Raw genomic sequence first — 72,089 nt, forward strand, 5'->3', positions numbered from 1 at the left:
AGGTTTTCTTCTAGGGTTTTTGTGGTTTTAGGTCTAACATTTAAGTCTCTAATCCATCTTGAATTAATTTTTGTATAAGGTGTAAGGAAGGGATCCAGTTTCAGCTTTCTACTTATAGCTAGCCAGTTTTCCCAGCACCATTTATTAAATAGGGAATCCTTTCCCCATTTCTTGTTTTTGCCAGGTTTGTCAAAGATCAGATGGTTGTAGATGTGTGGTATTATTTCTGAGAGCTCTGTTCTGTTCCATTGGTCTATATCTCTGTTTTGGTAACAGTACCATGTTGTTTTGGTTACTGTAGCCTTGTAGTATAGTTGGAAGCCAGGTAGCATGATGCCTCCAGCTTTGTTCTTTTGGCTTAGGATTATCTTGGCAATGTGGGCTCTTTTTTAGTTCCATATGAACTTTAAAGTAGTTTTTTCCAATTCTGTGAAGAAATTCATTGGTAGCTTAATGGGGATGGCATTGAATCTATAAATTACCTTGGGTAGTATGGCCATTTTCACAATATTGATTCTTCCTATCCATGAGCATGGAATGTTCTTTCATTTGTTTGTGTCCTCTTTTATTTCACTGAACAGTGGTTTGTAGTTCTCCTTGAAGAGGTCCTTCACATCCCTTGTTAGTTGGATTCCTAGGTATTTTATTCTCTTTGAAGCAATTGTGAATGAGTGTTCACCCATGATTTGGCTCTCTGTTTGTCTGTTATTGGTGTATAAGAATGCTCATGATTTTTGCACATTGATTTTGTATCCTGAGACTTTGCTGAAGTTGCTTATCAGCTTAAGGAGATTTTGGGCTGAGATGATGGGGTTTTCTAAATATACAATCATGTTTTAAACCCATTCTAGCCAAAGCGGAATTGTCCATTGGAGAGATTTGAACATGAGTACCTGCAAACCTTACCACCAAGGGCTACAACAGTCTATGTCTCCAAGTAAACTTGAAAGGCAGTCTAGGCCATAAAGACTGCAAATCTTAGGCAAGTCCTACGGCTGAATTAGGCCCAGAAAAGGTGGTCTGGGGGAACACACAACATACTGAGACACCAGCTGGGGCAGCCAAGGGAGTGCTGACATTGCCCCTCACCTAAACCCAGGCTACACAGTTCATGGCTCCAAAAGAAACCCCATCCTTCCACTTGGTCAGTAAAGTTGCAGCATACAAAATCAACATACAAAAATCAATAGCCTTTCTTTATGACAACAGTGAACAATGTGAAAAGAAATTTAAAAAGTAATTTTATTTACAATAGCCACAAGTAAAATTAAATACTTAGGAATTAACCAAAGAAGTGAAATATCTTTATAATGAAAACTATAAGACACTGATGGAACAAATTGAAGGGGACATCAAAAGATGGAGAAACATTCCATGTTCATGAGTTGGAAGAATCAATATTGTTAAAATGTCCATACTGCCCAAAGCAATCTGCAGATTCAATGCAATCCCTATCAGAATACCAATGGTATTTTCTACAGAAACGCTAAAAACAATCTTAAAATTTATCTGGAACCCCCAAAGATCAAGAATAGCCAAAGATACCCTGAGTACAAAGCATAAAACTGGAGGCATTACATTACCTGACTTCAAATTATACTATGAAGCTACAGTAAATGAAACAGCATGTTACTGGCATAAAAACAGAAACATAGACCAATGGAACAGAATAGAGAACCCAGAAACAAATCCACACACCTAAAATCAACTTATTTTTGACAAAGATGCCAGTAACATACACTAGGAAAAAGTCTTTTCAGTAAATGGTATGTCGATAAAACTAGATATCCCTATGCAGAAGAATGAAGCTAGACCCATATTTCTCACCATATACAAAAATCAAATCAAAATGGATTAAATATTTCAACATAAGATCTCAAACTATGAGACTACTACAATAAAATCTTGGGGAAAATCTCCAGGGCATTGGTCTGGGCAAAGATTTTTTAGCAATACCCCAGGAGCGCAGGCAAAAAAAGCAAAAATGAGCAAACAGGATCATCAACTCTGTGAGAAAATATTTAATAATCCAATAAAAAATAGGCAAAAGTTTTTTTTTTTTTTTTTTTTTTTTTTTTTATTATACTTTAAGTTCTAGGGTACATGTGCATAACGTGCAGGTTTGTTACATATGTATACTTATGCCATGTTGGTGTGCTGCACCCATCAACTCGTCAGCACCCATCAATTCATCATTTATATCATGTATAACTCCCCAATGCAATCCCTCCCTCCTCCCCCCTCCCCCCTCCCCATGATAGACCCCAGTGTGTGATGTTCCCCTTCCCGAGTCCAAGTGATCTCATTGTTCAGTTCCCACCTATGAGTGAGAACATGCGGTGTTTGGTTTTCTGTTCTTGTGATAGTTTGCTAAGAATGATGGTTTCCAGCTGCATCCATGTCCCTACAAAGGACGCAAACTCATCCTTTTTTATGGCTGCATAGTATTCCATGGTGTATATGTGCCACATTTTCTTTTTTTTTTTTTTTTTTTTTTTTTTTTTTTTTTTTTTTTATTTTTATTTTTTTTTATTATACTTTAAGTTCTAGGGTACATGTGCATAACGTGCAGGTTTGTTACATATGTATACTTATGCCATGTTGGTGTGCTGCACCCATCAACTCGTCAGCACCCATCAATTCATCATTTATATCATGTATAACTCCCCAATGCAATCCCTCCCTCCTCCCCCCTCCCCCCTCCCCCCTCCCCATGATAGACCCCAGTGTGTGATGTTCCCCTTCCCGAGTCCAAGTGATCTCATTGTTCAGTTCCCACCTATGAGTGAGAACATGCGGTGTTTGGTTTTCTCTTCTTGTGATAGTTTGCTAAGAATGATGGTTTCCAGCTGCATCCATGTCCCTACAAAGGACGCAAACTCATCCTTTTTTATGGCTGCATAGTATTCCATGGTGTATATGTGCCACATTTTCTTAATCCAGTCTGTCACAGATGGACATTTGGGTTGATTCCAAGTCTTTGCTATTGTGAATAGTGCCGCAATAAACATACGTGTACATGTGTCTTTGTAGTAGACTAATTTATAATCCTTTGGGTATATACCCAGTAGTGGGATGGCTGGGTCATATGGTACATCTAGTTCTAGATCCTTGAGGAATTGCCATACTCTTTTCCATAATGGTTGAACTAGTTTACAATCCCACCAACAGTGTAAAAGTGTTCCTATTTCTCCACATCCTCTCCAACACCTGTTGTTTCCTGACTTCTTAATGATTGCCATTCTAACTGGTGTGAGATGGTATCTCATTGTGGTTTTGATTTGCATTTCTCTGATGGCCAGTGATGATGAGCATTTTTTCATGTGTCTGTTGGCTGTATGAATATCTTCTTTTGAGAAATGTCTGTTCATATCCTTTCCCCACTTTTTGATGGGGTTGTTTGTTTTTTTCTCGTATATTTGTTTGAGTTCTTTGTAGATTCTGGATATTAGCCCTTTGTCAGATGAGTAGGTTGCAAAAATTTTCTCCCATTCTGTAGGTTGCCTGTTCACTCTGATGGTAGTTTCTTTTGCTGTGCAAAAGCTCTTTAGTTTAATGAGATCCCATTTGTCAATTTTGGCTTTTGCTGCCGTTGCTTTTGGTGTTTTAGACATGAAGTCCTTGCCCATGCCTATGTCCTGAATGGTACTACCTAGATTTTCTTCTAGGGTTTTTATGGTATTAGGTCTAACATTTAAGTCTCTAATCCATCTTGAATTAATCTTCGTATAAGGGGTAAGGAAAGGATCCAGTTTCAGCTTTCTACTTATGGCTAGCCAATTTTCCCAGCACCATTTATTAAATAGGGAATCCTTTCCCCATTTCTTGTTTCTCTCAGGTTTGTCAAAGATCAGATGGCTGTAGATGTGCGGTATTATTTCTGAGGACTCTGTTCTGTTCCATTGGTCTATATCTCTGTTTTGGTACCAGTACCATGCTGTTTTGGTTACTGTAGCCTTGTAGTATAGTTTGAAGTCAGGTAGCGTGACGCCTCCAGCTTTGTCCTTTTGACTTAGGATTGTCTTGGCAATGCGGGCTCTTTTTTGGTTCCATATGAACTTTAAAGCAGTGTTTTCCAATTCTGTGAAGAAAGTCATTGGTAGCTTGATGGGGATGGCATTGAATCTATAAATAACCTTGGGGAGTATGGCCATTTTCACGATATTGATTCTTCCTATCCATGAGCATGGTATGTTCTTCCATTTGTTTGTGTCCTCTTTGATTTCACTGAGCAGTGGTTTGTAGTTCTCCTTGAAGAGGTCCTTTACATCCCTTGTAAGCTGGATTCCTAGGTATTTTATTCTCTTTGAAGCAATTGTGAATGGAAGTTCATTCCTGATTTGGCTCTCTGCTTGTCTGTTGCTGGTGTATAAGAATGCTTGTGATTTTTGCACATTAATTTTGTATCCTGAGACTTTGCTGAAGTTGCTTATCAGCTTAAGGAGATTTTGGGCTGAGACGATGGGGTTTTCTAAATATACAATCATGTCATCTGCAAACAGGGACAATTTGACTTCTTCTTTTCCTAACTGGATACCCTTGATTTCTTTCTCTTGCCTGATTGCCCTAGCCAGAACTTCCAACACTATGTTGAATAGGAGTGGTGAGAGAGGGCATCCCTGTCTTGTGCCAGTTTTCAAAGGGAATTTTTCCAGTTTTTGCCCATTCAGTATGATATTAGCTGTGGGTTTGTCATAAATAGCTCTTATTATTTTGAGGTACGTTCCATCAATACCGAATTTATTGAGCGTTTTTAGCATGAAGGGCTGTTGAATTTTGTCAAAAGCCTTTTCTGCATCTATTGAGACAATCATGTGGTTCTTGTCTTTGGTTCTGTTTATATGCTGGATTACGTTTATTGATTTGCGAATGTTGAACCAGCCTTGCATCCCAGGGATGAAGCCCACTTGATCATGGTGGATAAGCTTTTTGATGTGCTGCTGAATCCGGTTTGCCAGTATTTTATTGAGGATTTTTGCATCAATGTTCATCAGGGATATTGGTCTAAAATTCTCTTTTTTTGTTGTGTCTCTGCCAGGCTTTGGTATCAGGATGATGTTGTTCTCATAAAATGAGTTAGGGAGGATTCCCTCTTTTTCTATTGATTGGAATAGTTTCAGAAGGAATGGTACCAGCTCCTCCTTGTACCTCTGGTAGAATTCAGCTGTGAATCCATCTGGTCCTGGACTTTTTTTGGTGGGTAGGCTATTAATTGTTGCCTCAATTTCAGAGCCTGCTATTGGTCTATTCAGGGATTCAACTTCTTCCTGGTTTAGCCTTGGGAGAGTGTAAGTGTCCAGGAAATTATCCATTTCTTCTAGATTTTCTAGTTGATTTGCGTAGAGGCGTTTATAGTATTCTCTGATGGTAGTTTGTATTTCTGTGGGGTCAGTGGTGATATCCCCTTTATCATTTTTTATTGCATCTATTTGATTCCTCTCTCTTTTTTTCTTTATTAGCCTTGCTAGCGGTCTGTCAATTTTGTTGATCTTTTCAAAAAACCAACTCCTGGATTCATTGATTTTTTGGAGGGTTTTTTGTGTCTCTATCTCCTTCAGTTCTGCTCTGATCTTAGTTATTTCTTGCCTTCTGCTAGCTTTTGAATGTGATTGCTCTTGCCTCTCTAGTTCTTTTAATTGTGATGTTAGAGTGTCAATTTTAGATCTTTCCTGCTTTCTCTTGTGGGCATTTAGTGCTATAAATTTCCCTCTACACACTGCTTTAAATGTGTCCCAGAGATTCTGGTATGTTGTATCTTTGTTCTCATTGGTTTCAAAGAACATCTTTATTTCTGCTTTCATTTCGTTATGTACCCAGTAGTCATTCAGGAGCAGGTTGTTCAGTTTCCATGTAGTTGAGCGGTTTTGATTGAGTTTCTTAGTCCTGAGTTCTAGTTTGATTGCACTGTGGTCTGAGAGACAGTTTGTTATAATTTCTGTTCTTTTACATTTGCTGAGGAGTACTTTACTTCCAATTATGTGGTCAATTTTGGAATAAGTGCGATGTGGTGCTGAGAAGAATGTATATTCTGTTGATTTGGGGTGGAGAGTTCTATAGATGTCTATTAGGTCCGCTTGGTGCAGAGATGAGTTCAATTCCTGGATATCCTTGTTAACTTTCTGTCTCGTTGATCTGTCTAATGTTGACAGCGGAGTGTTGAAGTCCCCCATTATTATTGTATGGGAGTCTAAGTCTCTTTGTAAGTCTCTAAGGACTTGCTTTATGAATCTGGGTGCTCCTGTATTGGGTGCATATATATTTAGGAGAGTTAGCTCTTCCTGTTGAATTGATCCCTTTACCATTATGTAATGGCCTTCTTTGTCTCTTTTGATCTTTGATGGTTTAAAGTCTGTTTTATCAGAGACTAGGATTGCAACCCCTGCTTTTTTTTGTTCTCCATTTGCTTGGTAGATCTTCCTCCATCCCTTTATTTTGAGCCTATGTATGTCTCTGCATGTGAGATGGGTCTCCTGAATACAGCAGACTGATGGGTCTTGACTCTTTATCCAGTTTGCCAGTCTGTGTCTTTTAATTGGAGCATTTAGTCCATTAACATTTAAGGTTAATATTGTTATGTGTGAACTTGATCTTGCCATTATGATATTAACTGGTTATTTTGCTCGTTAGTTGATGCAGTTTCTTCCTAGCCTCGATGGTCTTTACATTTTGCCAAGTTTTTGCGATGGCTGGTACCGGTTGTTCCTTTCCATGTTTAGGGCTTCCTTCAGGGTCTCTTGTAAGGCAGGCCTGGTGGTGACAAAATCTCTAAGCATTTGCTTATCTGTAAAGGATTTTATTTCTCCTTCACTTATGAAACTTAGTTTGGCTGGATATGAAATTCTGGGTTTAAAATTCTTTTCTTTAAGAACGTTGAATATTGGCCCCCACTCTCTTCTGGCTTGTAGAGTTTCTGCCGAGAGATCTGCTGTTAGTCTGATGGGCTTCCCTTTGTGGGTGACCCGACCTTTCTCTCTGGCTGCCCTTAAGATTTTTTCCTTCATTTCAACTTTGGTGAATCTGGCAATTATGTGTCTTGGAGTTGCTCTTCTGGAGGAGTATCTTTGTGGCGTTCTCTGTATTTCCTGAATTTGAATGTTGGCCTGCCCTACTAGGTTGGGGAAGTTCTCCTGGATGATATCCTGAAGAGTGTTTTCCAACTTGGTTCCATTTTCCCCCTCACTTTCAGGCACCCCAATCAGACGTAGATTTGGTCTTTTTACGTAATCCCATACTTCTTGCAGGCTTTGCTCATTTCTTTTTCTTCTTTTTTCTTTTGGTTTCTCTTCTCGCTTCATTTCATTCATTTGATCTTCAATCGCTGATACTCTTTCTTCCAGTTGATCGAGTCGGTTACTGAAGCTTGTGCATTTGTCACGTATTTCTCGTGTCATGGTTTTCATCTCTGTCATTTCGTTTATGATCTTCTCTGCATTAATGAGTCTAGCTGTCAATTCTTCCACTCTTTTTTCAAGATTTTTAGTTTCTTTGCGCTGGGTACGTAATTCCTCCTTTAGCTCTGATAAGTTTGATGGACTGAAGCCTTCTTCTCTCCTCTCGTCCAAGTCATTCTCTGACCAGCTTTGATCCGTTGCTGGTGATGGGCTGCGCTCCTTTGCAGGGGGAGATGCGCTCTTATTTTTTGAATTTCCAGCTTTTCTGCCCTGCTTCTTCCCCATCTTTGTGGTTTTATCTGTCTCTGGTCTTTGATGGTGGTGACGAACTGATGGGGTTTTGGTATAGGTGTCCTTCCTGTTTGATAGTTTTCCTTCTGACAGTCAGAAGGACTCTCTGTTGGTCTGTTGGAGATTGCTTGAGGTCCACTCCAGACCCTGTTTGCCTGGGTATCAGCAGCAGAGGTTGCCGAAGATAGAATATTGCTGAACAGCGAGTGTACCTGTCTGATTCTTCCTTTGGAAGTGTCCTCTCAGGGGTGTACTCCACCCTGTGAGGTGTGGGGTGTCAGACTGCCCCTAGTGGGGGATTTCTCCCAGCTAGGCTACTCAGGGGTCAGAGACACACCTGAGCAGGCAGTCTGTCCGTTCTCAGATCTCAACCTCAGCGTTGGGAGATCCGCGGCTCTCCCCAAAGCTGTCAGACAGAGTCGTTCGCGTCTGCACCGGCTCCCGCTACTTCCCCTGTTGGTCTTCAGCTGTGCGCTGTCCCCAGAGGTGGAGACTACAGAGACAGGCAGGCTTCCTTGAGCTGCTGTGAGCTCCACCCAGTTCGAGCTTCCCAGCGGCTTTGTTTACCTACTTAAGCCTCAGCAATGGCGGGCGCCCCTCCCCCAGCCTCGCTGCTGCCTTGCGGATAGATCGCGGCAGACTGCTGTGTTAGCAGTGACGGAGGCTTCGTGGGCGTGGGACCCTCCCGGCCAGGTGTGGGATATATTCTCCTGGAATGCCTGTATGCTTACAGCGCAGTATTGGGGTGGGAGTTACCCGATTTTCCAGGTGTTGTGTGTCTCAGTTCCCCTGGCTAGGAAAACGGATCCCCTTCCCCCTTGCGCTTCCAGGTGAGGCGATGCCTCGCCCTGCTTCAGCTCTCGCTGGTCAGGCTGCAGCAGCTGACCAGCACCGATTGTCCGGCACTCCCTAGTGAGATGACCCCAGTACCTCAGTTGAAAATGCAGAAATCACCGGTCTTCTGTGTCGCTCGCGCTGGGAGTTGGAGACTGGAGTTGTTCCTATTCGGCCATCTTGCTCCGCCCCCGGCAAAAGTTTTTAAAATATGTTTCTCCATAGAAGACCTACAGATGGCAAACAGGCATATGAAAAGGTGCTCAACATCACTGATTATCAGATACAAATCAAAACTACAATTAGATATCATTACACCCTAATTGAAATTAATTATATTCAAAAGACAGGCAATAACAAATGCTGGACAGAATGTGGAGAAAAGCGAACCCTCATATACTGTTGATGGGAATGTAAATTAGTACAGCCACCATAGAAAACATTTTGGAAGTTCCTTGAAAAACCAAAATTTAAGCTAAGAATTGACCGAGCAATCCCACTGCCGGGTATATATCCAAAAGAAAGGAAATCAATATATTGAAGAGAGCTGCACTCCTACATTTGTTGCAGCACTGTTGACAATGGCTAAGATTTGGAAGCAACCTAAGTGTCCATCAACAGATGAATGGAAAAACAAAATGTGGTATATATGTGCAGTGGATTACTATTCAGCCATAAAAAGAATGAGATCCAGTCATTTGCACCAACATGGATGGAACTGGAGATCATTATGTTAAGTGAAATAACACGGGCACAGAAAGACAAACTTTGCATGTTCTCACTTATTTGCAGGATCTAAAAATCAAATCAATTAAACTCATGGGCATAAAGAGTAGGAGGATGGTTACCAGAGGCTGGGAAGGGTAGTAGGGGGATAGGAGGGTTGGGAATGGTTAATGAGTTCAAAAACATAGGTAGAATGAATAAGAGCTGATATGTGATAGCAAAAAAGGGTGAATACAGTCAACAATTATTTATCGTGTATTTTAAATTAACTTAGAGTATAATGGGATACTTTGTAACTCAAAGGGTAAGTGGTTGAGGGGATGGATACCCCATTCTCCATGATGTGCTTATTTCACATTGCATGATATATGAAAACATATCATGTACCCCATAATTATATACATCTACTATGTACCCACAATAATTAAAAATTTAAAAATTAAAAAATAAATAAAATTACTTGACATAGTAGTTTGTATAACTGAAAACATCATATTTAAAAAGAGCCAGAGAGAAATCATAAATCCACACTCTATTTTGGATAAATATTGGCACTTTGCTTGAGAAAATTATTTCCCAGTGCTCTCCTGTGACTTGCAAGGAACCATAAAATATTTTCATTTGAACTCGACAAGTTGAAAATGTGTACAATGGAATTCTTTCACGTGCAGAGTATATGGATCTTATAGGGAAATATAGCACAGGCAGATGGGAAAATTCGAGTCCCATTTAAATACAGGAGGGAGCTATGAGATTTGAAAAGATAAATAGATATAAAAGCAGTATGGATATCCGGGCATATTGCTTTAGAAAATAATGAACACTCTCCTGATTCTCCATGCTGAATATAAGATTATTTCACTCAATGAAACCTCTAGGTTTTTGTAGCATTGTTCTTATTTTTAAAAAGCCCACTTGTGCCTTCTTGGCATCAGAATTTGTTTCTGTCTTTGTAATGTCAATGCACTTGTTTTGATCTGACAAGTTTAATGTCATTTGACAGGATGGAAGCCATCCATTTTCTGAGAACTGAGTGCTTGAAGGGCACTCATCCATTTGGTAAGAACATTCTGTTCCTTTCTAGTGCTTCGATAGTCCTTTCTTTAGACAACAGAATGAAAATGAATGCATTATAAAGTCTGAAATCCCATCAGAAGAAAAAAAAATTAACTCTCCAGATTTTCTAGCATCCTAAGATGTAAACATAAAGCTATGATAAATATAAGTTATTTTACCTACAAATAAAAGCAATTGCCTTAAAAAAAATCTTACCATGCACTAGTCACTATAATTACATAAATGCATGTTTTCAATGTTTCATTAATACAGTATTTAATAGTGTTTTATTTAATGGCCACAAAAATGCCATCAGAGAGGTATTTTTATTTTAGTTTTACAGATTAAGAAACTGACTCATAGAAACTTGAATTCATCAAAGTAAAATGACAATAGATGAAAAGACTTGATTCAAATTCTGATCTGCCAGATTCCAAATTCTAGGTAATAACCTTTTGCTACACAAAGCATGTTTCTAAGTGCATCTTATTAACCTCACATGGAAGCATGTTAGAAATACAGAATATCGGGCCATACCTAAAACCTACTGAATCAGAATCTTCATTTTAACAGGTTACCTAGTTGATTTTAAATCACCTTAAAGTTTGAGAAACCCTGTTACTAGAGTTTAGAGTGCCTGTTCTCTTGTAGAACCCAGTGATATACGTATTATTAAATTTAATAATTGGCAAAGACTATCCTTTGAACAAAAGTCAGGCTCCTCTGCATCCTCTTTCTTACTAATCCCTGCCTTTGGGCTCTGTGCTTGGCCCATTTCCTCCAACAGCAAGAATCCTGCTGGATCAGATTAGCAAAACTCTCTTGCCCTTGACATCTGATCCCTGACCCCTGGTATCTGACCACCTTTGATAGCTTATCAAATCTCTTGTCTCACACCTTCTACATCTTCTCACTCTTGCCAGTCTTCAATAATACGCCTGTGGGGTGCAGTGGTTCATGCCTGTAATCCCAGCACTTTGAAAGCCTGAGATGGGAGGATCTCACGAGGCCAGGAGTTCAACATCAGCCTGGGCAATATAGCAAGACCTCATCTCTACAAAAAATTAAAAAAATTAGCTGGAGATGCAGTGTGCACCTGTAGTCCCAGCTATTCAGGAAGCTGAGGTGGGATGATCACCTGAGCCCAAGTGTTTGAGGGTGTAATGAGCTATGATAGCCACCACTGCACTCAAGTCTGGGTGACACAGCAAGACTCTGTCTCAAAGTAAAATAAAATAAAATAAAACTCATGTAAAGTTGGTTTACCCAGAATTCCCCTTATCATAGATATTTTCTCTTATTAGTTTCCCATTCACCCACCTCCACTATGCTCTTTGGTTATAAATTGCCATTCCTCTTTGTGTCTCTGTATTGAAAGTTGAGCCCAATATCTCTCCCCTACAAATAAGCAAAACAAAACAAAACAAAAACATTGCTGTGGTTTCCCTGAATAAAGTCTGCCTTAGTGTCTTTAACAAGTGTCATGAATAAATTTTTCTTCAACATAATCCAAGAGATATAAACTAACTGGTAGCTCAAACATTTTATTAGCCCTAAAGTATGAGTTTTAAAATGAGAGCAGTATATTTATATCACACATATTTGCTTTAAAATTTAGTTAGAATATGAAACTTTTGGGAACATGAAACTAGCATGCCTCCATGTTCATATTAATAAAACATTCAGGAAGCTCTTGTTAACATAACACTTTGTGAGTTACTATCTACAGAAACGGATAAAGAGAAGTCATTGCCTTCTAACGGAATCACTGTCAGATTCTTCAATTAAATAAATAAAAATGGGTAAATTAAGGTTGCATCATTTTTTTTCCTCTATCCCCATTCTTCACCAAACTCTCTTCCTTTCATGTCTTACTTCTCTTGAATCTTTTTGTTTCTTTCTTAGGAGAGTAGACTCCAGGGTCCTTCAGCATTGTTCAGTCTCACATTCATCTTTCAATGGAGTGACTGAGAAAAATAAGCCCATGGAGTTTGAGAATGATCAAACTCATGAAATAAGAAAAGGCTTAGCCCTTTCATTATAACTAATGTGTTATTCTCTATCCCCAAGGGAGAGGTTGGTTCTAATAATAAGTTCTCCAAGGACATAAAGAAATGCATACAAATTTTGGAAAGAATAAAAAGATTCTAGGGAGGCATGCCCCTTAGACCTTAGAAAGTTTCTTAATGGAAATGAGCAGGTGAAGAAAGCAAAAATGATGTTAAAATTAGCCTCTAGACTAAATTATCCGTCAGTTTATTATGGTCAGTTTCAAATGTCTGTGCTGGCTATGACTTATCATTGCTTTTGAAATGCATAAAATATTCAGTGACTAAGTAAGATCGTTTAAATGAGAGATGCTTACTGAAAAGATTAAGAACATTTGTTTAAAGTCTTTTAAACACAAGTTCCAAGTGATCAGGAAAATATAATTTAACCGCTATAATATATATAACAAACTTTATATGTATATAAGTGTATACATATATATGTATATAAACCATATATATATTCAAAGCATATATATTCACACATATATAAGCTTTTATATATATATGTACACACACACGCTTGTATATATAAACTTATATAAACAAGCTTAATAGTTCCAGGTGATCAGGAAAATATAATGTAACTGTTTTTTATAATATAGATAATAAAATTTATATATATATAAAACTTTATATATATAACAAAATTATAACTGTTTGTTAAAATATATAACAGTTGAACATAATGGACTAGGAATTGTCTTTCTTTTACTACAAAGTCGTTTTTTAAAAATGAGTCAACTGGTTTCTTGAAAGCAAGAATCCAACTGTTTTCATTAAGGTCTGTCATCACTCATTTCTTTGCATTATCTTCCCTTTCTTGACCATTTTTCCAGACAACACCACTTTATCTATTTTTAAGATCCTTTGATGCCAACAGCACAAAGGGGCTTCTGGCTCCACCTTCATTATTCCTGAACTGTTGGTGGATATTTACACCATCATTTACAATGAAAGTGTGAGCCAAACGTAAGACACTGTGATCATCACAGTCACTGTGATGAAATGTTGGTGCTTAACTGAAAGAGGAAATAATATTGATTTGGTTCAGTTGACTTGAAATCATGACCAAAACTTAAGTAATTACTTTCCATGTCAAGAAAAGGGAAAACCACAAGTTTAGCAACTTCTATTTTCATCATTTTTAATTTATTTTTTTGTTCATTTTCTTAGATAGGGAGTGTTGCTCTCTCATCTAGGCTGGAGTGTACTGGTGTGATCATAGGTCACTGTAACTCTGAACTCCTTGGCTCAAGGGATCCTTCCGCCTCAACCTTCCAGGTACCTGGGACTCAAAGTACATGCCACCACACCCAGCTAATTTATATAAAAAAAAAATTGTAGAGACAGGGTTTCTGTCCTTATGTTGCTCAAGCTATATTTATTTATTTTTAAAGTGAGTAACACAACAAGGTTTTAACAGAAAATAAGTCAACAACCTTTTCTCCAGAAATAAAAATTATTTTATAATGCAATGTCACTTTCTCTTTTATTTCTATTGTTGATATTATAAGATATTGACTGGAAGAAAAAGCCTTCAGTAACTTTCAATTCACTTCCTGACTAAGAATGTTGGAAGCCGAAAGTAATATTAAATATAAAGCGTTCGATTTTCATATTTTATTGATGCAGCATCCGATATATAGAGAAGTAAAGTACTTCTCCCATAATCACGTCACTGATTGCTGAATCAGGCCTAAGAATGCAAATGTCAGTTGCATGTGATTCTAATCACACTATGAATTATTAATAAATTCTGACTCAAGTTTCTGCTTTGCATCTGTTATGTCATGAAAAGAGGACTGGGGCAGCATGAGGAATATCAAATCCAAACCCATTTTCTGCCTCAGTGGATAAGATCTATATTTCTTTCCAGAAGATTCTAGAAGGATGATGATAAATGGAAGTCATAAACTGTAGTCCAAAATTAAGATACGTGAGACTAAAATCAACCCTGGGCCATAGACTAGACCCTGATAATTAAGCAATTATCTTATTGACCAAAATGAGTCACTGACATAAGGTCCAGGTCTTCATTGTAACATAAGGATTACCTTGGAAAGTAAAAGCCTGAACAGAATCAAGAGAATTCACAAAGGACTGGAGAGGAAACTCAAGATTCCATTATTACAATACCACTAATCAGATTTGATCTAAAATTTTTCTTCACTCAATAATTTTAAAATAAAACCACAAACACAGTTGACTTAGATGGTAGACTCCGAGGCAAAAACAATAGCAAAAACATTCTGAAAAGTCCTTCTTGCAATATGAAACACTTATTCTAAATTATTAAGCAGGCAAGCACAAAAAGTTACTTGTGGCTTCTTACAGTGAATATGTTAGTGTAAGATATTGTGCCTTACTCAGGGTTCTCATAATCTTATGGAGGGAGGACTAACATGCATGATGTGCTAGTCATTCTCTGTTTGCTCATACATTCAGCTTCATTTTCTGTGGGTATACACACTGTTGCTTTGGAAGGTTGTCCTATTCAAAATTCCAGGATCCCTTGTTGGCTTCTACTTGAGTTCAGCCAAAGAAGAACATTAATGGATATCAGTGAGGAGAAGAAAGGTTAGGGGATATCCCTCTACTACTTCTGTACTCTGGAGCCACATCTTAGGCAATTGTTTAATCTGCAAGACTATCTCTCCCATGGGGCAGGACCACTTCCAAGCTGCTAGCTCTCACCTTTTTGGGAACACTTTTCCCACTTCTTGCCATTCAACTCTAGAGGTTGTAAAAGTGTCTGCCTTTTGCTCCTCTATGAATAACAATCATTTTTTGTTTTTTGCCTTTACCTGTACACATCTCTTTAATAGTACCTTCATTAAAGTGTACTCAATTTAAATATTTGGAATGAATTCTGTTTCCTGTCAGGACCCTGACTGATATGCAAGAAACAAATACCACACAAAAAAAAGAGTATATTATGTGATTCAAAAAAAAATATATAGTTGGATTTTTCTCCAAGTGCATATAGAGGAAAGAGTGTTTCAACATATTGGGTTATTATTCTTTGTATGACTGTGTGTGTGTGTGTGTGTGTGTGTGTGTGTGTGTGTGTGTGTGTGTTTTGTGGTGGGAGAAGTGAAAGGGTGTTCTTTGGTGAAATACTTTTATGAAATACTGTTGCCACAAATGTTAAATATTTCTGCTTTCTATCTTTCAGTTTTTAATATGCTAACACTGTTAGTTGCTAAAAATAAATATGTATATGCAGCACATAGCAAACATATCCGAACACAAATCCTATTGTTCTTGGGACATCTCCTGAGATCAGTGATTCACTAACCATAATAGGGAAAGCACTGGGTGGGTCAGCAGAGGATAGAAATCCAACTTCCTTGTAGCCATAGAATGACTGGACTTGTGTCTTGAACATTTCCCATGGGGTCTCTCTTAGACATTTTTCTCCAAGATTTCACCAGAAGCCTACTCAGTGGGAGGCATACATTTTTTTCCTTTTTTTGGAACTGAAGATCCTGAGCTCAAGCACATCACAGTCTTGTCCCTAGATAATGTTTTCCACCAGTGTATGCTGAGTGTTGCGGTTTGAGGATATCAAGATAATAAGGAAGTTTTGATTGGGGAAGGCTGACAGGTCTCCCACAAAGAACTAGGAAGTGAAAAAACTTTGAGGAAGTCACCATGCTCCAGGATTATACTTTGGGGTTTTAAGCTATATTATTTATTAGTTTCTAAACTCGGAAGTTATTACTTTTGGAGTTCTGGCTCACAATCCTTAGGTAACAAGAAATTTTGACTTGAAACTCAAAAAATTGAACTTATTGAGTTATATTTGTAAATATTACTTTCAAATAGAATTGCTACTTGTATATGTTATTCAGTATATTTTCTTCCAGGAGACATACATACTTTGGAAGCCACAGTACAAATGTAACATGACTTGATGACATGGAATTGGAACAAAGCAGTTATTTAAAACATCTTAGTGGCTAGTATATCTATATCTCCGAGGCACAGATATTTCCACCCTTAGGCTCACATTCCTTGTTCACGTGATAAAGATGAAGGCATGTATATAATATTTGTCTCTAACTTCTCCTTTTTTATGCTTCCATGACAAATCATTATGTTTTATATTTATATACTCTTTGGAGAATAAATATTCTTCTTTTGTTTCTATTACCAAGCAATTATTGTAATTGCTGTCAGTTCAAGGAGGAAAAGAACAATATCTGTTTTGTTTATGATGGTATTCAATTGCTTAACACAGGTGTGGCTTGTAGCAGATGCTCAATGACTGAAAAATCATGACTTTTTCATATGTCATTTACTCATTCATATGTTAATGAGTGAATGGACAAGATTTTGGGGTCATATCTATATTTTAGAATATATTTGCAAAATCATGTATTTCTACTTCTGACTCAATATGTTAGTTTTATAGTTTAAATCTTACAATACTGTTTTACTTCCCTATCTTCCCATTGCTTTAATTAGTCTCTAGTTTTCCCACCTAAAATGTACAGTACAGCATTCTTCTGGTGGCTGAGGTTTCCAGTGCTTCATTTCATGTAAAGAGATTCTAAACTAGCGACAAAGTATATTTAACCAATTGATTTCAATTGTTTCATGCAGTAGATAAAATGAGAAATAAATGGTCTCTAGAAGCGTTCTGTACACTTAGCAATAAGACTACAAATATTTTCTGAAGATAAAGAGCAATATTGAACAAGCAGAAGAAAAATCTTAGGGAGCAGTTTCCATAAGACTTCACATTATTTGAGTTGCAAGCTTCAAGTAAGTTCTATACTTAGCGAGTTCTCAAATTACCTCATAAAATACAGGACACTCTTTATTACTAACAGGCTTAACATTTAAGGATTTGTTAATATCCCAAATCATAAAAAGTGGAAGTATAAAGTAAAACACGGACATTTTTGGAAGTGAGGAAACAGGAACATTTCCTCACTTCCAAATCAGGGATATGTCCCCTAGATAATAAACCTCGAAAGTTTATAAAATGATTCTTTACTTGATCCAAATCATACAGTGATGGTCAATTTAAGTGAGTAAATTGTTGTCAGAGAATTGAATCTAACACAGAGATGCTGGCAAATTATCATTTTGAAAAGAACTTTATTTAATTATAATATTAGTTTCAATAAATTTGGTTTCTTTGTCAACGTTTTAAGAATAAACATTTCAATAATTGTATGTAGGTAGTAGTGTTTAGAGTTGGAATAAAACACGAACATCAACTAGTGCAACATCCTAATTTAAGAGACATTAAAATTGGAGCCCAGTATTTGATTTGTATATCTGTGCTGGAGCCAGGATAGGGATTTCAGTCCCCAAAAACTGATCCAGTAGTCTCTCCTCTCTGACCTAAATTAAACCTGATTTTCGTGAATAGTATGTGACATGTTATCCTAAAGCTAACTTATACAAAGGCATAGAATCCTTTAAATGAATAGAAGTCCATATAATTTTTATAACATTGCTGACAAGTATGTTGTTACTTTTTTAATTGGGGAAAAATCCATAAATTCACATAATTTGGAATACTTTATCTTAAGGGAATGCATGTAAATGAGAGCTAAAATCCTTTTCATTGAGAAAGTGATAAAGAAACTTGGACAACTAAAAAAAATTTATGTCCCTTAGTGGGCCATGAAATAATTCTGTTGAAATTTGAAGGAAGTGAAAGAAAGTAAATGATTACATGAAGAAATGGACAACTAAGATCTCTAGAAAAAGTAAAACAAAATTCAACTGGCTTCCTCTACCCGCCAATGATAATATACATATTGAGAAGATAAAGATAAACTAAAGAAGGACTCCTCTGTTTTAAAACAGAATGTAATTAAAATATAGAGTGCCCAGGACAGTCTTTTCAGCCAAGATAAAGTTCAAAGTTAAACAATGTCCTTCAGAGCAATGAACAAAATCTGGACAGTAAAATGTGGTCTCAGGATAAAAATGAAGTAAAGGGTGTAGCTATAAAGGTTTTTCTTAGGACCTCAGAAGCACCTTCAGAGCATCCCTCACAAATCCTCTTTGCTAGGCAGCAGAACTTCTAAGAATCTTAAAAATGTAGTCTGGCATCATCCTCATAAGTGGTCCAAGATAAATAAAGACCTGTCTTGGAAAGAAAGGAAGATGTGGCTTTTGTCTAATGGAGTGACCACCCAATAAGAATCATAAGCAAGGGGTTGGGGGAGAGGAAGGGAGGGAGGAAGAGGGAGAAAGAAAGAAGCAGAGAAAGAAATAGAATTTAATTAATAACAAATTTGTACTATTAGAAGCACCATGAACTTGGACCAAAAGGAACAGAAACAGTTCAGAATGAGAATAATCTTTGGTACTCTCAACCTTCTGCTCACAGGAAGCACACCAAGAAAGCCATTCAGATACAAACGTGGGCCATTTATTTTGAGAAATATAGGATGGCTCAGAAGCACCATGAACTTGGACCAAAAGGAACAGAAACAGTTCAGAATGAGAATAATCTTTGGTACTCTCAACCTTCTGCTCACAGGAAGCACACCAAGAAAGCTATTCAGATACAAACGTGGGCCATTTATTTTGAGAAATATAGGATGGCTCAGAAGCACCATGAACTTGGACCAAAAGGAACAGAAACAGTTCAGAATGAGAATAATCTTTGGTACTCTCAACCTTCTGCTCACAGGAAGCACACCAAGAAAGCTATTCAGATACAAACGTGGGCCATTTATTTTGAGAAATATAGGATGGCTCAGAAGGCTGAACTAAGATCCCAGAGGACCAACTGGTGTTTCAGCAATGACACTGGGCCCTAACCAAGGATCTGGAAACTTGCCCAGTTGAATTTTAGAATTGATGTGGACTATTCCTCCTTTTAAATAGAATTGCCTATTAAGGCTATCCTATCTTATCTCAATAGTGTTATGCCAGAAGTGATGAGAGCAGATGACTTGTATTCTGATTGCAAGGAATAAAGCTCAAGGAACAGCATCTGAGGAGTCTCTTCTGTACCTGGACCTAATTAAGATGACAAGGTCTTGAATGTTCATGTTATTATCATAAGAGGATAAGACTTTGGCAGTCTTGGAAGAGGGTGAATGCATTTTTTTTTCACTCGAATAGAATGTAAATATTTTCTGTCCAGAGGGATGGCTATGGTGGATTAAAAATGACTGCACATCGTTTGGGCTCCTGTCTTTGAGAGATTTTCTTTTCCCTCCCTTGGAGCATACTCTGGCCTATGGTTGCTTTTACCAATGGAATCCTGCAAAAGTGATGCTATATACTGGTCTAGATCTATAATCTAAGAAGACTGGTGCTTTTACTATGGTCTCATATAAACCTGAGCTGCTATATAAGAACTCTGATCGCCCAGAGGCAGCCAGGCTAGCTAGTCGAGAGACTGTGGAAAGAGATCAGGGGGAGGCACAGACAAGCCAACATCCCGTTGGTTCAGACTGAACCATTAGAGCCACCTCAGCGAATTCATCTGATATAATGGAGCAAAAGCAAGCCTTACTGCCCCCTCTCTGAATTCCTGAGCCTTAGAATTTTGAAGTGAAATAATGATAAATTTTTGGCTTCAGCCATTATGTTTTGATGTAAGCCGTTATGCAACAAAGGATAACTAGAGCACAAATATAGTATATGCATTGATAATATACAAAATATTTTGTGGCTTACAAAAAGTGGACAGTGTTCATTGAAGGTGAGAAATATTTAAAGAAACATTATTTTCTCTTTCTCCCAACCATCGTGAAACTCATTTATTGGAATGCAATGAACACAATTCATAAGAACTGACGCCAACACTTTGATGAAATATAATTATGAACTCTAAAATTGTTTTCATATTTTTCCAGCTTCACTGAAGTATAATTGACAAATAAAAATTGTATATATTTAGATGGACGTGATGTTTTGATATACATTGTGAGCTAATCTCCATAATCAAACTACTTAACTATCTATTACCTGACCTACTTGCCATTTTCTTTGCTGATTTTATGGTAAAAACATTTTTTAAAAATGAAAGCCACATGAAATTGACTTACTCCATGAGATAGTATATCAGGTCAATTAATAAGGAAGAAGTACCTTTTATAATATTTAATAATAATATATTCAGTTATAAAATTTGAAAGCATACATCATGACACCCTTGACTCATTTATTTTTTCAAGCAGCCTACAACAAAGAAAAATCATACTGAGTTTTCATTGTGGTTCATACCCTACAGGTGGCTCTCAATCTCTTTCCTTGTTAGTACAGTATTATTAAATCACCCTTTCCTGTTCATAATTTATTTGTGTTATTTTTAAATTTTGTCTCTAAATAAGACAAATGTTTCTGACTTCTGTTAATCAGCATTGCAATTATATCTACATATTTATATACTTATATCAATACGTAAAACTGGAAATTTGGATTTATACTGAAAAAGTCACAAAATAATTGCATTATAGTCCTAAACACTCATTTCCAGAAAAAAAAAAAAAAAAAAAAAAAGTGGTATGGAGTTGTTTCTCTGTTTCTAAAGCCCATCTCAGCTCTAGAGATGGATGGTACTCCTTGGAACATTCTAGAGTCTCTACACAAGAGCCCCTTGAGCAACTGAGAAAGAGGCAGAGCCAACGCTGGGAAATCTTTGCAGCCTAGTTTACCCGCATCACTCTTCTGGGGTCGTTACCTCTTGGGCGCTCATTTTGAGAGGCTTCAGAGCAAGCATAAAAGACCATGAGTTACAGTCGCCGTACTCCCAATGTTGAAGGCATGAATTCCCTCGAGGTGGACAACCTGACCAACCACACATCGGCCAACACCCTGCAGCGACCTGTGTTCAAGAAGTATGGGAGCACTGGCGACGTGTACATCCTCTGGGATCGCATCCCTAGACTGTCCCGCGGCTTCACCTTCGTCCGCTTCCACTTCAAGCACCAGGTGGAGGATGCCATGGACGGATCATGCCGGATGGCCAAGAGCTTCGTGTGCAGATGGCACGCCGTTGTCGTGCCCCACGTTTCTACCGTAACTTCCGCCGGGTAATGTCTTGTAGCAGGTATGAAGGCGACAACTATGAACGCCAGAGGCTCAGCCGAAGGTGTTGTCCTCCCAGCTGTTCCCGTAGCAGGGGCCGATCTCGATCCTGGGACAGATCTCCCTTCAGCAGCTCGAAGTCGAAGTCCTCTCACTCGGAGTCCAGGTCCCCTCACTCCAAGTCGAAGTTCTCTGGCTCATGCACTCGCTCTGGCACTCACTCTCGCAGCCACTCTCGCACTCGCTGTCCGTCAACCTCTGGATCTAGAACTAACCAAAAATCCAAATCCAGTTCCTCTTCAGTGTCCGGATCTTGTTCGCTGACTGGGTCCAGCTCCAGGTCCAGAAGCCTCCTACCAGGATACAAAAAGGAATCGTGATCCAAGAGTGCCTCCAAGCATCCTGAATAGGAAGGAGTGGTGTCATTAACCATTACGTTAATCATTCATCAGCAAGCAATCTGAGGACTGAGTAGGGGAGTATACTTAGTTGATTGAAGAGTCCTTGGAACAAGCCACTAGCAATTGAACAGTTTTGTAAAATGCATAAGCTTTTACTTGTTTTAAGCCTTGCCTCAGGTGATAAATTTCATTTTATGTGGCATTTTGTTGCTTTTATTTGAGTAATAATTGAATATCTTCTAAATTGGTGAAGTGAAATACTTCAGTTCTGATAATTGGTTTGGATATTTGAAGTAAAATTTCATTTTCGGCCAGGCGCCGTGGCTCACGCCTGTAATCCCAGAACTTTGGGAGGCCGAGTCAGGTGGATCATGAGGTCAGGAGATCGAGACCATCCTGGCGAACACGGTGAAACTCCGTCTCTACTAAAAATACAAAAAATTAGCTAGGCGTGGTAGCGGGCGCCTGTAGTCCCAGCTACTCGGGAGGCCGAGGCAGGAGAATGGCGTGGACCGAGGAGGCGGAGCTTGCAGTGAGCTGAGATCGTGCCACTGCACTCCAGCCTGGGCGACAGAGCGAAGACTCTGTCTCAAAAAAAAAAAAAAAAAAAATATATATATATATATATAATTTATAAAAGACATGAGAATAGATACCTTACTGTTATGCCAGAATAAATGCTGTCAGAATTGCACTTGAGGTACTCTTATAAAGTAGGACACTTGCTGGAACAGAAAATAAATTATCAAGTGTGGGAGGTAAAAGAAAGAAAAATAAAAATTTTAACCTCTTTTCACAGAATTGTTGGCAATACATGCTTTAGCAAAGAAACTAAAATGACAAAAAAAATAGTTTTGTTTTTTTTTAATTTTATTTCTGGTGACTAGGTTCTGCCAGGGCCCTTCTAACCAAATCATTTAATTCCCATTTCAATTCATTATATATAGTGTGTGTGCATATATATGTATATGTATATAAATCATGACCAAATCATATGCATATGTATAAACATAAACATATATAAATATACATATATATGATTTAATACATATACATATATATATATGATTTGGTCATGATTTTTAACCTAATGTGTTTTTTTCAAACATTGCAGCACTTCACAGAATATAAACATATAATATTTTGCCTAATGTTATTTGAGATTTAACAAAAACTGTCATTATCTAATGTCCTCATAATGAGATTCTATACTATGCAAGAACAAAACAGAATTGAAATAATGTATGAACATCCACATGTTATAATTAGTACAACCAAGGTGGCACATTCATAAGAGATTATCTCAAGACCCACAAATATACCTGTATTCACAGACCTCAATCTACTCTAGCATTATTTTCACCACCCCATTTAAAAATATTGTGAACCTTTCTCAATAGTCTACTCTAAGTCAAACTCTCTTTCACAGTCAACTAAGATATCATATACTTATTTCATGGACACCAAGGGATAATTGAACCGTGGTATCGGTATATGCTTTGAGTTCACTGAGAGACTCTTTTAGAGCCATAGTCTATATACATAATCAAAAACTGTGAGTTGATAATCACAACATAAAACTCATTTGATATTTAAGCATACATTGTTTCCTTGAAATTGATATTCTACGGATTTTTATTACATTAATATTACCAGAGAAGAGTTAAACATTTTAAACTATATTATGCTTCATAAAAACACATATGGTTGGCAACATCTGTAAACAATTAAGTCAAATATTTTCATTTGTATCTTATTTTTTACATTTTTAGAAAAGTTTCAAGCTCAAAGAAAAGTTGATGGACAAGTAAAATAAATGGATATCCCAATTATTGTTATGTCCCAAATGTTATAGTGCCATATCACCATAACAAGTCCATCTTTCTCTACAGACACACACACACACACACACACACACGCACATGCACATGCCTCTCTTTTATCAAACAATCTGAAATTAGGCTGAGGATGTTATATTTCGCCCTGCCTACTTCATTATGCCTCTCCCTTGTAATAAGGATTCTTTATACATGTCCATTACCACACTTTAAAAAATTAACATTAGATCAATACTGTTATTCACTATACTAAAACTTTCCTCATTTGCACTCTGGTCAAAATGCACATTTGCACATAGCTTTTTTCTTTTTCCCCCATGATCCAATTGATTTATTCAACCATATTATTTTGCTATAATAGCTCTTTAGGTTCCCGTGATCTGCAGGTGTTAATCTGTTGTCCTCTACTTAATGGCACTGAGTCCTTTGCAGAGTCAAGGCCAGTTGTTCTTCAGTATGTTCCACCTTCAGGATTCATCTGAATGTTTCCCCATGTTTAGATTAAGATCAAATATTTGTGACAAAGACATCACATAGATGATGTTATGAAACTTTCAATACATCTCATCAATAGGCACATAATGTGAGAATATAACACTGTTAGTGATTTACGACTTGACTACCAGTCTTTCCGTTGTAAAGTCACAGTTTCCATCTACAAATAATAATTAAAGGGATTGTGACTATATTGTTCTCCATACTTTCTTACCATATAGTTTTAGCCATTGATCCTCATATGAATCTATTTTGACATTAAGGGTTACAAAATACCAAGTTTCTAATTCTGAAATTTCTTTTATATTTATTTCCTGTGATCATTTGGTAAGGAAGAATATCTCCTATTTTTCCATTTGTCTCATCTCTTTTTAAATACACTATGAATATTTCTTTGATTATTCATTGAAAATTTTAATTAGTTCATTTAATATCATTCTTGTCTTTAATGGTCACATAGTACAAAATTTATCCATTAAATTCACCCTCAAACTAGCTCCCAAATCCTTTGAATGTGGTTTCATTTGTGTTTGAGCACTTCCTTACATTCTGGTTCACCTTGTACTTCCTCTGTTCTTTCCTATAATCAGTCATATCTCCAAGGAAACTTCATTCCTTTTAGCAAGAAATTATTTTTAGAAATCAAGATCTCAGTGTTATTTATACTCTTTGGTACTGGCATGTCAACATGTTAAAACTTTCCAATTATTTCTAACTCTTCGCCCTAATTATTTTCTACAGTTAGAATATGATTGTTATATTGAGATGCAGCGTCTTAAAAAAAAACAATTGACACAATTAAGGGAGGGTGATATATTTTGATTCTGTATTATTCCTTTGTTTCTCTAGGATCTCTAATCTCCTCCACTTGCTTTATTCTTTCTCTTAATTTTCAAAGTCCAAGGAATACCCATCCCTTTCCAAGTTGCTCCCTTTACTCCAGAATCACTGTCTTCCTATGACTGTTACCTCAGATCCTATATTTCTAGGTCCCTTCCATTGAATTTTCAGTAGCCAATGTTCTGATCCTTCTTATCCTATAACGCTTATACTTGTTCTTAGTATTTTCCCTCTCAGAGTAGGACCTCTTTTTTTTTTTTTTTTTTTTTTTTTTTTTTTTTTTTTTTTTTTACCATTTCAGAGAGAGAATTGTAGGTTTTATTGACTAAGAAGGTAAAGGGATGCAAATTAGTTATACACGTTTTAATTCCAGACAACAGAATAGTGGCTATTAGCAATAAAATCAGTAAGTATTCCGAACATGTTCCATTTCCAGGTAGTGGATTTTATTGGAAATATGGATCTAGAGCTAGTAGAAGAAGTTATATTTAGGAGTCATCCACAAAGAGGCTTGAGAAACAAATGAAAGAGTATATTGAGAAGTGCATAGAGAACAATGTTAAGGGGGCTGTGGAGACAAAACAACATTTAGAAGATAACTGGAGGAAATCATAGAGGAAAAATAGTACAATCTAATTTTTCTCCCTGACTGAACACAAAACCACTTTTAATACTATTGTAATAAGAATTTATTATGACCTCTTCATGATACTACCATTTTTTATCAATCCCTACAATCACCATCATATCCCAGAGCCATCTCATGACAAGAGCTTTCTAAATATTAATTGTCTGAACACTGACAGAAATTAATATCTGATACTAATATGCAACTTCTCTGTAATTAAAAAAATGAGGCCTTCTGTTCTTGAAATATTCAAACTAAATAGGACAATTTTACCTGAAGCTGTCCTCACAACCCTGTTTTTCAGCTATTATAAGTTTGTTAATGGACAATCAAGCTCATAACTGAAATATTTAAATTATGTAAAAGTATAATTCTATAACCTGCAGAACTAACATTTGATACATTTTTCCTGGTCTGTCAATGCCATGTTTTTATTACATGTATGTAAACATCATTTATTGAAGGCTTACTGAATACCCAACAATGTGTTAAAACACTGTCTTAGGACCTCCTTTTTCTAAGGGAAACGTATCTGTGTTTTGGCAATACTACTATCCTGCTGCATGTTCCAGATTTTCAGACAGTCTCATTTGAATCTCTTCAGCCTGGGCTCCAGAGCAGAATCTGCTGGTTTCATGTTTTTCTTTTCCCTAGCAGATATAAACACAAGTTGTACTGCTCTTTGACCTTTAATTATGCTGTTGGCATTAGATTTATATGGTTTTATTTGCTTTCCTTGCTGACCTCTGGAGCATGTGTAGAAATATTGGGATTTAAGAAGCTGCTGTTGTTTACAGGAATTCAGAGGTCTGAAACAATCATTTTATGTTTGAAATTATTTTATGTTTTATTTAAATGTTTAACTTGCATTGCACGCTGAGTTATTACTTACTCAAAAACAAGGGGAAGGGCTTTAAAAACACATACAATATGGCCGGGCGCGGTGGCTCAAGCCTGTAATCCCAGCACTTTGGGAGGCCGAGACGGGCGGATCACGAGGTCAGGAGATCGAGACCATTCTGGCTAACACGGTGAAACCCCGTCTCTACTAAAAACTACAAAAAACTAGCCGGGCGGGCGAGGTGGCGGCGCCTGTAGTCCCAGCTACTCGGGAGGCTGAGCCAGGAGAATGGCGTGAACCCGGGAGGCGGAGCTTGCAGTGAGCTGAGATCCGGCCACAGCACTCCAGCCTGGGTGACAGCGAGACTCCGTCTCAAAAACAAACAAACAAATAAACAAAAAAACACATACAATACAATTGTAAGATTCACAATCATATTATTTTTAATTAGAGAAGGGCTTATGTCTCTGAACCAAGTTACTTTTATTTTTGAGGTTCACTTACACTGCTCTGAAAATTCTAAAATCAAAAACAAATTTAAGAACGGAAGAGTATTTTTTCATAATTTCTTCTGTCTAGCAGTTCTGAATTAACTAAGAAAACAATCACTTATGTGCCTACTGAATAATGATGTGTTAGACATCAAAAATTAATTTTAATCTGTTTCTCATGTGTTTTTCCATTTCACATAGTGTTCAGATGGTTAGACTGTATTCAGATACTTGCCTTCTTTTTAAATAAGAAATGATAAATCAAATGAGAGTACAAAAAGGAAACAAATGACACTGGGAAAGATTATAGCATCTAATTAAACAGAAGAAAACCCAGGAACTTATCAAAGTCATTTAAAATTTCCAATCAGCCATTGCCAATGTCTTCTTAAAGTTTAATAAGTGTGTTTTCCATTTTGTCAGCCAGGCCACTGATGATCAATTCTCTCTCTCCCCACACTGGTTTACAAGCTGCAGTGATATTGCAGTGCTTGTTAGTAGTATTACAAAAAGTAGAATCAAGATAATGTTAATCCTGCTATAGACCACAGCCATATATGCTGCTTTGGGCAAGAGAGAGTGGGGTGGGGAAGGGTGAGCCCTGGGGAAGGGGGGTTACCTTAAGTAGATAAGTATACAGCAAACAATAAGTAGTTAAAATAAAAACAGGTTTTTATCAACTTGAATTTCTGGCCCCATATCCCAGTGCAGTAAATGCTGGTAATCTGAAACAGACCACATAGGATGCTTTACCTTTTCTAAAGTAGTTAGGCTTAAATAGCTTTATGTCAAAGCAGGCCATACTCTGTTTTAATCCTTCTGTAATTTATTCAACAAAAACGTGAGTTTAAAATGTGATCTGTTCTATACTACAAGCTAAATGTACATGATTAAATAAAATAGACTTTGTTTATACCTTTCCAAAGCTTACAGTCTATGAGAAAGGAAGCAATGAAACAATAATACCAAATACATGCAATTAAAAATATTGACAAGTTTTCATGTGATAAGTAGGCTATTTTGAGACACACAAATATAACAGCAGTCATGATTTAGATGAGGGATTGGAGAATATCTCCTTGAAGGTATCCTGAAAATAAGAGTTAGCCTAAGGGAGAACAGGTAAGCAAGAAAGGGGATGACATGGCAGGCATTCAAACTTCAGCTACCCTACTTTCTAATTTGGAGCTGTGTGAAAACAAGAGAGAGAAGAAAAACAAGCAATAACAAAATGGCCCATATTTAACAGAGTAGCTCATTGGTTTGATTAATGCTCTAGCCACTTTGGTGAAATGGATAGAACCACTTTGATGAACTAAAATTTTAACACATCATCCACTTCCCAAAGTAAGTAAGGCTTACTCATTCTAAAGAATGCATAGACTACCCTCCTCGTTTTGGAGATGTTATATGAGGGATTAGAAAATGGTTAGAGAGTAGCTTCGAATTACTGCTCATGGAAGCAACATGCCTGATTTGAGCAGATGGTCTATCAGAAAGAAACATCTAGAGGCATCCTTCACATTTCTGGTCCTTCCTTAATTGTCTGCAGTCACATCTCCTTCTCCTTCTTGTCCCACTGAAGACAGTATTCTTCTTTAGACTGATAACCCTTCCACCTGTCTTCTAGATTCCATATATTATCATTTCTTCAAGGACATTGCTTCATCAGTCTCATGTTTCATTATCTACTCCCCCTCTACTGGTTCTTTCACCTTTAGCAATTAATAAAATATTCATTTAAACTACTAAAATCTTCAAAAACAACTCTTCTTTAATTCTGAATCTTCCCCACCCTGCTACCACCATCAACAGCAATCTTGCCATTCCTTTCATGCCCTTTATTCCTCAGTTTCATTGGAAAGTAATATAAACTGTCTACCTCTACTTCTTAATCCCTATGCATTTCTCAACTTACTGGAATTTTTAAATTATTCTCTAGTCACTCCACTAATAAAAGCAATCACTACCATCAACAAGGTCGTCTAATTTTTCAAATCCAATCGTTACTTTTCTGGGATCATTTTACATGACCTCTGAAACCCCCAAACTTGTTGGTCACCTCCATTTCCCTGAAATTCCTTTCTCCCTTGATTTCTATGACCCCTCTCAAAACATTCCTTGCTTATCTTTCCTTGCTGCAAAATCTTCTTTTGGTGCTTTCCAGAACTTACTAAAACTTTTCAAATACATGTATATTTGGAAAATAAATGTTGTTCTGTAAGTGCTCCCAATCTTTTCTCTTCTGTCTTCCAACAAAAGAGGTTCTGACTGCTCTTTATTAGTCTTTCTGTTGCCATCAGCTCTATGAAAGGAGACAGACTTTCACAGCATATTTTTTTTTTCATTCTAGTCCACGTTTAATTAGGGAAAGAGGAAGAAGTAAACAAATAAGAGAAATATATTCTTGCTTAAGAAATAGTTCTTGGCAGAGTGTCTAGAGAGGATAGCGGAGAAGATTAGGGTTCAATTAAAAAGTTTGGAAAAGATAAGCTAAAAATAATCATTTGGTGAAAAGAAAGTGCATGGGAAAATGGCATTTTAAACAAGTTTCTCTAAATGAAATGTATCTTTGCCAGAGTTTGATAAACTCATGTAAAAACTCCAATTATTTTGAAGTTCATTTGGTTCTTGGGCCGTGTTTCTTGTACTAAACCACAACTCTCAGAAGAGAATATGTGTTTCATTTATTCAATTTTGTTATCCACAGATTAGAACATATCATGCTTCATTTTGTGAAAAATCACTGAGCTGTGTACTTTTATGATTTGTACACTTCTCTGTAAGCTATACTTCAACAAAGAATTTATTTTTAAATATTTTTTTTCTCGTGGTGATTCATGGCAGCTCTTCCTAAATTTATATATGCTACTCAGATTCAGCTTTTGAGCTCAAGACATAAATTTTCAACTACTTAGCAAATAATCCCAATCCCATGAACCATAGACAACTATATACAACATGTTCAAGTGGAAAACTTGTTTTCACTCATCTATATTCTACTTCTGTAAGCAGGACCACAATATAGCCAGTTTTTTGGAACATATATTTCTTTTCCATATAATCCAGGTTCTGAGGCAGGCCCAGATTATCCCCATTCCTTCTTCCACATACACACATCTATCATCTCAGTTAGTTCATACAATATTTACAAGCCAAAAGAGTATACACATCTGGTCTTTTTAAGGGCAGTTATATATTCCACTATCCATTCTTGTCAATCCTTCCACAAAAATCCTGTTTTTTCTTTTTAATCTAAACATATTTCTGTCCATTCAGTTTCTTCAGCAGAACATAATAACATCCAACACTCATTTGGTTTTGCCAAATGATGGAGGCTATTGTGAAAACTTTGCAGCTCTTAACTGATTTAATCCTTAGCAAAATTTATAAGGAAAATATTATTAATATTATCTCAGTTTGATAGATATAAATCTGAAGCATCAAAAGATTTCATAATAGCTAACAATGGGTAGAACTTGGATTTGAACCAAGGCAGTATGACTTCAAATCTCAGCTTTCAAGACCCAGTACATTTTGTTCTTTCCAACCTTCCTTTTATTGACTTCTTTTGCATTTCCTAAAAATCCCATGTTTTCTATCTCTGAGAGCTTTCAGATTATTTTCCACTCACCTCAAATACTCTCCTCATAGTCATGACCATGCAAATCTTGTCTGCCTGAATAACTTCTCTTTCACGAAGTAACACATATTATCTTCTTGCAAACTTTCTCCTGACATCCCCATCTTTATCTTACGAGATGACAGGGATACCTTTACCACTCCTGTTTTTTAACCTGCCATCATAATTGTTTTCCCTCTTATTTGTTGCCCTTATTAAGAAAAATTCATGAAGCTAATTACTGTTTAATGATAGTAATCTATGCATTATGTGACATACAATTAATGATATAAAATTATTGTCTAATAAATCGATAAAGTTCCAGAGCAATAATATTTCTGTGACTAATTAATGGTGAAATAAAAACTCAGATAATACAAACCAACCAGGGGCTGACGGGATCCTCCAGCACAGATTGCTCTACCAAAAAGCGGCCAGACTGCTTCTTCTTTTTTTTTTTTTTTTTTTTTTTTTGAGACGGAGTCTCGCTCTGTCGCCCAGGCTGGAGTGCAGTGGCCGGATCTCAGCTCACTGCAAGCTCCGCCTCCCGGGTTTACGCCATTCTCTCGCCTCAGCCTCCCGAGTAGCTGGGACTACAGGCGCCTGCCACCACGCCCGGCTAGTTTTTTGTATTTTTTTAGTAGAGACGGGGTTTCACCGTGTTAGCCAGGATGGTCTCGATCTCCTGACCTCGTGATCCGCCCGTCTCGGCCTCCCAAAGTGCTGGGATTACAGGCTTGAGCCACCGCGCCCGGCCCAGACTGCTTCTTTAAGCAGGTCTCCGCTCTCTTCCTCCTCACTGGGCGGGACTTCCCTACTGGGGCCTCTAGTGGCTAGATGTTTCCACTAGTGGCTAGATGAACCCACCGATGATCCCTGGCTGACAGAGATTTGAATTCTCCCTAGGACGGAGTTCTCAGAGGGAGGAGCAGACCAATATCTTTGCTGTTTGAGCAACTCAGATGTTCTGTGGGCTTTGGAGAGCCCAAGATGACCAGAGCAGAAGTAGGACCCCAGCACAGCACAGCTGCTCTACAAAAGCGTGGCCAGACTGCTTCTTTAAGCGGACTCCCAATTCTGTTCCTCCTCACTGGGCGGAACCTCCCATCTGGGGCCTCCAGCCAACACACTGGTGTTCTGTGGCTGAAAGATTAAAATTCTCTCTGGGAAGGAGTTCCCAGGGGGAGGAGCGGGCCCCCATCTTTGTTGTTTGGGCTTTAAAAAGCTCAAGCTGACCTGAGAAGGGGGCAGTATGGAAACACAGCACAGCTGCTCTTTCACAGCTGTGTAAGTGTGGCCAGACTGCTTCTTTAAGCAAGTCCCTGATTTATTCCTCCTCACTGTGCGGGACCTCCCAACCGAGGTCTCGAGCCAACTCCACCACACACAGGCTCAAAATAAAGGGATGGAGAAAAATCTACCAAGTAAATGGAAAACAGAAAATAGCGGAGATTGAAATTCTAGTTTCTGAAAGAAACCGGCTTTGAAACAACAAAGATCAAGAAACACAAAGAAGAGCTTACATAATTGTAAGGGGTTAAATTGAACAAGAAGAGCTAACTATCCTAAGTTTATCTATATCTATCTGTCTGTCGATCGATTTATAGATAGATATGCACTTAGCACAGGAGCACCCAGAATCATAAAGCAAGTTCTTAGAGACCTTCAAAGAGACTTAGACTCCCCCACAATAATAGTGGGAGACATTAAAAACTCACTGACAATATAAGACAGATCATCAAGATAGAAAATTAACAAAGATATTAAGGAACTGAGCTCTGCACTGGGTCAAATGGACATGGTAGATATCTACAGAGCTCTCCACCCAAAACCAACAGAATATACATTCTTCTAATTGCCACATTGCACCTACTCTAAAGTCGGTCACACAATCGGAGGTAAAACACTGCTCAGCAAATGGAAAAGAACTGAAATCGTAACAAACAGTCTCTCGGACCACAGTACAATCAAATTAAAAATCAGGACTAAGAAATTCACTCAAAACCAAACAATTACATGAAAATGAATAACCTGCTCCTAAACAACTTTTGGGTAAATAATGAAATTAAGGAAGGCATCAAGAAGTTCTTGAAAATAATAAGAACAAAGATACAACATACCAGAATCTCTGAGACACAGGTGAGGCAGCATTTACCCATCAATCAATGAGTGGATAAAGAAACTGTGGTGTGTGGGGGTGTGTGTATATATATATCATATCTATCTATATATATCATATATATCTATCATATCTATCACATATGCATGTCTCATATATGTCTCATATATATGATATATATCATATATGATATACATATCATGAAATATGATATATATCATTATATATACCATACATATGAGATATATGATATATATCATGTATTATATATGCGATATATATCATATATCGCAAATATATCGCAATTGGATTGGTTCCATGATTTTGCAATTGCAAATTGTGCTGCTATAGACATGAGTGTGCAAGTATCTTTTCCATATAACGATTTCTTTTTCTCTGGGTAGGTACCCAGTAGTGGGATTGCTGGATCAAATGGTAGTTCTATTTTTGGTTCTTTAAGGAATCTCCACACTGTTTTCCATAGTGGTTATACTAGTTTACATTCCCACCAGCAGTGTAGAAGTGTTCCCTGATCACCGCATCCACGCCAACATCTATTGTTTTTTGATTTTTTGATTATGGACATTTTCACAGGACTAAGGTGATATTGCCCTGTGGTTTTGATTATTTTGCATTTCCCTTATCATTAGTGATTCTGAGCAATTTTTTTCATATGTTTGTTGGTAATTTGTGTATCTTCTTTTGAGAATTGTTTATTCATTTCCTTAGCACACTTTTTTTTTTTTTTTTTTTTTTTTGAGATAGAGTCTCGCTCTGCCACCCGGGCTGGAGTGCAGTGGCCGGATCTCAGCTCACTTCAGCTCACTGCAAGCTCCGCCTCCCGGGTTCACGCCATTCTCCTGCCTCAGCCTCCCGAGTAGCTGGGACTACAGTACAGGCGCCCGCCACCACGCCCGGCTAGTTTTTTTTTTTTTTTTTTTTGTATTTTTTAGTAGAGACGGGGTTTCACCGTGTTAGCCAGGATAGTCTCAATCTCCTGACCTCGTGATCCACCTGTCTCGGCCTCCCAAAGTGCTGGGATTACAGGCTTGAGCCACCGCGCCCGGCCCTTAGCACACTTTTTGATGGTATTTTTTGCTTTTTTCTTGCTGGTTTGTTTGAGTTTATTGATTCTGGATATTAGTCATTTGTCAGAAATATAGATTTTGAAGATTTTCTTCATATATATCATATATATATCGCATATATATGATATGATACATATGTGATGAAATACTGCTCAGTCATAAAAAGGAATCAGTTAAAGGCATTTGCAGTGACCTAGGTGACATTGGAGACTATCATTCTAAAGGGAGTAATTCAGGAATGGAAAACCAAACATCATATGTTCTCACCGATATATGGGAGCTAAGCTATGAGGACACAAAGGCATAAGAATAATACAATGGACTTTGGAGATTTGGGGGGAAGAGTGGGAGGGGGGCGAGGGATAGAAGGCTACAAATAGGGTGCAGTGTATACTGCTTAGGTGATGGGTGCACCAAAATCTCACATATCACTGCTAAAGAACTTCCTCTTGTAACCAAACACCACCTGTACCCCAATAACCTATGGAAAGATAAAAAATAGATTTAAACAATTTTTTAAAAGATGGATTAAATGCTTAAATGTAAAATTCAAAACTATGAAAACCCCAGAAGGCAATACCATAGGCACAGGCAAAGATTTCATGACAAAGATGCCAAAAGAAATGACAAGAAAAGCGAAAACTGACAAATGGGATCTAATTAAACCAAAGAGCTTCTGTACAGCAAGAACAACTGTCAACAGAGTAAACAGACAGCCTACAGAATGGGAGAAAAATTTTTGCAAACCATGCATCTGACAAAGGTCTAATATCCAGCATCTATAAGGAACTTAAACAAATTTATAAGAAAAAACCAACCCTATGAAAAAGTAGGCAAATGGCATGAACAGACGCTTTTCAAAAGAAGACATACCAGCGGCCAACAATCATGAAAAAAAGCTCAACATCACTGATCATTAGTGAAATTATAATCAAAACCACAGTGAGATACCATCTAACACCAGTCAGAATGGCTACTATGAAAAAGTAAAAAAATAAGACATGTTGGTAAGGTTGTGGAGAAAGAGGAACATATATACACTCTTGATGGAAGTGTAAATTAGTTCAGCCATTGTGGAAGACAGTGTGGCAATTCCTCAAATACGTAAAGACAGAATTACCATTTGACCCAGCAATCCCATCACTGGGTATTTACCCAAAGGAATATAAAAGGTTCTATTGTAAAGACACAGTATGTTGATTGCAGCACTATTTACAATAACAAAGACAGGGAATCAACCTAAATGTCCACCAATGATAGACTGTATAATGAAAATGTGGTACATATACACCATGGAATACTATGCAACCATAAAAAAGAATGTTAATAGTGCTCCAATAAACATGGGAGTGCAGGTATCTCCTAAATAGACTGATTTCCCTTTTTTTTTTTTTTTTTTTTTTTTTGGCTGTTAGCTATATACCTAGCTGTGGGATTGATGGATTGTGTGGTAGCTTTATTTTTAGTTTTTTGAGAAACCTACAAATTGTTCTCCATAGTAGTTGTACTAACTTACATTCTCACCAACAGTATAGAAGGTTTCTCCTCTTTTCTCTACATCCTTTCCAGCATTTATTATTGCCTGTCTTTTGGATATAAGCCATTTTAACCGGGGTGAGATGATACGTCATTGTAGTTTTGATTTGCATTTCTCTGATGATCAATGATGTTGAGCACCTTTTCATGTACCTCTTTGCCATTTATGTGTCTTCTTTTGAGAAATATCTATTCAAATCTTTTGCCTATTTTTAGTTCATTAGATTTATTCTTATAGAGTTGTTTGAGCATTTTAAATATCCTTGCTATTAATCCCTTGTCAGATGTATACTTTGCAAATGTTTTCTCCCACTCTGTGGGCTGTCTCTTGACTTTGCTGATTGTTTCCTTTGCTGTACAGAAGATTTTCAACTTGATGTGATCCCACTTGTTCATGTTTGCTTTGGTTGCTATGGTTGTGATGTTTTGCTCAGGATATCTTTGCCCAGACAAATGTCCTGGAAATTTTCTCTAATGTTTTCTTGTAGCAGTTTCATAGTTTGAGGTTGTAGGTTTAAGTTTTTAATTAATTTGGATTTGATTTTTGTATAGGGAAAAAGATAGGGGTCAAATTTCCTTCTCCTGCATGTTGATATTCAATTTTCCCAGCATCATTTATTGAAAAGACTGCACTTTCCCCAGTGTATGTTCCTGGGAATTATTGTCAAAAATGAGTTCGCTGTACCTGCATGGATTTGTTTCTCGGTTCTCTGTTCTGTTCCATTGGTCTATGTGTTTGTTTATTAACTTATCTTTGATGATAATTTTATTTCAATTGAATGAATGAATATTTGAACCAGTGTGAAATTTGTCCTGTCAAAAATGTCAGCTTCAGGAAGAATTCAAGTGCAACAGTAAATAAAATGTTTCAAAAAGCAGCATCTAATCAGGCAAACCAGTCAAGCTATCTAGGATATTAGGGGGTGGCAGAGGCTGAAAACCACATTTCACTGATACTAGATGCTATCAGTTCAAAGGGAGATATCTCCACCAGTATTTCATCATTTCTAGTTCTCTTGTAACAAATACGTAAATACATACAAACATAAAAATACAAAAATAAACGTCATAACTTCTCTAGTATTGTGCCAATGGTGTTAAACACATTTTACTAGAAATTCTTTTAGAAAATAAACTATTTTTATGGATTACATATATAGTATGTGTTATTAACAATTTCATCTAATTTGATTTATAGAGATACATTTAAATCATTTTAAAGCTCAATTTAAAATAACTAAGAAAAAGTATCAGTTTCATAAATGCAGTACTGGTAATGTATTAGTATGTGTGAAGCTTTTGTTGTTTAAGACATTAACATCAAAATAAATGCCTAATTCCATAAATAAGTACTCTATGATTCTGACAAATTTGTTCAAACAAGAATTCAGGTTGACATGGAGAAATTACTTTAGAAAAATATTAGAAATATCCTATAGGTTTTACCTATTTTCTTTTCTCTTGTCTGTGTGTGTGGTGTTTGTGTATTTATATTTCCTGTCATAATGCTTTGTAAATATATCCTAATAGAGGGAAAAGTCCAACCAAACCAAACAATATGAAACAACAGTTTTTATAAACTCATCAGAATACATCATGTAGATTTGAGTTGAATAAGCCTAACCACAGAAACAAAATACACAGATCATACAACAATTCTATATATATTGTTGAAAAATGATACTCAAATTGTTCATTGCCTTTTGTATTGGAAAAGAAAAAAAAAGAATCCTATGCTATAACATGGCAAATCTAAGAGCCGTTTACCATCAGGTCCAAATCTCATCTGTTTTTAGTTTCACATTTTCAAGTAGCTCTGGCAAATTCTCTTGATAGCTATGAATGCTCATAACATTTCTTAAACCATATTTCATACTCTTAAATTATCAAATTAATGCAAATCATTCCTTGGACATTTTTTTTTCATGATAGGTATTAACCTTAACCTAAATAAAAGTAAATAGGATCTATTAAAGCTCCTAAGAGGAAAATAATTTCCTTCTCAGCTCAGTGAATTCATTGCAAACAGAAGCAATATTGCAGCCTAATATGAGTGGTGAACAGTTTGTACAGTGTTGACTCATCTACAAATCTCCATTTACTTAGCAGTAAATCAATGTAATCTAGACTGAAACCCACGGTTTTGCTGTCGTCATAGTGAAGACTATACATCCAGCTTTGTTCATGTTGTTTGATCTCCTAATTAGAATACGAAATATAGAGTTTTAGTGGCCCAGTAGAAAAATTAATGGAGAGAAAATTTAAATACCCCATGATCAAGTTTGAATGCTTTATATTTTAGGATTCTGTATGGGATACAAAAGCTGCATAATACTTTGAGTCAGAACACTTATTGACTTGGATTCAATAAAAATTTTAAATCCTATTACATGCCAGAGTCTGTGCTAAGTACTGTAAAAACATACCAATAAAAAAAGAAATCTTGCCTACAATGAGCTCATGGAATAGTATATGAGAAAATATATACCCAATGACTAATGCAATTTAATGGGATAAGGGCCATGGAAGAATTTCAAGTTGCAATAGATAGGCAGATGATGGAAATATTTGCGTTGTCTCTCAGTGCTGCAAAATGGTTCATTTAGGGGACAGTGGCATTTGAGGAATCCTTCAATGAATGACATCTCTTTCAAAGATGGAGGTGGAGGAAAGAGCAATGCAGAAAGATTCATTTTCAAGACATAAGTAGTAAAACGATTTTAGGACATAGTGAAATAGTCCCTCTGCCAGGATTATTGTGGAAGAAAATTGAAAACAGGTCTTGGAAGGGAATGGGATATTGCCATCTGTAGAAAATGGTAATTAGTAATATATACAGAAATAAGCAAAACATTTTATTAAACAAAGGGTGTGACATGGTCAGAATTAATTTGAAGATTATTTTCTTGCTAGCTTCTATGAACTGTTAATGTGAAAAGTGAGCCTGTACCTCAGCAAAAAAATCATAATTGGTCAAAATTATTTAAAACAAACTTTTAACCCCCTTACTCATAGGACAGAAGCTCTACTCCAGGTACAACAGGCTAAGAATACTGGGGACCTAGTGGCCCTTGTCCCAGCTACTCTTTGGCTGAAAGTTCCACACTAGGAGTAGCAAGTGAGAAAGACCAGAGGCTGCTATGCCACCCAGTGTTCTGCAGGGCTGTCATGCTAGTTATCTGCTGCAGAGCCAGTGCTCAGAGAGTTTGCCAAGTGAGAAGAGGCAGTCAGTAATAAAAGAGACCTCCAAATCCCTCTCCAAAGGAAACGACTTTATTGAAAACAGAGATTGAGAAAGCTCAAGCCTAAAGTTGCTATCAACAACAATGGAGATTTTGGTGGTTAGCAGAGAAGTTAGTAGCTCAGTGAGATTGTCAAGCTAAACCACAAGCCAGGTAGTTTACCAGAGAAGCAGAGAAAGAGACACCCTCTGTAGTGACAACAAAGCTCAAAGTCTAGCCTCAAAAAGTATTCCTAGAAAGGTTCCTGAATTTAATTGGATCTGACTGTGGTGCAATTTATGATTCAAAGTATTGTCAAAAAATGTACTCAATAAAACACTAGCCAACCACATCATGCAACATATAAAACAGAGTATGCATAGTGACCATGTACAATTTTTATCTCCACAATTCAAGGTTAATTTAATGTCCAAGAAACAATAAATGTAAAGCATTTGATATTTGATATTATCAAAAAATAGAGGACAAAAAATACAATCATCTCAAAAATGTAGGAAAATTTTTTGAAAGTATTCTACATTGCTTCATGACAAAAACACTCAACAAATCAGGAATAGAAGAAAACTTATTCAACCTGGCAAAGTATCTATGAAACTTCCACAGATATCTTCATATTTAATAGTGAAACACTGAATTCTTTCCCTAAAAGATCAAAAACAAGATAAATATGACACTTCCTACCACTTCTATTCAACATTTTACTGGAGGTCCTAGTCAAGTTACTTAGCAAAGAAAATAAAGTAAAAGGCATCCAAGTTGATAAAGAAGAAATAAAACTGCCTCTATACATGGATAATATAATCTTGCATACTGAAAATCCTACAGAATCCACTGAAACAGCAAATAGAACAAATAAATTACTAAGGTTGCATGATACAAAATCAATACAGAAATGCCAATTGCATTTCTATGTACTAGAAATATCTATCATCATTATATAGTAGTAATGAGTCATCCTAAAATTAAAATTAGGAAGTAATTTTACTTGCAATTGCATTCAAAAGAATACCATATTTAGAAATGAATTTAACAAAAAGTATAAAACTTAAATTCTGAAAACAACATTATATTGCTGAAAGACACAAAAATCCTAAATAAATGAAAAAACATCTCATAATCATAGAAACGAAGACTTCATATTGTTAAGATGGCAATACTTCCCAAATTTACCTGCCTAGTAAATGTAATACCTATTAAAATCCCACCTAGCTTCTTTGCAGAAATTGACAAATTTATCCTAAAATTAATATGGACATTCAAGGCATGCAGAATAGCCAAAACAATCTTTAAAAAGACCAAAGTTGGAGCTGACACTTCTATACTTCAAAGCTTAAAACAAAGCTACAGTAATCAAAAGAATATGGTACTGGCATAGAGCTGGGCATATATATCAATGGGATATAATTTAGAGTCCAGAAATCTACCTTCCCATTTACGCTTAGTTGATCAGTAGAGATCCCAAGACAATTCAATGGGAAACAATATTCTTCAGCAAATGGAGCTGGGACAACTGAATATCCACATGCATTAGAAAGAAGATAGATGTATACCTCATACCATATGCAAAAATTAAGTCAAAATGGAAGTATAAAAGCTAAAGGTTTAAACTTTTGTGATCTCAAAGTAGGTAATGGTTTCTTAAATATAACACCAAAAGCAAAGGACAAACAACAAAAGATAAAATAGATAAACTGACTTCACAGAAAAATGTTTTTGAAACAACCCCATCAAAAAGTGGGCAAAGGATATGAACAGACATTTCTCAAAAGAAGACATTCATACAGCCAACAGACACATGAAAAAATGCTCATCATCACTGGCCATCAGAGAAATGCAAATCAAAACCACAATGAGATACCATCTCACACCAGTTAGAATGGCAATCATTAAAAAATCAGGAAACAACAGGTGCTGGAGAGGATGTGGACAAATAGGAACACTTTTACACTGTTGGTGGGATTGTAAACTAGTTCAACCATTATGGAAAACAGTATGGCGGTTCCTCAAGGATCTAGAACTAGAAGTACCATATGACCCAGCCATCCCATTACTGGGTATATACCCAAAGGATTATAAATCATGCTGCTATAAAGATACATGCACATGTATGTTTATTGCGGCACTATTTACAATAGCAAACACTTGGAATCAACCCAAATGTCCATCAGTGACAGACTGGATTAAGAAAATGTGGCACATATACACCATGGAATACTATGCAGCCATAAAAAAGGATGAGTTTGTGTCCTTTGTAGGGACATGGATGCAGCTGGAAACCATCATTCTCAGCAAACTATCGCAAGAACAGAAAACCAAACACCGCATGTTCTCACTCATAGGTGGGAACTGAACAATGAGATCACTTGGACTCAGGAAGGGGAACATCACACATCGGGGCCTCTCATGGGGAGGGGGGAGTGGGGAGGGATTGCATTGGGAGTTATACCTGATGTAAATGACGAGTTGATGGGTGCTGACGAGTTGGTGGGTGCAGCACACCAACATGGCACAAGTATACATATGTAACAAACCTGCACGTTATGCACATGTACCCTAGAACTTAAAGTATAATAATAAAAAATAAATAAATAAATAAATAAAAATAATAATAAAATAAAATAAAAAATAAAGAAAAATGTTTTTGAAAGTTTGTGTTTCAAAGGACACCATCACAAAAGTGAAAAGACAATCCACAGAATGGAAGAAAATAGTTGTGAATTATATATCTGATAAGGGGATTGTATCCAGAATATATGAAGAACTCTAACAAATCAATAATACGTAGATAAATAGCCCAATCTTTAAATGGGCAAAAGATCCAAGTAAACATTTCTCCGAAGAAGATATACAAATTGCAACTAAACACATGAACATTGTTTGACATCATTAACCAACAGGGAAATGCAAATTAAAACCACAATGAGATACAACTTCACATAGTATGACTATTATAAAAAAGACACATAATAACAAGTGTTGGTGAGGATGTGGAGAATTAGAATCCTCCTACACTGCCATTGGACATGTAAAATGGTGTCACTGCTTTGAAAAACAATCTCACAGTTCTTCTAAAAGTTACATATGAAGTTAGCATATGACCCAGCAACTTTGCTCCTAGGCAAATACCCAAGAAAAATGAAAATGTATGTCAAACAAAAATTATACAAAAATGTTCATAACAGCAACATTCATAGTAGCAAAAAATTGAAAACAACCCAAATGTCTATCAACTGATAAATGCTTAAATAAAATATGGCATAGCTCTACAAAGGAATATTGCTTGGCAATAAAAAGAAATGAAATACTAACACATGCTACAACATGGATAATCCTTAAAAACATTATGATAAATGAAAGAAACCAGTCACAAAAGACCACATATTCTATGATTCGATTTATACAACCCAAAATAAATTTGTCCAAAATAGACAAATCTATATACACATGGTAAATTTGTGGTTATCAATACCACAGGGAGTTGCGGGGAGGAAAACTAGGGAATACCTAATAGGCATGGCATTTTTGGGGGGTTGATGACAATGTTTTGAAATTGATTGTGGTGATGGTCGTATGAATGTGTGAATATACAAAAAGCCACTGAATTATTCACTTTAAATGGATTAATTGTATGATATGTGATTTATATCAAAATAAAGCTTTATTATAAACAAGAAGGATATCCCACATCAGTGTAGAGAATGGAGGGAATAAGCTAGAAGAAAGAGGGGCCATGAGAAGATTAATATATTTCTTCTGATGGGACACATTGAAAATAGGATCTAGACAAATGTTAAGCAAAGTCATGTATCATATGTAAAGCATACTTGTGAATAGATGAAAGATGTTTCTCAATTGAGAAATCATCAATAGGTTTGTACTTTGGTATTTTTTCTTATACAAAATATTGTATTACTATAAGAAGTAATTTATGTTTCAAAAGATAGTTGAAAACAACTTCAGCTTTTAACTTTTTGATTTCTAGAAATTATCATATTTTGGTCTGTGTTTATTGTATTACACTTGCAATGTTACAGTGACAGTTCTTTCCTCTTAGAAAGTTGCACTTTATAAAATAGAGCATCTTGTTTTTCCATTTGCAAATATGGACAGACATCTAAAATTTCACAGCCATGTTCTATTCATTTGATTATTCAAGTAATAAAATAAAAGTTTTCTGGATATTACAGCAAGAACAAACTCTTCATGTTTCCATAGTGACAATTAAGGGAAAAGTTCGATGAAATTGAAGTTCATAGAAGATTTTTAAAAGTTAAGAATGCTTGGAATTATTTATGAAGAAATACTAAACAAGAGAGCCTAAATATGGAAAGCTTAGAAAAGCAGAAAATTAAGCTGAAACACACTTATATACAAATATCTGAGAGATGTCAAAAGAGAGAGCAGTGATACATAGAAGCCAAAAATAAAGAGAAATAATAAAACAATGTCATGTTAATAAAGAAAATAACATCAAAATAAAAACTGAAAGAGTAAGTTAATTGATAGTATAAACTGTAGCAGAAAAATCTGATATTAAAAATTATTGCTAGATTATAAATTATGAAAAATGGTTTTATTGTACATTAGTATAGAAGAACAAAGTTATGGTAATGATGACCTTTAAGAAACAACATTAGCATACTTTCTATTACTTTAAGAAGCAAAGAATGGGGCAGTTGAGCAAAGAGATACACATTCTACGCTGATAATCACTTTTCAGAGATACGACTTTGTGAGACATTACATAACCTCAGCAGGTTCCTTTCCAATATCCATGTCTCTTAATATTGACTTCTATGGCCAGCATAAGATGAGTGAAGATTGTTTTTATACAGTAATGCAATCTCTTTCATTATAGAGTGAAGTGAGTTTTGGAAGCATTACTTGGAACACACGATTCTTATTCTTTGTATTTCACTTGCTAATCGCAATAATGGATATGCAAAATTTCTGTTGTACCCATATCTTTCCTAACATGGGAATAATATATGCCTTATGACACAGGGACAATAGTGAACGTTCAAAGGTTTTTGAATATCCATTTTTTTTCCTGTAACTGGCCATTAACTTTAGGCAATTTACTAATTGTCTTTGTTTCTTTATCTGAAAATACCACTTTCTCCTTGGCCTTAAGTGGAGATGTTCGGCCTATGCCTCATGCTGAAGGGACTAATAATAACAATTTAACAAAAAAGAAAAGTACTTACAAGCAATGATCTTTAGATTTAGACCAAGTTCCCATTTTCCTGATTACCTGGATTTTTATTCCCTTGCTTCATATTTTAGCTTCTAATACCAATCTTAGATTATCCTAGATGTATTGATTAATTTTATTTCACTGATTTGCAATCTTAACCTGCCCTACTCAACACTTAATTCTATGTACTTCAAAGATGAAATTCAGGCCAGTCGTGATGGTTCATCCCTGTAATCTGAACACTTTGGGGGGTTGAGGATGTAGGATTGCTTGAGCCCAGAATTTCAAGACCAGCCTGGAACACTTTAAATAACCAAATGAGTGCTAAAATAAGACACAGGTTGTGGCCATGGTTGAGGAATTATATGTAATCTGCAGTTTCTCTATGAGAGAACTTTTGGTGATGGCAAAAGAAAAGCTATTCTGGTTCAAAATTATAAAATACCTAACATTGCATGCTAAGTAGTTTCATGTTCACTTTTTGTATGTTTTGAAGTAGATGAATATCATGAGCATTAGGAGAAAAAGTAAACCAGTAAAATATGAATTCTAAGGGAGGACTCTGTTTCACTAGGGCAGGTGTAATTCACACTTTCAAATGAAGTTTGTTAAGAACGTGATAAAGTATTTGATGGTTAAGTCTTTGGTGTTCTTTGGGAATACAACTTCATAAATTGGTAGACACAAAAGCAAGAATAAGTAAATTATATTTCCTCTGTGGTCAAGATAGTGTAAAAGAGACCAAATTTACCTTCTGATCAAACAGCTAAAAAGTCAGGGGAGAAATAAAGCAATAGTTTGCAAGGCTAACATCAAGCTAGACATCAAACAGCAGAGACTGATCCCTGAGAGATGGTAAACAAATGAAGTGAACCCTGTAATTGCCCCAGATTATTTGTTGAGTTTCTGGGCCATTGCTCATGGAGGGAAAAAACAGAGACCAGCCAGTGTCACTAAGTTCAGGAGATGGAGCTAAAACACTCCAGAGAAAAAGGTAAGTAGAATTTTCAAGACAGAGTACCAGAGAGGAGAATAATGTACAGAGAAAGAACTCCGGAAAGTTGCAAAATCCTACTCTCCAGTTAATTCTTCAGCAGATTATTGATTAACTCATGTATGTGAGTAAATGACCAAAGGCCAGGGCAGAAACTATTTACAAGAATTATAGATAGTAGTGTCTGATCCTCACACAGAGCCAAGAAGAGTGACTTTTCCTGTTGGCCAGTCTAGAGAACCTCAAAATTCAAAGGGAATTGGAAAATGTACATTGAAGGGTATTGCCACAGTAGTGGGGAATATTTAGCCACAGAATGAGCACTGCTCTATTTCTGTCTTACAAAGTATTTTTAAAAACCCCAAAAGTATCAAACTATTTTGAAGCAACTTAAAAGCATTGTAGAACAAAAGTAAAAAACATTCATAAAAGTACATTATCCATCAGCCAATAAGGTAAAATTTACGGTGTTTGGCATCCAATAATAAATTGCCAGAGATGTAAAGAAGCATTAATCTCCTTATAAGGAAGAGATGAGATAATCATAAGATGTCCAAAGTTAACAAGATATTAGAGTTATCTAAAAGACATTAAAATAAGTATCATAACTAGACTCAAAATGTTCAAAAAAGTAGCGAATTGGAAGATACAAAGAATTCCTAAATCAGACTTCTAAAAGTGAAGAAAGTGTAAGATAAAAAAAAGGGGGGGCATCCATGATGACATGCAAGAGAGACATTGCAGAAGAAAAGATTAGTGTACTTGAAGCCTTGGCAAGATAAGTCATTCAAAATAAAATGCAAAGAAAAGATAAAATTTAAAAATATCATAGTATCATTTAGCTGTGAGAAAACTTCAAGCAACTCAAATATATGTGTAATTGAATTCTCTGAAGAAGAGATGAAGGCAGAACAGAAAACATATTTGAAGAGACAATGACAAATTTTCCCAAATTTGATGGAAACTGACAAATCCAAGAATTTGTATAAATCCACACCATAAGAAACATAAAAAAGACACCAAACCCTATAATTATATTGCTTAAAAATAATGATAAACAGATCATCTTAAAAGCAACCAGAGAAGAATGGCATGGCACACAAAGAAACCAAAATTAGGGCAAAATCAGGCTTCTTGGCTGAAAAATGCAACTAAGAAAAGAGTGGAGCAACCTATGTAAAATATAAATTAAAAAAATAATCAAACTAGACGTCTACGTACAACAAAAAGGCATCTTTTAAAAACAAGACAAAATAAGGACTTTTCAGCCATACAAAAAAATGAACAAATTCATCACCAGCAGAAATGGAATACAAAAAATATGTTGAGTAATTTGCCTCAAACAGAAAGAAAATTATAGCAGATGGAAATAAGGGTCTACACAAAGAAATGAAGAGTAGCCAAATTGATAACTCCATGAGTAAAAATGTAAGATTTTTTACAAATTAAAATCAACAGAAAATGTAAAATAAATAGTGATGTAGTATTTAAGCAAAAGTAATTTTTGAAAAAGTGTTGTGGATTTTATAACACATATAAAAGCAAAATGCATGCCAACAAAAGAACAAAATGGGAGGATAATTAAAACAGAAAACAGAAAAACAACAGAGATAAATCAATAAAATGAAAAGCTGCCTCATTTATAAGATTCATAAAACCTATGAACCTTTAGCCAATAAAAAAAAAAAAAAAAAAAAAAAAAAAAACACAGATTACTAAAATCAGCAATGAGAGAGGTGACATCAATACAGATTCCACAGGTATTTAAAGAATAACAAATGAATAGTATGAGCACTTTGCATGCTAATTTTAACAACATAGATGAAATAGATATATTCCTTGAAATACGCAAACTAACCAAGTTTGTTAAAAATAGATAATCTAAATACCCCATGCTTATTAAAGAAACTAAACTTGTAGTTTAAAAAACCTTCCCACAAAGAAAGCCTGAGAACGAGGGCATCTCTGGTGAACTTTACAAACACTGAAGGAAGAAATAATACCAATCATACACAAATGCTTTGAAAAAATGAAAAAGATATGATCATTTTGAAACCATTCTCTGCTTACCATTACCCTGATGACAAAGCCAAACAACAAATCAAAGAAAGCCCGTCACCAGATATCCTTCATAGTCATTGATGCAAAAAGCTTAACCCAACCACATATACAGAGGATAAATAAAGAGATTAAAAACCGAGTGAGGTTTATCCCCGGAATTCAAAGTATGTTTACTACTTGGAATTTGATCATTATAATTCACTATTTCAGCATAATTATAAAAGAAACGTGGTATGAACATCTTAATGGGTGAAGAAAAATATTAGACAATCCAAGCATTTGACACAAAGCATTTCTCACAAACTCTCACAATACGAATAAAAGGAAATTTCTTCAAATAAAAAAATGTGTGTATAGCTCACACTATACATAATGGCTTTCCCCCTAAGATCAGAAACAATACAAAGATTTCCAATCTCATCACTTCCAGTCAAAATTATATATAGGTTCCATTCAGTATATTAAAGCGGTGAGGGTTGGGGGATGATAAAGATAATCAGATGGACAAGGAAGAATGGAAACTATCTTTGTTCACAGATTACATTATCATATACATAGAAAATTCAATGAAATCTACAAAAAAAAAATGCTCCTGAAATTAAGAAATGAGTTTACCAAGGTTGTATACCAAGGTATACAAGATGGATATACAAAAATATTTATATATATGCTAAACAAAAAATTGGAAATTGCACTTAAAAAATACTACATATAATAGTATCAAAACAATAGTTAGGAATGATCTGGAGAGAAAAAGATGTGAAAGAAGCATACACTAAGAAATACAAAATATTCCTGAGAAAATGAAAAATCACATAAACAAATGGAAAGATGTACCTTCCTCAGTGGTCAGAAAACTTCCTATTGTTAATATGCCAATTATCCTCAAATTGATCTATAGATTAGACAGAATCCTAATCAAAATCCCAACAGGATTCTTTTAGACATTGACAAACGGTTTTTAAAATTTCTATAGAAATTCAAAGCACCTAGAAGAACCAACTTTGTAAAAAGAACATTGTTATAGAACTAGTACAGCCTAATTTCCAGATTTATTATAAAGCTAAAGTAACCAACAGAATGTGAAATTTGTGTGAGAGAAAAATCAATGGAAGAGAAAAGAGTGCCCGGATATTCTAGCCATTTCCTAATGTAATTCATTGCAGAAAAGATGGTCTTTACAAAAAGAGTTCTGAAATTACCAGATATATATATGCAATAGATACATTTTTTAAATAAAAAGTTTGATCTACATCTTGTGTTGTTTGCAAAAATTATAACAGATATAACAAGCTTTGTGACCTTAGGATAGCAAAAGTTTTCATACATATATCAAAATAAACACAATCTGTAAAAGAGAAAATTGATAAATTGGATTTCATCTAATTAAAAAAAAACTGACACTGTTAAGATCAATGAAATTATCTTAACATTTGTCAATGTTAAGACAATGGAAGGGCAAAGTGAAGTGAAGTGAAAAATTTGCAAATCACATATCTGATAACCTATTTACATCTAGAACACAACAAGGATTTTTATTTTTTATTTATTTATTTATTTTTGGAGATGGTGTCTAGCTGTGTTTCCCAGGCTGGAGTCCAGTGGCACCATTTTGGTTCACTGCAACCTCCACCTGCTGGGTTTAAGCGATTCTCCTGCCACTGCCTCCTGACTAGCTGAGATTACAGGCGGGCTCCACCACGTGCGGCTAATTTTTGTATTTTTAGTAGAGGCGGGGTTTTACCATGTTGGTCAAGCCGGTCTCAAACTCCTGACGTTATGATTTGCCCCCTCAGCCTCCTAAAGTGCTGGGGTTACAGGCGTGAACCACCGCACCTGGTTCACCTGGTGAAGGATTCTCAAAACTAAATGCGATATCCAACAACACAATTTAAAAATGGGGAAACAAATCAACAGAAACTTCAACCAAGGAGAGACGAGGATGGCAAATAAGCAAATACAGAGAAGTTCAATACCAGTAGTCATTAGGAAACGCAAATGAAACCCAGAATGAGATTCCACTACACACCTGTTAGAATCCCGGCCTCGCAGGTGACATCAGCGCTGCCCGGAGTCTCCCGAGACTGGAGTGTCCCATCTCCACCCAGAGCCTCCCAAGACTCGTCGGGTGTCCAGTCTTCGCCCAGAGACTCCCAAAACTGAAGTGTCCCATCTCCGCCTATAGCCTCCCAAGACTGGAGTGCTCCATCTCCTCCCTACTGGATTCTGAGAGGAAGCTGAAGGACATATGGGCTCGTTGTGAGGTCCAGGTGAAGACAACCGAGGAACCCACCAAGCCTGGTAAATTTCCTTGTGGGGAATCCTGCCCGCGGTCCCCCGAGACTCAGGTGTCCCATCTCCGCCCGGAGCCTCCCAAGACTCGTCAGGTGTCCAACCTCTGCCCGCAACCTCCCAAGATTCGTTGGGTGTCCAATCTCCACCTGAGCTTCCCAAGACTCGTCGAGTGTCTAGTCTCCGCCCAGAGCCTCCCAAAGCTCTAGTGTCCCATCAATTCGCAGAGCCTCCCAAGATTCAAGGGTCCTACATAAAAGAACTGCTTCAGGAAGATACACCAAACACAACAGAGTGAGTTTCTGACTCTCTTCAATATAGATAAACATTGGAAAAACTCCGTGAATTCTTCAAGTGGGCTGGAGACCTGGGAATTGGTGAAGAATCCATCAGGAGTCTGTTTGACTTTACTCCTGAGTGCAAAGCAACCTATCACGACCAAAAGTTTAAGAAGGTAAATGACTGTTCCTCAGAGCTGAAGTATAGCATGGAGCTAGATGAAATGGATGAGGCCAAATTCTTCTCACAGGAAAAATACTGGGACAGGAAACTCCACACACCATCGAATTCTTATACCGCACAGCGTGTGAAGATGAAGCATGGAGCATGGTACCTCAAGCCTAAGTTGTGGGAAAAGCTAAGAAGTGATGAACCTTTGATTGACCCCAAGTTCTTACTTGAAAAGCCTGATGAACCTGACGTTCTTGATGATCTTTATGGACCAATTGCCTTTAAGGATTTCATTCTAAGCAAAGGCTACGAAATAGCTGGAATCCTTGAAAGGCTGCTTGCCAGGAAGGGATGGACTTATGACTCTGTTAAGACTCCTATTCAACATGCAGTGCGACTTTACAAGTATAAAGAAGACGTCACAGATGCATTGGAAGAAGATTAGACGGTTTTCAACTTACTACTTAATTGAATATTTCTTGCTCTCATTTTAAACATCGGTCAGATTTTGGGATGAATGACCCCATGGAGGTACAACTTTGGCAGCATCTGTAAATTCAATACCTAATGTTTATAAATATTTCTTAAAGACCTGCTTTGGCTTCATTATTTTATATATTTTATCAATTATGTGATTAATATTCACATATACTTTTTCACATTTTTTAAGCATTGTGAATATTACATCATCATGTCAATTATTTGTAAAAATACATAAAACCAGAAATAAAAGCAGATTTATTCTTAAAAAGAGAAATGGAGTTGGGCACATTGGCTCATGCCTGTAATCCCTCCCCACTTTGGGAGGCCCAGGTGGTTGGATTACTTGAGCCCAGGAGTTGGAGATCAGCCTGGTCCACACGGTGAAACTTGTTCTCTACAAAAAGAAAAATTAAAAAAATTATCCAGACGTGGTGGTGTGCACCTGTAGTCCCAGCTACCAGGGGGGCTGAGGTGAGAGGATCGCTTCAGCTTAGGAGGTGGAGACTGCGGTGAGCGGCCATTGTGCCACTGCATTCCAATGTGGGCGACAGAGCAAGACACTGTCTCGAAAGAAAGAAAGAAAAAGAAAGAAAGAAAGAGAAAGAAAGAAAATGTGCTTAATAAAAGAATTGTATAACTCTTTTTTTTTTATTATACTTTAAGTTCTAGGGTACATGTGCACAACGTGCAGGTTTGTTACATACATATACATGTGCCATGTTGGTGTGCTGCACCCATTAACTCGTCATTTACATTAGATATATCTCCTAATGCTATCCCTCCCCCCTACCCCCTCCCCACAATAGGACCCAGTGTGTGATGATCTCCTTCCTGTGTCCGAGTGATCTCATTGTTCAGTTCCCACCTATGAGTGAGAACATGCGGTATTTGGCTTTCTGTTCTTGTGATAGTTTGCTGAGAATAATGGTTTCCAGCTGCATCCATGTCCCTACAAAGGACACAAACTCATCCTTTTTTATGGCTGCATAGTATTCCATGGTGTATATGTGCCACATTTTCTTAATCCAATCTGTCGTTGATGGATATTTGCATTGATTCCAAGTCTTTGCTATTGTGAATAGTGCTGCAATAAACATACGTGTGCATGTGTCTTTATAGCAGCATGATTTATAATCCTTTGGGTATATACCCAGTAGTGGGATGGCTGGGTCAGATGGTATTTCTAGTTCTAGATCCTTGAGGAATCGCCACACTGTTTTCCACAATGGTTGAACTAGTTTACAGTCCCACCAACAGTGTAAAAGTGTTCCTATTTCTCCACATCCTCTCCAGCACCTGTTGTTTCCTGATTTTTTAATGATTGCCATTCTAACTGGTGTGAGATGGTATCTCATTGTGGTTTTGATTTGCATTTCTCTGATAGCGAGTGATGATGAGCATTTTTTCATGTGTCTGTTGGCTGTGTGAATGTCTTCTTTTGAGAAGTGTCTGTTCATATCCTTTGCCCACTTTTTGATGGGGTTGTTTGCTATTTTCTTGTAAATTTGATTGAGTTCTTTATAGGTTCTGGATATTAGCCCTTTGTCACATGAGTAGATTGCAAAAATGTTCTCCCATTCTGTAGGTTTCCTGTTCACTCTGATTGTAGTTTCTTTTGCTGTGCAGAAGCTCTTTAGTTTAATTAGATCCCATTTGTCAGTTTTGGCTTTTGTCGCCGTTGCTTTTGGTATTTTAGACATGAAGTCCTTGCCCATGCCTATGTCCAGAATGGTATTACCTAGGTTTTCTTCTAGGGTTTTTATGGTTTTAGGTCTAACATTTAAGTCTCTAGTCCATCTTGAATTAATTTTCGTACAAGGAGTAAGGAAAGGATCCAGTTTCAGCTTTCTACTTATGGCTAGCCAATTTTCCCAGCACCACTTATTAAATAGGGAATCCTTTCCCCATTTTTTGTTTTTCTGAGGCTTGTCAAAGATCAGATGGCTGTAGATGTGTGGTATTATTTCTGAGGACTCTGTTCTGTTCCATTGGTCTATATCTCTGTTTTGGTACCAGTACCATGCTGTTTTGGTTACTGTAGCCTTGTAGTACAGTTTGAAGTCAGCTAGCGTGATGCCTCCAACTTTGTTCTTTTGGCTTAGGATTGTCTTGGCAATGTGGGGTCTTTTTTGGTTCCATATGAACTTTAAAGCGGTTTTCTCCAATTCTTTGAAGGAAGTCATTGGTAGCTTAATGGGGATGGCATTGAATCTGTAAATTACTTTGGGCAGTATGGCCATTTTCACGATATTGATTCTTCCTATCCATGAGCATGGTATGTTCTTCCATTTGTTTGTGTCCTCTTTTATTTCACTGAGCAGTGGTTTGTAGTTCTCCTTGAAGAGGTCCTTTACATCCCTTGTAAGTTGGATTCCTAGGTATTTTAGTCTCTTTGAAGCAATTGTGAATGGAAGTTCATTCCTGACTTGGCTCTCTGCTTGTCTGTTACTGGTGTATAAGAATGCTTGTGATTTTTGCACATTAATTTTGTATCCTGAGACTTTGCTGAAGTTGCTTATCAGCTTAAGGAGATTTTGGGCTGAGACAATGGGGTTTTCTAAATATACAATCATGTTATCTGCAAACAGGGACAATTTGACTTCTTCTTTTCCTAACTGAATACCCTTGATTTCTTTCTCTTGCCTGATTGCCCTAGTCAGAACTTCCAACACTATGTTGAATAGGAGTGGTGAGAGAGGGCATCCCTGTCTTGTGCTAGTTTTCAAACTCTTCTTATATTAAAATTGTAATGAAATAATTATGACAATTATTTTGTTAACTAAAAATTGGAGTCTATGGCCAAAGTAATATTAACACTTTTTAATAGTAAAATTGTTATCATCCCCTTTGGGATTCCATCAAACCCCCAAAACAAGTTTGAAAACTATGAAAATCATAGTTGAAACTTGAATTATGCCATTTTATCATGTCTTTCAATAGAATGTATGTATTTCACCATGTTCATAAACCTTCACTACAAAAAACTATTACCAAATCATATAAACAGGTGCAGAATAGGTGGTAGCTTCAACTCCCTGGCAAACTTAATGTACAAAATACATCTGTATGAGAAAAGCTACCAAGCAACATCAAATATCCTAACCTATCTGTTCAAGTTCAAATAATTTCCATTTCATTAATAGCAATTTAAAATGAACTCATAAGTTTAAAGTAGTAAATCAAGCAACTTCTTTACCTTTCAAACATAGCAGGTAAAACTGTCTGGTATAGGTAAATTTGTAGGTGAATATACTTATAGTTTACATCTGAAGTGCAATTTTTCTTTCAGTGATGAAGGAATCCATCTGTAGGCCGGGCGCAGTGGCTCACGCCTGTAATCCCAGCACTTTGGGAGGCCGAGGCGGGCAGATCACGAGGTCAGGAGATGGAGACCATCCTGGCTAACACGGTGAAACCCCAGCTCTACCAAAAAAATTACAAAAAATTAGCCAGGAGTGGTGGCATGCGCCTGTAGTCCCAGCTACTCTGGAGGCTGAGGCAGGAGAATGGCGTGAACCTGGGAGGCGGAGCTTGCAGTGAGTCGAGATCGTGCCACTGCACTCCACCCTGGGCGACAGAGTGAGACTCTGTCTCAAAAAAAAAAAAAAAAAAAAAAGAATCCATCTGTAAATGGACGTATATGCATATATTTCATCCAAGTCAGCAGTGATATATACATCTGTCTATGTGCAAATTCTGTTTCTTGTGAAGTTTGTCTGTGGGCATTGTGTTCCTGAAGAACCAAGTCTTTTTCTATGTTGTTTTCTAAGGCAAGGTCTAGAGTTTCTCTTCAAATTCATCGTCATAAACTTAGGTTCATGTCACCACTATCTCTTATTGTATTTCTGCAATGGTTTCCAACCTGTCTCTTCTTGAGTGTATTTTTGTAAAATACAAGCACATCTTGTTAATTCTGCAGACAAAACTTATCTAGGTACATAAACACTCACACACACACTCGCGCGCACACACACACACACACACACACACACACACACATACACATGCTCCTGCATTCCTGACTTCGGTCAATATTCTTTTTCTTACCTCTGTGTCTTTCTTGTGTCTTTGTACATAATCTTCTCTATTGTTAGGACATCACTCAGACCATGTGATCCTGTTTCAGTGCTCTCCTCACCAAGGTCAACTTCATGATTACTTTTATTAAGATCTTATGTCTGTAGACAAGGACCCTCATTTTCCACTTGTCTTCCACTGACGAACTTACTTCAGTATCCTAGAGAAATGAGTTATTAATGCCTTCAAAATCTGAGAAATTCCCATACTTATTTATTCCGACTTCTGAGGGGCCAATACCATGCCTTATGGCTCAGAGTGATTGGTTTCTGAGGCTGTCCACTGAAGCCTTGGGTTTCATGCAGCAGCATTCAGTGTTCAGTTCCTTTCAGCAAGAGACAGACCTACTTTTCTACATTTGGTTATGTTACCTTGCACTTCATGGAGGAAGTATCCTCATCTACACAATGGGCACCATATCATCAAACTCTAATTCTGATGAGACTTAAAAGATTACTTATTGGAGTGCCGAATGCCTCAGGCATCACAGAATTGATACTCAACATGTATTTGTGGAAGAGGAGGAGGGAGTAGGAAAGGAAGAAGGGTACAAAAAATCACAACAGAAAGAGACCATAAAAATAACTTTTTGATGGTGTTTATCTAGTGATAGCCTTCATCTATATCATACATAATCTTAGTTGTTGCTTGAGATGAAAAAGTGGTGCTTGCTTTGGCTGCACATATACTAACATTAAGATGAAAAAGGGTAATTGCAAAATAAGAGCCACTGGTTAGGGCTTCTATTGCTTATTGGCAATGGCTACTTCCAGGGAAATAAACTTTCCTCAGATAAATCATGTGGGTTTCTCCACACTGTAATCACACACATTGGTATTAGCTGTCACACAGATATAAACAGAAACAATGTTTGATCTATTTGGATTTTTAACACCAGTTAGACTTCTGAAAACATCCTGACTTCAAATCCATAGTTTTTAGAAATATAGGGAATTCAAGAAAACTTAATATATCATTGTGCCTGTGTAGCCTAAAGCTATGAATGGTATATTCCATAAATACTGTAATAATCAACTGTATTACAACATCACATAGGTTTAATACAAGCTTTGGAGAATCTGACTGTAGGAACGTGTGATTTAACAAATATCAAGGGAGTTATTTTTCATTTCTGAGAGTGTGCATGAAAGAGCAAGGCCTTCGGGGCTAGGCAAAAATGAGTGTGTATCCCAGTACTGCCTTGTTCTTATCCTGCAGCTATAGGCAAGTTGCTTCACAGAATCTCTGTTTCTTTACTTTAAACATAAAATAGGAATACCAATTTCACTCGAATTTTTTGAATACTAAGTGAGATATGATTGATTGTACATGTCTTGGTTGTGAATTAATTTTGCCTCTTCTCTCTTCATCATTTAGGAATGAGTGATGTTGTGTTAAACATGAAAGATCTCTTTGCTTTTAATTTCCAATGTGAAAAAAGGAAACTTAAGAAAACATTAGGCAAAACTTGATTAGTTTCTTTAATTCTAATGTTGAGACCCAATGTATGTGACGAAGGAAATACTGAATTGAATTGGGATATGCTACGAATAAACATCTTTTACTTGTCCATTCATTTGTAGCTTAAGTAAAATAAGACTAGACTTCACAGAAAATACTGAGAAGTGAAATTACCCCCAAGGACCATGGAAAAGTCAACTATTAGTCTTTATAACATAAATTTTGAGCTCAATGGGAACTGAAGAAAGTGTACCTTATTGAACATCAGAAGATAAACAATATCATAAATACGCTTCTTGCTAACACTCAAAAACATATTTTCAGGCAGTAGAATAGGGATTAAAAACTTAGTCACAGTCTTATGTTATTGTAATCTAAAAAGTGACCATTATTACTTTATCATTTTCAAATTCTTCCTGACAGTTGAGTTGAGTAAGGAGGAAATAAGCATATGCTGTGAAAATCACAAGTTATAAAATACTTAACAATTTTTGCATGACATCAAAATATAGAAATTAAAATCACCCCTGTTCAGGATGAATGTGACCTAAATATATGTAAAAACACATGTCCGTCCTACAGCACCAGAGACACACTATGCAACCTGACTTCTTTCAATCCTAAATGAGATTCTTAACCAGAGAAAATAAAAAGTTAGGTCATTTAATATAATAAAAATAATTGCATTTCTGTTGACTTTCAGGAGCGAGACCCCATGTATATATGGAAGTCGAAGAGTTCCTTATGAAAACATAATATGTACATCAAAGGCAGCAGTGATATGTTTCATTTGTCGATAAACACTGAAAGAATGAGGCCTAATTCTTACATAATTTATAAGTTTGATATGTGAGGGTCAGAGTGAACATTATTTTAGGTAGGAGGACAGATAGGCAAATATGGGAAGGTAACATAACAACTGCCTAAGTCCCAGAAGAAAAAATTAGAATACAGTTATTTACTAACCCCCAGATTTATAATTTAGGTGTTGTCCCTTGTGGTCTCTAGCTTGCAAACTGCTTAAATATTTGTTTAAGAAAACATTCTGATAATATCTCCAATCTTTTCTCATTTGAGTGGTTGACAGCTACATGTGATTCTTTTAAAAATTTTTTATTGTGATAAGAATACTTAACATGATATCTATCCTGCTGACAAAAATTTAATTGCACAATACAGTATTGTAAACTATAGGCAAAATGTTATATGGCAGATCTCTACAACTTTTTCATCTTTATATCAATGGAAGAGTAATTCCCCATTTCCACCTACCCCCAGCCCCTGGAAACCACCATTCAACTGTATTTCTATGTGTTTGACTATTTTTGATACCTTATATAAGTGAAGTCAGGCAGTATTTGTTTTTCTATGACTGGCTTATTTCACTTTTCACAATGTCTTCCAGTTTCATTCATCCATGTTTTAGCAGATGACAATATCTCCTTGTTTTTTAAGCCTGACTAATATTCAATAGTATATTCATATCACATTTTCTTTGTCCATTAATCTGTTAATGGATATTTTGGTTGTTTCCACATTATGGCTGTTGTTGTGAATAGTGCTGCAATGAACATGGAAGTGCATATATCTCTTCAAGATTATGTTTTAAATTCAGTTGGGTGTCTACCCAGAAATTGAATTACCGGATCATATGCTAATTCTATTTTTAATTTTTTGAGGAACTACCATGCTATTTTATATAACAGTTGCACCATTTTACCTTTCCACAAATAGTATATAAGCCTTCCAATTTTTTCACAGCCTCATCAACACTTATGTTTGTTGTCTTTTTATAAATGGTAGCCATTGTAACAGTTTTAAGATAATACCTCCTCGTGTTTTTGATTGGCATTTCCCTGATGGTTAATGGTGTTAAACATCTTTTCATATACCTATTAGCCATGTGTATGTCTTGTTTGGAGAAATATATGTTCAAGCCCTTTGCCCCTTCTAAAGTCAGTTTTTTATTTTTGTTCCCATTGAGTTGTAGTTTCTTTTCTTTTCTTTTCTTTTTTTTTTTAAGGTGGAGTCTCGCTCTGTTGCCCAGCCTGGAGGGCAGTGGTGAGATCTCAGCTCACCACAACCTCCGCCTCCCAGGTTCAAGTGACTCTCCTTACTCAACCTCCCGAGTAGCTGGGACTACAGGCATGCACCACTACGCCTGGCTAATTTCTGTATTTTTAGTAGAGATGGGGTTTCACCATGTTGGCCAGGCTCAAACTCCTGACCTCGTGATTCGCCTGCCTTGGCCTCCCAAAGTGCTAGGATTACAGGCGTGAGTCGCCATGCCTGGCTGAATTTTAGGAGTTCCTTCTATATTTTGGATATTGCTCCTTTCTCTGATACACAATTTGCGAATATATTCTCCCATTCTATAAATTGCCTTTTCACTCTGTTGATTGTTTACTTTGGCATGCAGAAGTATTTCAGTTAGATGTAGTCCAACTTGTCTATTTTTGGTTTTGTTGCTTGTGCTTTTGGTATCATATCCAAAAAATCATTACCAAGCCCAATGCCATGATACTCTTCACCAATGTTTTTCTTCTAGGAGTTTTACAATTCCAGGTCTTACGTTGAAACTTTTAAACCACTTTGAGCTAATTATTGTGTATGGTCTAAGAAAAGGGCTCGATTTAATTCTTCTGCATGCAGATATCCAGATTCTTCTTCCTTGTTGAACAGACTATCCTTTTTCTGTTGTGTATTCTTGGCATCCTTCTTGAAGATCACTTATACTTAGCTACCAGATTTTCTTTGTGTAGCCTGGGGGAAGTAACTATCTTCTAAAAATCATTCAGTTGGCCGGACACAGTGGCTCATGCCTGTAATCCCAGCACTTTGGGAGGCCGAGGCGGGTGGACCACCTGAGGTCAGGAGTTTGAGATTAACCTGGGTAACATGGCAAAACCCCGTCTCTACTAAAAATACAAAAATTAGCCAGGAGTGGTGGCGCACGCCTGTAATCCCTGTTACTCGGGAGGCTGAGGCAGGAGAATCACTTGAACCCGGGAGGTGGAGGTTGCAGTGAGTCGAGATCGCGCCACTGCACTCCAGCCTGGGCAACAAGAGTGAATCTCCATCTCACAAAAAAATTAAATAAATAAATAAATAAAATAAAGTAAAAATAAAACAAAATCATTCAATTGCACTATACATTGCATATCTGCGATCTTTCTTCATTCCATTTTTTAAAAGAAAATTCAACGTTGTGAACTGTCAATTTTTTCACAGTCTATTAATACAGATTATCAGTATATACATTTAGTGGATCTGTATCCAGTGGTCTAAAGTAACTCTGATAAAATCTACTACTCAGTACTATTACTATTTACTATTACTATTACTATTTAGCCTCCATTACTATTGAGCCTCCAAGAGAAAAAATTCTGTAATGGAAACAGAGTTTTCCAGTGACTAGTTAGAAAAGAAAAAAAAGTGATAGCACAAAAGAGAAGAGAAAATGTATTATATTTGTCTTCTAGATTTGGAGCAGAAGAATTTAAGTTTAATATGTCTCATATAACTGTTTTTAGCATAATGTCTCCCTTATGGATCATTTTCTTAGTTAATTATCAGTATCAGCAATATGTCTTTTTAATGTGAATATGAAATTTGTGTTCTACAACATGGTGATGGCAGAAGATAGCAGCAAGCTTTTCATTTATTTATTTATTTTCACTTACCTTTTTAAGTAAAGTCAGCTTACCAATAGTTTACAAAATGTATTATTCAAAACAAGAAGCTTATGGATTTAGTCCTGAGTAAAAAAAGGAAAAAAAAAAATAGTAAAGTTCATGAGACTCCATTATCTAATAAACTGTAGTTCAATACTATAGAAAAATACACCAAATATTTACATGTAATGAGGCTTGCAAACACTTAGCCCTGTGAGCTAAATCAATTAAAATAAATACATTTGCAAACCCAATATCCACTACACTGAAAATATTTCAAATGTTTCTGAGAATTGTTTGTCAGTCTCTTTGGGGAAAAAGAGTTACTGGTAAAAACAAATGCTTTCATACAATTTGAACAGAAAACAGGCAATAATCAATAGAGCTCACTGTTGATTTGATTATAATGAATGTTATAAAAACATCATTTTATATAGTTATTTATTTTTAGACCCTGTCAGCAGTTATTCTCCGTACAGACAGATCTTGATTGAGTCTTCTTCTCCTTGGTAGTAGTAAGGAGGAAAGCCGAAATAAACTTAGTCCACCCTTTCAGTAGTGATTGTCCTTCAATTCCCTTCATTTAAATCATCCCAGTCGCCTAGGAAAAAGACAACCATTGAGCTTCCAAACTATCACTAATGCAAATATATAGATAATTCATTTTGAAATTCTGAAGGAGGAAATGGAGTGGGACAGTAAGCAAATAATATTCTTTCTCTTGTGTTCTGAATGTAATTCTTATATTTATTTAACACAAAAAAATCAGAAATTTCTAGAACCATGCCACATTAAATTTAACAAAATTCCATTGTAAAAAATACATTCCCAATGCAATATATTCTACAGTGAATTTCTTGCATCCTTTAAGCTATTCTGTGCTTTGATATGCTCCCTAAATTAAAGTATATTTCGTAAAATAAATCTAAGAAATTATTAGCATGAAACTGGTTCTTACAGTTTCTCAGTTCCCATGAGTTATTTAATGCTATTTGTAATCATATATTTAAGAAATATGTTTAGTATTTGTCAAACACAGTTTTTCCTAATTGTTAATTTTCCTAAACTTATTTCACCTCACAACAGACTTTTTTTCAAGTAATAACTACTAAACTTTCACAGATCAAGTGAAACATCCTTGGGAAAACATTCAACTAAGATAAATTTATCTGTATTTAAAATTTAGTTTAAGTAAATAATATAAATTAATTTTCTGAAATAACATATTACATTTATTATAAATAAAAATTATAATAGTGTTTCTGGAATTTAAATCATTGGTATATTAACTAAATAATGCAATGGGTCAGGGCAAAGGGTAAAGGAATCCAAAAATTTTTATCAAATGTTGAGTGAAAGGTAAAGTAATGAAAGATATTATAGTTAATTAAAAACTTTGGTGATTAAGTCCAACTTAAAAAAAAAAACCCATAAAATCAAAGAATATAAGAAACAAAGAAGACATCATCAAAGAGATATGAATTTTTACAGTCTCAGAACTGAAAAAATAGTCAATTTTTCAGACTGAAATAAGTCCATGGAGTAACGTATTGAGTTCAATGGATGAAAAAAAGGATCCATACCAAGATACATGCTGATGAAATTTCAGAGTCTCAAGAATTAAGACTTTGGTGCAGTGGCTCATGCCTGTAATCCCAACACTTTGGGATGCCAAGGTGGGAGGATCATTTGATCACAGGACATCCAGTCCAGCCCGGACAATACAGTGAGACATTGTTACTACATTTTTTTTTTTTTTTTAAATAGCCTAGTATGGTGGCATACACCTATAGTCCTAGCTGCTTGGGAGGCTGAAGTGGAAGAATTGCTTGAGCCCAGGAAGTGGAGGTTGCAGTGAGCCCAGATTGCACCCCTGCACTCCAGCCTGAGTGACAGAGTAAGATTCTTTAAAAAAAAAAGAAAGAAAAGAAAAAAGAATTAAGACTTTTAAAAAATTCAGAGCAAAAAATCAAGCTACCTAGAAAGGAACACTCATTCATATTACCCATTCTGTGAAATAAAACTAATATGCAAATGTATCCATATTTTTATAATTCTATATAAATTACTTTAACAAAATGACTTCTTAATGAAGTAATGATATATTTTAGATAGTCATAGCAAAACATGACTTTCAAGAAGAAAGGAAAACTCCAAAGTAATAAAAATAAGTACATTAGACTTTGAAAATCAAGACATTTTCTTTTAAGCAGTTGGCAATTAGTGCAGTTGCAATCTTTGATTTTCATTTGAATAATATTAGTTAAATTTTTTATCTCTCTTATAGTGCTCATAATGATACCTAGGAAAAAGTTTTTTTATAATAATTTTAATTCTAGACAAATTCAGCTTACACTATTCTTTAACCATATCATTTTCTCATCACATAATAATTCTTTCTCTACATGCATATTCATTTTTGAAAGGAAGGTTTATTTCCCCTGTTAGGTGCAGGTGAACAATGTTTTCTACCATTACTAGCAGGTATGTTTTAGGTCCTTCTGGTAAATGAGCCATGATCAATGCCTCTCTTGCCTTTGGTTCATCCTCTGTAAAATAGTCACAATATATATTTCTCTTAGGTTTCTCATTAAAACAAAGAAGTGGATTATGTGTAAATCAAGATAATCTATATAACATGATCTAGTATAGTGTCTGGAACAGGATAAGCATCCAGTAAAATGTTATTTTATACAGTATTACTCCAATATGAAAATAAAAATATTCGATTTTCAATGTCCAAATATAGGAGAAGCAAAAATCGTACACATCTATTTACATGTCACAAATATTTTCTTTGTTGATTGTAAGAATCCATGTTAAAGTTCAAAGATATTTAGTAGATTTCACAATGTAAAGTTCGTAAAACAAAATTTGATCTGGATATATTTTTAACTTTATAACTTGGAAAAATTCCATGGAATGTATGCTAAATTCAAGAGCCAATGCTTCAACATTTATCTTTAACAATACTCCAACTAGCAAGCTCATATGAGTACTCACTTTTCTAAAATTGGTGAGAATTAGAAGAAAATTTCTATATTCTAAATAATCCCAGAGTAAAACACACATTGAACCTCGTAAAGTTCAACTGGGCATCTTCAAATTTTTTTCATGTGACTATTCATTAAAAGAGTTTTTGTGCTTAACAGCCACTTCATTTTTTCACTTTTCAAAGTAGAATATTATATAGGGACTCATGTCTAATTCTTAAAACTTAACAATAAGAAAACAAAGAACATAAAACAAAAAACAATGCGTAATATACAGTAGTTTAACACATGTAGAGATATATGGCTAAGGAAATAATTACAAATGTGTGTATTACAATATGTATTGGTTAATATATATGCTTATATTTTATAGCTGTTTGCTGAGAAACTAGAAAAAATGGCACACAAGTAACAACAAGCACATCCAGTGCCCAGATCTTGGTTTCTAAATACCATTCTCCAAAATAACGAAAGCAAAACAAGACAGAGACATCCTTGGAGAAATGAGCAATTCTAGGCCTGGGGCAGTGAAAACACAAGATGAGCCTAGAGTATTACGTAATGCCAGAAAATACAGAAGTGCTCAGAAAACAAAAGAATAAAAGCAGATCAGAAGGTCACAGTAGCCAGACTGAAAGAGCACTCAATGGCCAAAGTTAAAACAATTTAAGCAACAAAATAAATTAAAATTTAAAAATTATAATGCAATATAAAATAAAATTTCATGAGTCCATACTGATATAAATAATTATACAAATAAATAAATGAGGAAAAAGGTACAAATGTTTCTTACAAAGAATTTCAAAAAATACTCGTAGATCCCCCTCCCTCCAGGAGGTGAAATTTAAATGACCTCCCCAGAGTGTGGGCTGGATTCTAAAAAACAGAATATGGAAATGAAGTAACACTAATGTTGTAGTGGAGAAACCTGACAGACATCTCCTTAACCAAGTGATCAATTTTAATATCAGCAGTGAGAAGTCAAGCTGTGATATGGTTTGGCTGTGTCCCCAACTAAATCTCATCTTGAATTGTAGCTCCCATAATTCCCATGTGTCATGGGAGGGACCCAGTGGGAGGTAACTGAATCATGGGGTTGGATCTTTCCCATGCTGTTCCCATGATAGTGAGTAAGTCTCATGAGAGCTTATGGTTTTATAAAGGGGAATTCCCCTACACAAGCCCTCTCTTTGCCTGTCACCCCTGGCACCATGTAAGATGTAACTTTCCTCCTCATTTGCCTTCCCTCATGATTTTGAGGCCACCCCACAAGATCTGATGATTTTATAAGTGTTTGGAAGTTCCTTCTTCATTCTTCTCTCTCCTGCTGCCTTGTGAAAAAGGTGCTTGCTTTCCCTTCACCATCTGCCATGATTGTAAGTTTCCTGAGAGCTCCCCAGTCATATGGAACTGTGAGTCAATTAAACTTCTTTCCTTTATAAATTACCCAGTCTCTAATGTGCCCTTATTAGCAGCGTGAGAAGAGAGGAACTCCTCTGATAAGATGTAAGGAGAAAGACACTTTACTTCTATAGTATTCTTCCCCAAAATCTAGAATCCTAGCCTAATGATGAGAAAACATTTAATAAACCTAAGTCCAAGGATATGCTACAAAATTCCCACCTACTCCTCAAAACCATAAAGGTCATGGGAAACAGGTAAAGGCTGAGAACCTATCATAGACCTTAGATTCAAGAGACATGATAACTAAATTCGATGTGGTAGGCTGGGATAGATCCTAGCACCGAAAAAGGGCATGGGTGTAAAAAATCTACAAATCTGAATAAAGTCTGAAATTTAGTTAACAGTAATATACCAATGTTAATTTTTTAGTTTAAATGCATATACAATGTAAGATATTAATTTTAGGGGAAACTGAGTGAAATGTGTATAAAAAATGTTCTGTACAATCTTTACAACGGCTTCATAAATCTAAAATTATTCTGAAATAAAATGTTTCCATGTTAAACTATGTATTTCATTATGATGAATTATCAACAAATCACTATTAATCATACAAGAGAGAAAGCTGTAGCTTCTTTAAAGTGCATACTTGTGGCCTTCCTCCCCATATATAGTAAATCATAGTTTTTTTGAAGTGGAGCCAGTCATCTACATTTTACATGGTCTTTAAATTATACACACTAATATATGACAATTACTTTTCTAGAGCCCTGTGCCATTTATAAGCCCCTTGAAAGACTTTCAAAGAGTTTAAAAACCGCAGTAGTAACCAAATTTGGAGAAAATTAAGTTTCAGCGTGTGCTAGATGGGAATGGAAAAATCAGATAGTGGAGCCTGTGGACAAAATAATTATCTTAGATAACATGTACATAACTGGTGGGCCAACAGGATAATGAAGTCATGATAGAAGAGTAAGAAGAGGCAAACTTTGGTGAGTAGCCAACTGGTAGTAAAAAAACTAGGAGTGAAAGCAACTTACTTATGCAAACAGCCCTTTTTGGGTTGAAGAAAACTGACATCACTGTAGAGTGCAGACAAGTTACAACTTGTATTTAAACAGTGTTGACAATATATTTAAACGGTGTTTCCTTTGGAAGAAAAAAGAATCATTAACAGTCAATGGTGAAAATTTCTTATAATTTTTCTTAAATATTCACTAAGATAAAATGAGTTATAAAAATGTGTATGATTAAAGTTATGTTTTTATACCTATAAAATGAACAATTTACAAATATTACAAATAAAACTGTAAAACTAAAAATTAAGAAATTTCAACTGTATTTCACATTATGTTTTTGTCTTAAACACAATCACGTCTCGCTGAGAATAGATCTAGTTTCTGTGGTGTAAGTTTGCTTTTGAATGTGCCATGCCTATATACACTGATATACTTGGAGTATCTTCATTCCTGAGCACTCTTTTTTACTGAAATGTTTGACACACATTATTTTATATAATGATTCATAATGTAATTTTTCCTTCAGGAAATATAAACCATCCTTTAAATATTCACCATTCATATTCTTTTCTATGAAGTAGTGAAAAGTAAAGTGGTACTTTATTCTGATGAAGTTTGATTTTTTTGCATGAATTACCATAAAGAGTCTCAAGAACTTCAACAGTTGAAGGTGCTGAAGCTACTTTCTGGTAATTTATTTTTCATTTCCTAATCATCACTTTGCAGCTAGTAAAATAAGTCACCATGACTATAAGGGTGACCATGACACAACTTCATTTTTACACTAAGAAATGCCATAAGAAGCAGCAATCTCACTTAACAGGATTGAAAACATACATTCAAATATGAACACTGAATTTTTCTGGCTGTATTGAACTATAAAGAGTTCGAGATAATCCTGAAAATGCTTAGAGTGATTTTTCATTTATATGTAACACAAGAAAAGATCTATGGGATTATCAAATACAAACAGAGGATACTGAATTAGAATGGCATGAACACGCCATGTATTCAGTAATTATTTTTTGAGGAAATAGTATGTTAGTGTGCCAGTCTTTGTGCTAAATGCTGAATGATTGCAACAGATGTTGACTTTAATCTCATCGGCTCAAGTTCATGTTGTTTGCCAAAAAAGTGTGTGTGTGTGTGTGTGTGTGTATTCTATTATACATATAATATATAGAATATAGAAAATATAATTATATACATTATATAATTATATGATATATGTGATATATAATATATATGATATATAATGTATATATTACAATTATATGTCATATAATTGTATTATGCATAGAATATAATATATATAAAATATATATGATATATATATATGATATATAATGTGTATATTACAATTATATATCATATAATTATATTATGCATAGAATATAATATATACAAAATATATGTCTATTCTTTCTCTCTCTATATATATATATTTTACCTGTCATACACACACACACACACACACACACACACACAGGACCAATAAATATATTCATTGCTAATAAGCTGATAATCTACAAAATTTGTACTAATAATGAATTAATCTTCCCTTTATCAATTACATGGATGTATGGGGTGGGGTGGGATGGGGGATCTTGGGCCTTGGTGTCTGGCGGTGCTTGGGCATCGCAAAACATAAAAAATGGTCTGGAATTCATCCTAGTGGTTGCCTCTGGGGAAGAAGTGAACAGAATGAGATTGGGCAGGGACTAAAATAAAGGGATCTTCAACTTTACATGCAAACTTTTGTTTTTTGAATATGAAAATATTAATATTTGTTGATTCTGGATAGCAAAATGAGAGCCCTGGAAGATGGCATGACAGAGTACCTCTCTGACAAACTCACCCTGAGTGACAGTGACATAATGGGAATGGGCTAGCATCTCCATAGACTTCGTAGTAAATCCCTATAGTCACCAGTGCTGGGCGTCTGTACTATTTCTTCCAATAAAGTAGTTATATATACATATATATTATAGTAAGTCCTCAGTTAATGTTGTTGATAAGTTTTTGGAAACTGCAACTTTATGCAGAAGAACTTGTAAGGAAACCAATTTTACCCTAGGCTAATTGATATAAACAAGAATCAAGTTTTATGGCATATTTCCCATCACAAAAACATCACCAAACTTGTAAAGAAAGACCAAATTATTTCTGGTGTCAAATATGGAAATAAATGTGAGCTATCCGTACATTTAGAAGATTCATAGGAAAGGACCAGGCCTGGTGGCTCATGCCTGTAATTCCAGCACTTGGGGAGGCCGAAGTGGGTGGATCACGAGGTCAGGAGTTCGAGACCAGCCTAGCCAGCATGGTGAAACCCCGTCTCTACTAAAAATACAAAAAATTAGCTGGGCATGGTGGCGTGTACCTGTAGTCCCAGCTAGTCAGGAGGTTGAGGCGGGAGAATTGCTTGAACCCGGCAGGCGGAGGTTACAGGGAGCCGAGACTGCACCATTGCACTCCAGCCTGGGTGACAAAGCAAGACTTCGTCTCAAAAAAAAGAAAAGATTAGTAGATACAAGTAAGATAGTTATTTTTCCATGTATTCCAGTTCAGGGTGGAGAGTGGCTGGCACATACCTGGGAAGCTGTGGGAGCAAGGTGGGAATCAGCCCTGGCCAGCATGCCATCCCACATATACTTACTTACATTGGGACAATGTAAACAGGCCAACGCACCTAATGTGCACAACTTTATAATGTGGAAAGAAATGGGAGTACACGGAGAAACCTCATACAGACATGGGGAAAACGTGCAAATTCCACACAGACAGTGACCCCTCTGGAAATTGATTTTTTTCCTCATCAACGTTGTAATGGAATGACGTTGAACAAATAAATGTTGAAGGGACAATGATATTCGAGTATACTTACATATGCATAGATTTAAATTTTGTTTATATATATTTCATATTTATTTATTTAAATATATGCATTTATTCCACCAGCAGCGGACTTCATTTTAAATCTCCATACAAGATTCTGAATTTTTGTCTTCCTAAGATAGCCTTTGTTCAAAGCAGTTCAGTGATTGTGTTATTGAAAACGATACAGCTGCTTTCTAGATCTTTTCTGAGCCTGGTTTTATTTCCGTGCTTAGGTTTTATGTATCTAACTTCGATTTGATTTTCTTTGCTTGCTACCAAGAGAAACTTAGCTAATAAATCTTATTATCGATGCACCTTTATCAGACTCTATTATAATTATTCATAGTGGAGTGAATAGCTTCTCTGGGGTAGCAGATGACATTTTTCTCTTTATTCCTAATAGAGTCTGTTGAAAGGGAAAAGTATGAAAAAATGAAAAGGATAAAATAAAAACAATTGTCTGCATGAAAATAGAAGTGAATGCTGCTATTACAACCACCCCATCGCACTTGGAAGTCTGTTTCCATCATAATTTATGGGGTTTTAAACCAACTTTTTTTTTTTTTTTTGAGACAGGGTCTCACCCTGCCACCCAGGCTGGAGTGCAGTGGCACCATCACGGTTCACTGCAGCCCCACCTCAGCCTCCGGAGTAGCTGGGACTATCGGCCCACGCCACCACACTTGGCTAATTTGTGTATTTTTTGTAGAGATGTGGTTTTCCCATGTTGCCCAAGCTGGTCTCAAACTCCTGGACTCAAGAGATCATTTCACCTTGGCCTCCCGAAATGCTAGCATTACAGGCATTAGCCACTTCGCCCAGCCTTAAATCAGGTTTATTAGACTGTGTTCCCGATGATCACATCACACAAAAGAACAACAGGTGTTCAGTGAAAAAATGGATTCATGGCAGTATTTTAGATATATTTGTATTTGTATATTTTATGTATTTATATTTATATATTTTATTATATATAATCTATATTTTACTATATATTTTATTATGTATAATTTATAAAATGTTATGGTAATATGTAATATAATTTATCATATTTTATATATAAACATATACAAATGTTTACATATTTTATACATATTTAGAAAATATTTGTGTTAATTGGGTTAGCAAGATTTTTTGTTTTGTTTTCAGTTTATATTTTTTACTCTAGGAATTTTTGGTCTTCAATATAAAAATACACATTGTGAATTTACAAAAAGGGGATAAAATAGTCAGCATTTCCCCAACTTCCTAATCATGAGATGTTTTTTCTACCAAATTTTACAGAATAATATTCCAAAGAAAGTAACTCAGTAAATAACATCAAAGAATCTCATGGCGTGTTATTCCGGAAGCATATACCTGTCAGCTTAACAGCTCTTTCACGGAGAAGTCATTATGCAAAACTTGCCTTTGCTGTGAAAATTCCAGCACGGTAAATTTCAAAGCAAAAAGTGGAATTCAAGGCCCTCAGCATGAGAGTGTGTAGATGACACACACAACTATTTTGTTTCCTGATGGATTACTCCTAACACTATATAATTTTTCTGTTACCCTCTAATCTTCATTTTTAAATGAATGGTTTCTGGGAAAGATGACATTGATACTTATCCAATACTTAAAGCTGAGAAATGGTTCAGGGCTCCCATGTAGCTTATATGCTCATCTTTCTCTACCTATGTATTCATCTAATCAGCAGAAGGTTATTCCTTTTGATTTTCCAGAATAGATTGCTGAATTTTGGCCAGTAATACACCCTTTGGTCAAAAGCAGTTAGTGCTTGCATTTTATTTATTTATTTTTATTTTTTGGAAAATGTATAGCTGCTCCTTCTTTCATCAAAGCATGCTGAAATTCCCCAAAATTCATTAAACTATGGGAAAAAATAAGGTATATATGCCACACAGCATTTTAATAATAAAGCCCTGGACATCAAGTAAATAATTAATGTGCAGCATCTTACACTCCACCTCTTTCCTCTAGTAGAGATTATCAGCATTTTCTATGTCACTATTAAATTTTGGAAGGGCATCCTATGGCAGTGCATTCCCTTCTAGGTTCAGTAAAGGACATGTTAAGCTTCTCTCCAGCCCAAAAATACATGTTGTAATTCTATAAATTGACACTGTGTTATTCCCAAACAATATTGGGCATGAAGAGACACCAAACCATAAACTCTTGCAGCTGCTTTAATTTAAATGTATCCTCATAGCTACTTCCAGGTATACTTATATTCTTATAATTCCAATGGTAAAGTACTTATTTTATTCCCAGGCAGCCATTAACATAACACAAAACTACTATTTCCTTAATATGGAAAATATGTAATCGTTTTTGTAAATGATTATTTTATACCTGAAAATAACAAGATGATTAAAAATACTTCTTCACAAGAGCAGTGTTTCAGTCCGGCCTATCTTACTAATCACAAATTTAATTTCATGTGTCTGCTCTTTGGCTGTTTAATTCAACAAGCATTTGTTCTTAATAAATGAGTTGGTGCTGGGGAGTCAAAGTTAAATGAGACATGGACTTGGCCCAGTTAAGTGAGATGTATTAGCAGTTTGCCAATTTTTTAAGAGTAAAACACGCATCCAATATGAGGTTGTTTTAATGAACAATTAAATCAAGAGTGCATCTAGGAAGTGTCTTCATTTATAATTTTCCACTTCATCTTTATCAAAGAGGTAATGCTACACAATCATTCAGTGAACTTTCACAAACAGTAATGAAATAATTTTTACAAGGTTTGAGGAAGAATGTAGGTCAATTGCTCTTTATATCAAAACAGTGGACTTTAAACAAATCTAAAGCAACATCATAATGACAATTATCTGAGTAATTTATAATGTGGAAATAAGTATGAAGGAACTACCTATTCCTGATAATGAGGGATGTTACCTTAGGGAGAGGGAGATTTTGAGCAATAACTCAACACAATGAAGTAGATGAGATTTTACCAAATAAGGAGGTTACTCATTGGCTTACATATTTTATGATATGTTTGCCCTGAGACAAAGAATGCATTTGGAAGTATGTTTTCCTCATGTGGATCACACAGGAGTCTTCTAAGGGACTGGTTTAAAAGCATGTTTTCAAAACTAGAAATAAGTTATTTCTACTGTGGATATGAATCTGCAAGAAATCTATTGGTAAAGGTAATCTAAAAATAATTAGGGCATTCTAAATGTCAGCTCTTCATACCAGAAAAAAAGACAGGTCCTAGTTAAAGTCTTTTACAGTATCATGACTTGCTTTCACTAATGAAAATAGCTCACAGTTATTGAGAGCTTGCCATGTATAAGGCACCAGCTTAAGTCATTTGTATAAATTCCCTCATTTCTGTCTCACAGCAACATAAAATATGGTGCTATTGCTATACCCGTTTTACAGATGATGACGGTGAACTCAGAGAGATTACATTAATTCCTAATGTCTCAAAACTAGTAAGTGGCAGAGGTTAAGTTTATCTCAAGTCATTTTAAAATTTGATTTATAATTTCTCTGTTTCTCCATTGGTGGTTCAGGTGTATGTTGTGGAATTTCCATGTGTTGGTGAATTTTCTAAAATTCCTCTTCTTATTTATTTCTACTTCATGCCATTGTCAGAAAAGATATTTGATATTATTTCAATCTCAGTAAATTTGCTCAGACTTTTTTATGGCCTAACATTTTGCCTGTCCTGGAGATATTCTCTGTGTGCTTGAGGATAATGTGTATTCTGCTGCTATTGGGTGTACTGCATTGTATATATCTGCTAGGTCCATTTGGTCTAAGGTGTAGCATGTGTCTGGTGTTTTATATTTATTTTCTTTCTTGAAGATTTGTTCGTTACTGAAAGTGGGCATTGAACTCACCTGCTGGTATTGTATTACAGTCTATCTCTCCCTTCATATCTATTAATATTTGTTTTATATATTTAGGTGCTCGAATGTTGGGTGCATATACATTTACAGTTGGTGTAGCCCTTTGATGAATTTGCCGCTTTGTCACTAATGACCTTCTTTCTCTCTGGAGGGAGTTTTGACTTAAAACATTTTTTTCTATATAAGTATGGCTGGGTTTTTTTCTTCTGTTTTCTATTTACATGAATATCTTTTTCCATCTCTTCATTTTTATTCTATGTGTGTCCTTACAGAAGAAGTGAGTCTCTTGTAGGTAGTGTGTGATTGCTTATTATTTTCTAACTATTCAGTCACTCTACGTGTTTTGACTGGAGAATTTAATCCCATTTACATTCAACATAATTATCGATATGTAAGGACTTACTATTGTCATTCTTTAATTGTTTTCTGATTGATTTGTAGACACTTCGTTCTTTTCTTCCTCTATTGCCTCCTTTGCTTTGTGGTTACCACAAAGATTAAAAAAAAAAAAAACTTATAGTTTAAAAAGGCCACATTAAAAAAAAAACTTTCCTTTTAAGTTCAGGGGTACATGTGCATGCTTGTTATATAGGCAAACTCGTGGCATGGGGGTTTGTTGTACCGATTATTTCATCACCCAAGTACTAAGACTAGTACCCCATAGTAATTTTTTTCTGATCCTTTTCCTCCTCCCACCCTCCAACTTCAAGTAATCCCCAGCGTCTCTTGTGCCCCT

At 35.9% G+C, this 72,089-nt stretch overlaps 1 pseudogene; it reads left to right on the top strand.

The window, feature by feature from the left end:
• Positions 1–21,388: 21,388 nt before the first annotated feature.
• Positions 21,389–49,944, top strand: LOC104678380 (annotated as a pseudogene).
• Positions 49,945–72,089: the final 22,145 nt, after the last annotated feature.

This window comes from Rhinopithecus roxellana, chromosome 7, assembly GCF_007565055.1.
Source record: "Rhinopithecus roxellana isolate Shanxi Qingling chromosome 7, ASM756505v1, whole genome shotgun sequence".
NCBI classification, from domain to species: Eukaryota; Metazoa; Chordata; class Mammalia; order Primates; family Cercopithecidae; genus Rhinopithecus; species Rhinopithecus roxellana.